This window comes from Convolutriloba macropyga, chromosome 10, assembly GCF_964194025.1.
Source record: "Convolutriloba macropyga chromosome 10, txConMacr16.3, whole genome shotgun sequence".
In the NCBI taxonomy this organism is placed as follows: domain Eukaryota; kingdom Metazoa; phylum Xenacoelomorpha; order Acoela; family Convolutidae; genus Convolutriloba; species Convolutriloba macropyga.
Genome location: NC_134477.1, coordinates 2,046,567 through 2,118,655, shown reverse-complemented (window position 1 = coordinate 2,118,655; position 72,089 = coordinate 2,046,567). Strand labels below are relative to the sequence as shown.

Sequence of the window (72,089 nt, the reverse complement as noted above, 5' to 3'; positions counted from 1 at the left end):
CGATTTTTGAAGTGATGAACAAAAGCTGGTATGTCTTGTAAGGAGTTCTTTTTTCTGGTTTTTGCTTGATTCATCGGATTCATTAGCATTAATGTTTTTTGTTGATTCAATTGCACAGATGAGTGTCTCAAAATTTCACCAAAAATTGACGCTTGTTTGACTTTTTAGCTAAATTTCTAGTTTGGGCAAAAATTTCGTTGGAGCTAAACGTCTCGCAAAAAAAAGAGAAAAAAGGAATCAAGTGAAATTTCACTCTCCGTACAAAATCAAACCAGGGCCCTTACCCAATGGATTGATTTCACACCGATTGCGACTTGGAAATTGTTTCTCATGAGGCTGGCACAGAAAAAACTGGTAATTGTTTCCGCTGGTGTCAAGATTAAACTTCAGCACAATGGTGTGCAGTGACAACACCAAGAAGATGGAGAAAACTAAAAAGTCATTTGTTCAACACGGGGGAAAGGTCCTTTATGAAATGCGGACACTTATGTTTTTTCCACAATTGCCATTTCAAGCTTTCAAAAATTAGTTTCTTGGAATTGGCGCTGTCAACGTTGTGCGTCGCGGAGAACAGTTTGAACTTGACAAGAAAACAAATGAAAAGACGGACATTGTATAGGAATTTGAAAAAACTTGCCCCGTACGAACCTTGCAGCTTAAAACCTTGAAACCAGATCAACGCCGCCCTCTTGCAAAAGTAGAAGGTCTCCAGAGCACCAACTCACCGTTCAAATCATTGCTCGAATCTTTTGTTGATATTTTGGCTGCTGGTAACGGAATGTGAGTATGTGAGAACATTCAGTATTTCTACAGGTGCAAGCGCAATGCAATTGCTGGGAATGCTGAGACTACTCGAAAAACAACCAGAAATTGAACAAAAAAACAAGAGAAAATACTTCAGAGGAAATACATTACTAAGAAGACTTTGAAGAAGGTTCATAAGTTAAAAACTTTACATCAGAGGAAATACATTATTTAGCAGATTTTGAAGAAGTTTCATAAGTTAAAAATTTGACATGTAAAACAGTTTTGTTTAGTTGATGCATTCATTAACTAAACAGTCACTAATTTGATGGTTCCATATCAAGATTTTAAAAAAAAAACTTTAGGAAATTCGTCCGTTTATTGATCGTTGTTAAAAAATAGCTCAAAAACTAACAATGCAATTCTCGTAATTTGTCTAACAACAGAATAGTCGCCTAGGCGAATTGCATTAAAAAGCAACTTTTCGTGGAATGATAACTCCAAGTGATTTTATTTTGCCCAATTATGTCAAGTGTTCAAAAAATTTTTGTTGGCACTCAATTTTTCATGATGCAGAATGGTTTATGAAGGCAAATTATGACAGTGGACATGGCTATGTTTATGTTATATCCAACGTTTGTGTTCATTTTGTAGTTTCTTCACGGTCGCATTAGCTGTCTCCTTTATTGGCAAAACATTAAGTGCCAAATTTTCGAAATTTTTGACGCGTCTTCATTTTGAGCATGAGTTGCCTAGATTGGAATCTTGTAATCCTGCATGTATCGAAGACAGCTGCACTTTACTTTTAAAACAATGGAGATGAAATTGAAGTAATACTTCAGAAACAGTGTTAAAGAAACTTGGCAGAAGGACTGTTATTATGAAAACAGAAATCGTTTAGATTTTCCCTGTGCTGGAGTTGCTTTGTGACGCCATAAAACGTTTGGAATAAAATTTTTACATATCGAAGACCAGTTCCAAAATTGTCCCACTGCCTCAGCGGGTAAAATTATGCTGATAAAGGCGGATTACCCAGATTGTCCGATTGATTTCAGCAATATTTGTTTTTGGAGGGCAAAATCAGGAGTGCCCACCTTGGAAGATTTGATGTGGTTGTGTGAAGCGTTTGTTAAATATATATGTTTTACACTCTTTCCTAATACTGTTTAACATGGTTTGCTGTTTCATATCAACTGCGTACTCTTAAAACATTAACCCCTAAAACTGGTCAATACTTGGGTTTTTTCTGGGTTGTGTGGTTCCTACGGCAGTAACACAACTGTGTTTCAAAACCCTCTTTTGAATCCTCTCTGTTATACCATAAAAATTCTCAAAATCCAGAACACTCATCCACATCTACTTATGACCGTGGTTAGGCCTGGTGATTGCGCTAACTGGCGAATCATGGTCAATTTTTTGACCAACAGTTGATTGCATAATCTACATCTTTCAGCGTTGGCAGCTAGTTTAATATGATATTGTGTCCAAAATAAACGACAAGGAAATCAACCTCCTCAAGGGTGTAGACTGGAAACAATTATCGGTCACCTCGACTCGAATCTCGATAGCCACTTTTTGGTGTTTGATGACGTGTTCGACGACCTCGCCAACTCGTTAGAATTTATAAAACTCCTTGTGTTCGTCAGTCTCAAAAATTAGCACGCTGTTTTCCTGTGACACAATTTCTACTAAATAATTCAAATTCAAAGACAAAGTTCTTGAACTTTACCGATTTACTGCTGCTGAAAAACCCACGCGATATAATTCAATAAGACATGCTTGGGAAGACAGTTGGGAGATCGAGATCTTTTGTTATCTGCTCATCGATCTGCCACATAAAAGACATATGCTCATCTTCTGGTTGACTTCTATGCCCGCTATGACAAAAATTTACGCTTGGTTTCACATTTTTGCGCTGCTGACAATTCACACGGATTAATCAAAATAAACTCTACAAATCTCGACTTCATAAAATTTAATGAGTTTTACACAAAACCAAAGTATTTTACAATTTCTTTAGCTGTTAAGCCAGTTTTACATAGATTGTTTTAATTATGGCGGATAGATTTTTTTAAAGTGTGTAGAAGGTTGTTTATTTAATACGGTTAAGCGGAACCTTTGCTTGTCAAATAAAAATCAAACTTCTTTTGTCCTTTTATTGTGACAATCTGTCAAAAAAGTGAAGTTTTCGGAGGAGAGAAGGCTTCTTGCACAAAATTAGAAAATTGTAATCCTAAAAATGATTGCCCAAGACGTCTTGCTCTGTTTGTCAACAGTGAAATAACGGAACAAACTGGTTGTGACAACTACATACTTTTATAGTTGACTTCTGATAATGACCTCCTGGCCCTCAAACTAACTCAGTGAATGTTGCCTACCAATTAGATCGAGCAAAAACTGACATTTTAAGCAAACGCTCCTCTAGCAGTCAATGCAACTCGGAGGTAATAGCTAAATTAGGCGATTCGTCCCAACTTTTAAACAATAAAAATCCAAAGCAAAGAGTTTTTAACCTGCGAACCACGAACAAATGATCACAAAGTTGCTATTCCAGTTGAGAAAAAGAATGTTTAGAATTAAATTTTTTTTTCAACTGAGTTGTCGAGAAGGTACTTGGAAATCTGTTGGAGTGTGGCATGAGCAGTGGAAAATATACCAAACAAAGCTTATTTTGAAAATTTTATACGAAATAAATTTTACTTTATACAAGGAAACAGGAAAAATACACAAAAATGCCAATTCAAAATCCTCCCTAATATACAGAGTCCAAACCAAAAATTGGCAAATGAAGACCCTGAGATTGTTTCGCAGCTGCAAGTAACGCATCTTGTCGCTAACACATTTGCAAAGAGGGAAGTAGGATCTGCATCACAAGTACCAGGTCCTGGCCACCAACACCACCAGCAGCAGCAACCCAATACCTTTGCGGCACCAACATGTCTTGCCTTATTCAGAGCAATCTCCTTCCTTTTCAATGTTTAATTGGTCCTTGGCTGACTTGGTATTTGTCCTTTTGCTAAAAATTGGAGGCGTGGAGTCCGAGCAAGGGCCCCGCAAATCAACTTGTGGTTCGTGCACGATTGAAGGTTCTTTAGTATTGCTTAAACAAAATCTGGCCAACTGACTTTGCAGATATGCAATCTGTCCAGTCTTTCAACAGCGGTGTGAGATGGATTTTAATGGATGTGAAAATTTTGAGCCGAATTTTGAGACTAGGTGTTTTGAAGCAAAAAATCTATCATCATCAAAACAAGCATTTTGCCGAGTGATAACGGGTTTTGCCAAAAAGACGGGTTTCATTAACAGTGGAGTTGGGCCTGAGCGCTTGTGGGCTGACGGCGGTGCAGAGTTTTTGGGTGTTTTAGGCAAATACTGCCAATCAAAAAAATTCTATTTGCCAAGAAGTGTAAAATGAAAAGAAGAGTGCATTCGTAGAAAGGAACAGAATGTAACTAAACGCATAGAGGAAAAAAGCCGCAAGAGGAGTAAACCTGGACGATTTGGGTTAATTAGTATCGCTGACATTGAAAAAAGTTTAACAGTTTGAACAAGCTGGGAGATCGGGATCTTTTGTTATCTGCTCATCGATCTGCTACATAAAAGACATATGGTCATCTTCTGGTTGACTTCTATGCCCGCTATGACAAAAATTTACGCTTGGTGTCACATATTTGCGCTGTTGACAATTCACACGGATTAATCAATATAAACTCTACAAATCTCGACTTCATAAAATTTGATGAGTTTTACACAAAACCAAAGTATTTTACAATTTCTTTAGCTGTTAAGCCAGTTTTACATTGATTGTTTTAATTATGGCCGATAGATTATTTTAAAGTCTGTAGAAGGTTGTTTATTTAATATGGTTGAGCGGAACTTTTGCTTGTCAAATAAAAATCAACCTTATTTTGTCCTTTTATTGTGACAATCTGTCAAAAAAGTGAAGTTTTCGGAGGAGAGAAGGCTTCTTGCACAAAATTAGAAAATTGTAATCCTAAAAATGATTGCCCAAGACGTCTTGCTCTGTTTGTCAAGAGTGAAATAACGGAACAAAATGGTTGTGAGAACTACATACTTTTATAGTTGACTTCTGATAATGACCTCCTGGCCCTCAAACTAACTCAGTGAATGTTGCCTACCAATTAGATCGAGCAAAAACTGACATTTTAAGCAAACGCTCCTCTAGCAGTCAATGCAACTCGGAGGTAATAACCAAATTAGGCGATTCGACTCCACTTTTAAACAATAACAATCCAAAGCAAAGAGCTTTTAACCTACGAACCACGAACAACTGATCAGAAAGCTGCTATTCCAGTTGACAAAAAGAATGTTAAGAAACAATTTTTTTTTCAACTGTGTTGTCGAGAAGGTACTTGGAAATCTGTTGGAAAGTGGCATGAGCAGTGGAAAAAAAACCAAACTAAGCTTATTTTGAAAATTTTATACGAAATAAATTTTACTTTATACAAGGAAACAGGAAAAATACACAAAAAAGCCAATTCAAAATCCTCCAGTAACCTACTCTGTTTCCTCCCTAATATACAGAGTCCAAACCAAAAATTGGCAAATGAAGACCCTGAGATTGTTTCGCAGCTGCAAGTAACGCATCTTGTCGCTAACACATTTAACAAGAGGGAGGCAGGATCTGCATCCAGCTCCACACAAGTACCAGGTCCTGGCCACCAACACCACCAGCAGCAGCAACCCAATACCTATGCGGCACCAACATGGGTTCCTTTTTTCAGAGCAATCTCCTCCCTTTTCAATGTTTAATTGGTCCTTGGCTGACTTGATATTTGTCCTTTTGCTAAAAATTGGAGGCGTGGAGTCCGAGCAAGGGCCCCGCAAATCAACTTGTGGTTCGTGCACGATTGAAGGTTCTTTAGTATTGCTTGAACAAAATCTGGCCAACTGACTTTGCAGATATGCAATCTGTCCAGTCTTTCAACAACGGTGTGAGATGGATTTTAAAGAATGTGAAAATTTTGAGCCGAATTTTTTTACTAGGTGATCTGAAGCAAAAAATCTATCATCATCAAAACAAGCATTTTGCCGAGTGATAACGGGTTTTGCCAAAAAAACAGGTTTCATAAACAGTGGAGTTGGGCCTGAGCGCTTGTGGGCTGACGGCGATGCAGAGTTTTTGGGTGCTTTCGGCAAATACTGCCAATCAAAAAATTTCTATTTGCCAAGAAGTGTAAAATGAAAAGAAGAGTGCATTCGTAGAAAGGAACAAAATGTAACTAAACGCATAGAGGAATAAAGCCGCAAGAGGAGTAAACCTGGTTTATATGGGTTAATTAGTATCGCTGATATAAAAAAGAGCAACAGTTTGAACAAGTAAATGAGCACATTCCAAAAGTCTTTTGGAAACATCCTTGCCCTTTGCCATCAAAAATATCACTGAAGGATTTTTTGAAATCGATTCAGCCTTCATCGAATATGATAACGATGACTCTAACCTTTTTTCCAATAGCAAAAATTTAAAACATATCGACGAACACGATGAAACAAAAGTTAAGCGAGAAGAGAAGGATGACTTGTTCCAAAAAACTTCATCATCGTCTTTGGCACCGAGGATACAAACCGAAACAACAATTGTTGCTGGTTGCTTGGACAAATTCCCTCAACAATCACTCTTCTCTTTTAAACTGGTCTCAAAATAATTAGGAGAGTGGACGCTGACGCTGGCCTAATTAATATCCTATTTTACTGTCACTTGGTCCAAAATGAGGTTTTGGGTGACAAGGTTATGTCTCCTCTTCGTAGCATTACGTTGACGAATGATTTCGAGAGCTTCCCTGCAGATTGCTATCGTTCATTTGAAAAATTGCAGTGGAAGGATGTTGTTAAATCAGCCTTTCAGTCAATAACTGTCAGTTTGCAAAACGAAAAGGAATGTCCGATTTCGTTTTTTTTTGCGTGTTCTAACTCTAATATTTTGTCTAGTGTAGAGGTTTTTTGCAGCATCATGGTGATAACATCAAAACCAAAAAAAAATCTGACGCACAAAAGCAACGCAAACAAGCATCTTCAATGATGATATCATATTATGATGCACAAAACCGAGCCAGCGCAACATAGACTGATTAGCAAGCAAGGCAATTTGGTTCTGATTTGGCTGCCTTGGCTGTGCTGTTTTGACAATCCACACTTCCAATTTTGTGGAAATATGACTTGCTGCTCAACAAAAAAGTTGGACGGAACCTAATTGAGGCAGCTACTCCAGAATTGGGACAGGCCTTCCAGGAGGAGGACAGAAGAAGATTAAGAGCTCCCTCATAACTTCGGTAAAAAAGTCGGTTGCCTTAACACTTCAACCATGAGCGAGCGCCCCTCAGGGTGCTCATTCAGTGTCAAGAGGCTTGTCCAGACATGGCGGACCAGTGCTCCCGGGTGGTTCCGTGCGAGCCGAAGAGGGCAGGCGCTGAGGGGCCAGCCGGTGCGCGGGAAGGGTCGCACGGGAAAAGCACTGCCTTAGGTAAACCAAAGATAACAAATGATAATAAAAAAATCCAGTGCAGTCGGGTCCTCCAATTAAACTTTGAAGCGATTTCGCCTCTCTGCCTCTTCAACCGGTATCCTTGCAAATTGAAAATTTAGCTAAAAATGTCATTAAAAGAGGCAAGGGGAAGATGCCTCTTTTTGAAAACCATGTTGCAAACCCAGTAATTTACACGGCTCTGGGTTTTTCCGAGAAAACTAGTGTTTTGGGCAACTATGAAAGTGCTTACAATCAAGAGGTTTTCACGCAATGCGGACCAAACGGGCCTACTGAATTTTGTTTTGAGTAGGGCCAATAGGAATGGTATTGACGTGAATTACATTTATCTGTCTCTGGAAGCAACCATTTATGATGCCGACGGAAAAAAGCATCTGACGGCGTGGAAGATTTCTTCGCAAACAATGCGCAACATAGTTTGTTTTTGCAAGTACAACTTTTTTTGAATGGTTGCCTGATAGCAGACAGCAACAACACGTATCACCATTGAGCATTCATAGAGCTGACGAAAAATAAGGATAGTAAGGAAAAGTGGGCCGCTTGTCAAGGCTACAGCTACAACACTGATCCAGATGAAAAGCGAACTACAACATATTGGTACTCAAAAAAACTGCAAAAACAATTGCCTTCGATTATCGGCTCAACTTTCACGGAGCACCATATGTCGATTTTTCGATATCTCTCTAGCAACGAGTTCAGTCTGATTGGCTTTGGCGATGACGCCGAAAAATAGCTCAGTGCATTTCTCGAAAAAGCGTCCATTTTCGTCAGAAAAGTTATCCTTAGGGAATCAGTAATGCTCTCTTTTGAACGTGCAATTTGAAAAGTATCCCCATATCGAGATTGGTACATATTTAGGGGCACATTAACCATTGAGTTTCACGACAACAAATTTGGATGAAAACGTTTGGAAATCAGTCGTGTAAACGGTTCAACAACTACTGGAATGATGATGCTCCCAACAGTTCTCGTGTATCACAACACTTCGACTGATTTTGGTTTTAAAAACGGTGGTAAAGGTAGCCAAATTGACGATTTTCATTATCAACTAATGGTTACGTTTGACCTGATTGCGTCGCAAGAAACCTAAAAGTCTATTAAAGTATTTCCTGAATTTACAGAAGCTCCAATTAACCTCAAGTTTTCTTTTGAGACAGCTCTGGAGCCATAGCGAAAATCATTCTAATCATTCTAATCATTCTAATCGATTTTAAATAGCATCATTTAACAAATTTTCATGGCTATCCGTTCAATTACTGCAGCTATAAAACAGTTCAGAAACTTAAATATGTCTTTGAAGTAGTGTGGTAGGCTCAGATTTGCCAAAAGTTGCAAAAAAGCGCGCTGTCTTTCAAATTATAAAAACAACAGAATCAAACATGAGCGGCACTCATTGGATTCTATTATTGGCATTTACAAATTGCTTTTCCATTGATGTTTAAACCAGGCTAAAACTTAAGTTTACATTTATAAAATAACAAAGATTATATTTTGCACAAAATTTCCTCATCAGCGTAGGAAGTGTCATGAATTCTTTGGAGATTGTTTTGTATAGATGCGGTTTATTTTTTTTCGAAAACGATTACTACGTAGAAAAAAAAGTCTGCTCTCTGATGAGCAAATTATCTTTTCATCATAAATGGCATTCTTTTCATTAGTGAAATTAAAATCATATTGGTGCGGTTTTTCAAATCTAGATTATCTACCGATTTTAGTTTTACATTTTTATAACTAGAAAAAATGAAACACATTATTTTTATACTTCATCTGAATTCAGCATTGTTTGTTAATCTCCTCTGCTTCGATTTTGCGAAATATTTAGAGAGTTTTGCTTAATTTGATTCCGCTTACGATCAATGGCGCCCTCATCATTATAGCCAACTTCGACTTTTGCTTCATCTTCCGTTCAATCGGCTTCGTCGACCGCTTCGTCATCAAGGAAGGCATTACAATGACGTCAAGTTCCCATGCATTCTTCAAAGGCCTCATTACTGCTGAGTGCATCCCAACCAACAATATTGCTTTCGTCACTGTCAGCCTAGAAATCGCACGCAAGAAACCTGGGATCTGGAACTGATGTAGCAGAAGCAAACCAAAACTTATTAATTTTATTACAAGGTAAAGCATCCAAATTCAAGGAACCTACAAAAAAAATCAGTTGATGAGGCACTGTTGAAAGTTTCAAGTTCAACTCTGATTTCATTTTTCTGATCCCCCAAGGAAATCTCACTACAAGCTGACCTGCTCTCAGTGCTGCTGCTGCTACTGCTGCTGCTGCTGCTGCTGCTGCTGCCGCTGCTGCTGCTGCTGCTGCTGCTGCTGCTGCTTTCACCGTCATCAATCTCACAAAATTGACAGAGTAAACTTTCACGGTCACCCTTTGCATGTATTGATGAATCTGTATCTTCCCTTTCTTGGTTCAGCCAAAAGTGTCTATATGGCAGGTTATATATACCTGGTCCAAGAATCTATTGTTTACGTTGAAATAGCTCAATGAAATTCTGTTTCTAATTGCTACAATAGTTTGATGGTTCTCCGATGTCATTGGTGCCGTTTCAGTTGATCTGTTTTTCAAGCAGTTCAAATTTGTCATGGTACAAACTCTTTTTCACATTTTTTTTACTCCATTTACATTCTGCTTAGAACACCTCGTTACTTGATGCTGTTCAATTCTGAACGCAGTTGTAGGGCCTCCTCTGTTATTTGTCCAGTGAGCTCATCCGTCATTGTCAAAAGAACTGTTTTTGTCGATTGTGTAAAGCAATGGGTGAACTGAAGGATAGTCAAAGAGGTCTAGGAGTTGTTTAAAATGTGTCATGTCCTCAGAGAGGTTAGATGTTTCAGTTTGGTATAGAAAAGAGTGAGTGTCTTTATATGTCAACAAGATTTTTTGTTCGCAGCGTGGCTTCATCTCATTGTAGTGAAAACTGTACAATAACAACTTGAAAAGATGAATAAGAACCAAGCCAACTGGCGGGGGTTTGTCCCAAAATATCTTTTGCTGCAACAGGGAGACAGGGCACAGATTTTCAGTCAAAATATCGAAAGATTTATAGTTAGGTCTGCTTGTAAAAATTATTTGCTTCTTGTTTGTCGGTTTCGCTTTGATTCCATTGTTTTACAGAAGCAAGTGTTTGACATCAGTTTGTAAAATTTGTTTCTCAAAAGGACTGTTGGCCTGCTTCCGCATCACTGTGATTTCCTCTATACTTGTTGATAGCAAATTTGACAGTTGAAGTTGAGTACACTATAAAATTTGACAATCTGAAGCTTGTTCTGGATGTAAAACGCAGGTTTTTCATATGACAAATTTAGCTGTTTTTATCAAAAAACTTTTCTGAAAGCTTTGGAATATACACATCTCATTACTCATTGAAATAAAAACAGTACTTGGACAGCCAGTCAGAAATTATCACAAGTTTTTTAGGGGCTAGTGGCAGACTCCGGTGATCGAAATATCGAAATGCAACTCACACAGATGTGCAAGATCATCTTCAACGACAAAATCGTATGTTTCCTCGCAAGCGTGAGCCAAAATAATCTCCACAGTCAAAGTATCTTCAAAATAACCAATCGGTAGTTTTTTATCATTGCTTCATCTTAAAGCTACTTTGAATCAAAGAGGGCTCCAGAAACGGAAATTTCGTTGCCATTGAATTCAGGAATATACTTATTAATTGATTTGAAGTACCGCCAAGGCCCGACGCCCTTCAGTCTAAATCGATTGCTTTTTCGCAGAACCAAAACATGTCCTAGTCTTGAGGCTATTCTATTTCGACACCCCTCCTAACGAGCATCGCATTCTAACTTAAATTTTGAAACGCCATAAAAGAAAGCAGGAATCAACACGTAGACGTCAACCAGACATCACGAATTTTCTCAGAAACACTCGCAAGAAGAAATACGTCAAAATATTAGGTAAAGGTCGTGATAATCTCAAAAAATTCATGCGCTTCCTAGTACTGCTCCAGAGCAATATCAATCTTACCCGAGAGCGTATTGATCCAGTGGCATCAAAGTTTTCAGAACTGTTCAATTAGTGATAGCAGAAAATCTTTTCGCCAAATAATTCCTCTGAATGGGGATAAAAATTTTGTTTCAAAAGACAAATATATTCGTCAGAGAGTGTTTTTGCCAGTGAAAATAAGCCAGACGCCATGAAAATCTGACTATGCAAAAACTGGATATCAATTCTGATGCATTTTGTGAGGCCTCTTTGTCGATAAAACTTCCAACTGTTACACGTACTGAAAACGAGAAAAAGGTATCATCTGGTTTAGCAGTTGCATTCAACTCTTCTCCATCGTTAATTTCCAACTATTTAATAATGTGATGAGATTCGTAGCGAGAAAAATTGTGGAAATAAAGGACAAAAATTTTATCACACTGCAATTAAGGTTGCACCTCATGTGAGCATCGCCTTGAATATCTGTCAAATAACAATGATGGACCACTTTACCCTCTTTTTCACATCCGTCAAAATTTCCGTCACATATAAAGCAAGGAGCAATCCAAGAAGCTTCAAAATCAGCTTTTTCTACAGAACTCATTGTGAGGTTTCAGAATTTGTGTTGCCCCTTGTGAGCCCATTTGAACCCATCCAAATGAGTTTTCGTCTTTTTACCAATAACGTGCTCTCCATAGTAAAATATTTTTTTCCTGAGCTTTCTCACTTCTTACATCTATCAAAACAGCACCAAAATGGCATGGATACTAATCTTCGATATGCAGGGTGGCAGCGCCTGTTCTGTTTAGTGTGCGTCCAGAATACTAATCCAACATGTCGCTGAAAGAGTCTTCTCTAACTTCAAATGCCTCCAGCTCAGCGAATGCAACAAAAAGGCATCAAAGTTGTCGTTTGAAGATATACAATTTTTTTTTCTAGCTTGTTGGCATTTGAATCAGCAAAGGGTCCTCATCAAAGCTTCATTTTCAGAGTCTCATATTTTAGTCACCGAACACGAAATCACCAGAATCTTGTACGAACCCAAGCTGGAGTCCCAGTCCCAAGTCATGTTCTGATCACAAAATTTGGGTCAATCAGGGTGCTATACCCAAATTACAGACACTTGATAGTGTTATATTCGCTCGATAGTCAACATTAGCGTTGTGATACATTAGGAAATTGTGTTTCAGATAATTGACCTCATCTCACTAAGATATGATATATTCATGACTGTATGTTGTTCACTTGATGTTGTTCGCCAAATTTTACTTAACGAATCCTTTCTTTCACAACCTTAGTTTAGTAGGGTTTTTCTTCTCTCTCTCTCTCGATTTTGAGCCCAAATTATTTCGAAGTGGAAACGTAGCGCTTTTCGAGGCAAAATCTTGACCTATAATTCTATCAGCTTTCAACCACAAATTTAATAAATTTTAACATTCAGGCGTCACATCTAAATACGGATTCTTGCCGCAAATCCAATTTAACTAAATTTGCCCATTCCAGCAGTACAATTGCTAACCTACCCAAGGGAGCATCACTTGACGCAGTCAGCATCAAAAGAACGTGCCCATCTCCCTCTTGGTATTCAAATCTTGGGAAAGAACTATTTTGGAACCCCCTCTACGATGGGAACGATGGCGAACCATTCTGAATATAGCTAATCAAGCCAAAAAGAGATTTTCAATCCACACTCTACGCGAGGTACCTCCGGATAAAGTGACTTTTCCGCCAGAACCGATCTATGAGGAAGATGTGGTCAATAACGCGGCTCAAATAAATTCGATTGAAAAATTTGAAACGAACAGCCAAAGAATACATGACTAAATAAAAGTCAAAAGATTGAGGCTGCGAGAATTTTATGCGTTGTTATACCCTGGAAACATCGTGGCAGCAATACCGTCTCCCTTTTTCATCTTAGTTTAGGCACCAAAGGCCGTCGAATTTTCGGTTCATAAGAACCTACTGTCAGAAAAGGCCAAACAACAACAAAGGACATTTGGCATATTTTTGACAATGTCTTTACAGAACAAAGAAAAATAACAATTATTATCTGGACAGTCATGAAGAATCAATAATACCAGACGTTTTCACCGCAAAGATGCAGGATGGAGAAATTCATCGCGAACACTTAAAGAAAACACGATCCCCTAAAAAAGCGTTAGAACTACCCATTAATGTAGAAATGGGTACACAAAATCCATCAAAAATAGGGGAACACCTGATTACACTGTATCGAGCTAAAACATAAAACCGTCGGCTAACATTATTCATAAACTGGTAAACCAGCGCAGACTTTCCCAAGTAACTACAAGCTGACTCTCTCTCCAGCCAGCGGCAATAAATGATCTCCTCGCCATGGTCAAAATTTTCAAGCACGAGGTTGAGCTTGTAAAACTGTGGTACAAACAATAATTTCGTAAAAGCCTGTCAAAAATAAAAAATCCCCGTAATAAACAAGACCAAAAGCCAACAATATAGAGGATTTAAGTTGTGAGGCCGCTACAGTAGTAACATCGCCATCGGCAGATGAACGAGTCAATCAAATTGTTAATTTTCTAAAAATGCACAATCTCTACGATACAAACTACGACTCTATTTACGATAAAAACAAAGAAATCTGCGCAGGATTTATCACAGACAACCACAAATTCAGGTAAGCAGAACCAGTCAATGTACAGGTACATTCCGACAATTGAGACAAAAACATTGAGACAGAAATTTTAGCAGATTCCGGCAGGCGTCCCAATGATTATCCACAAAAATTTAGCAACTGCAGTGGCTATGAAACACGAAAACAACTATTGGGTAAGGCCATCAGGAAGGTACGGTTTAAAAACGTTCTCAAACGATATAATCAATATTGTTGTTGTCATCAACACTACAGTACAATGCAACCATTGGCAAAAGGTGTTAAAGTTACAGTCGTAGAAGACGGACACCGAACAACTCTTGGAGGTGATATCTTCCCTCAGCTGGGAGCATCTTGAAATCATTCAAGACTAACATTATATGTTTATCGAAATCAATGGCCAATGAAGCAACAAGTATTACTTGATTTGCATGCTATCATCTCCTGTATTGGTAAGTCTCGCAAACACACTGTCAAATAAACATTTCACGGAATTTTTATTCCAACTTGCCAGAAAGGCCGACGAAAACCAATAAATCCTCAATCATTAGTAAATTCTAAACTGCAAAAATAAAATAAAGAGAAGCACATCATAAATGGTAATCTTCATTCTGATAAAACTTGATATCTTCAATTTTAATTTCTGTAAAGCGAACTAAAACTGTAAAACTTGCTTTAGGTTGAAAACAATTCAAAATATATTCCTAAAAACAGGTATGAGATATCTAGTATTGAAATAATAGATTTATTTAGTGCTGAAAAAACACTATCCGTTAAAATAATAATGCAAACGCCTAAAATGAGAATGCATCTTTTCCAACACTGGATTTAAAATATGCCTACAGTCAATTGAAATGTATACAAGAAACGACTGGCCATTTCAATTTTGATAGAATATGTGGCGAACGTACAGGTAAATGTCGTCTCATAACTGGTTTTTACGGCCTCACTCACATGCCGGCAGCCTTTCAAATAAACGATTATAACCTGAATGGACTAGAAACACACATTGTTTCTTAGATGGTATGATTAATGTCAGTAAAGGACCAAAAAAGGAACAGCTCAAATTAGTTTATCAGCGCCGTAAAAAAATTCAACGAGGATAATCGGTAACTAGGCCAAAACTCATTTGGATCTACATGCAACGCGGAATTTTTTGAACAAAGCGGCCTAATTCAAAAAGTGTTTTCCCATATAGGCGAGAAGCTTAAACCGGTAATCCCTATATCAAAGAGGAAATTTGTTCCGAGCCTAATAAAGAAATACAAATGGATTTTCGACGTCCAATCGCGAATGAGAAAGATCAAGATATTCATATTCTGGCTTGTATAGATCTTTCCACAAAATATCCAACAGTAGAATTATTCGACAAAACTATTATTCCCAATGTCTTGAAAATTGTTTAATGATTCTTTTCAACTTCATAAAGTACTACGAAAAATTCGTTCAGACTAAGCTCAATGTTTACGAGGAAGTAAAATTGACGACTTTTTTTAAAAAATTTTATCAACAACAATAAAACAACATCAAATAAACAACAATAAAACAACATCAATAAAACAACATCAATGACAATACCTGCAAATGAGCACCTACCTATCGTAATAGTAGAACCATTGATACATAATATTTACTCTTAAGTTATATAAAGTTAGTAAGTAAATCCAACACGTTCACAAAAAAATCAAATAAGCCAATAGCATATTAGTTGCGCATTTGTAAACAAACAAAAACAAACCTAATCAATTTCAAAGCATATTTTGGCAGAAAACCGAACACTCCACTAGGCAACACATGTACATCCCCAAATTCTGCAAATGATTAGATATTGAATCATTACTTAGACTCGAATACGGTTCCGGTAGAACGGTAACTGGATAGGACTCAGCAGAGAGAAGTGAAATCATGATGAAAGAGTCCATTACACACGCTCAACTAGACACCAGACGACGCGATAATGGTGATAAAAATAAATCACTATCCCAATTTTTGTAATCCTAAATCTCACTAATCCGATTCTTCTCGCAGAAATTGTTGAAGCTGTTACGGGCTAGGAAAAAGACCAATTGTTCTAAGAAAGATCTTCTTGGTTTGTGGGATACCCCTGCTCCCTAAATTGTAGTGACACGTACCTCTCCAGCATGTACGGTTTTCAGAGAGTCCCAAGTCGGTGAAGTAAGAGTGAGAAAGAACGATATCGCCAAATTTGGCAGAAAAGCGAAGCGAAGAGTAGTTGACTATGGAAGTACGCTCAACGCAGACCCCTTTCATATGAGAAACTTCAAGATGAAATACAGAGGAGACATAAAGATTCGCCACAGACATGCTGACAAAATTCCGAGTATTTGCTCTGCGAACAGAAACAATTCAAAAGCAATGACATACAGAAAACAATCAAAGCCTGAACAATTGCTCACTCGTGGCAGAATTACACCTAACCTAACTACTTCGGCAGTCTCCTAGAGTTTGAGACCTCTAATATCAACTGGCGGACGTATCAAAAAATCCCAACATATTATGGCTACGAAAGTTCTGTCTGTTCGGTCAGTAAGTTTGAGTCAATTAATGTCCCAAAAACGATAAAGGACAGGAAATCACGTAATCGCAATTCTCATTCAGGATGAAAAAACACAAACACCAAAGGAGGAAAGTTTTGTGTTTTTTCACACAAACACCAAAGGAGGAATTCTCATTCCTGTAGAGAGCCATCCAGGTGCAAGAATCAGGCCAAGCACCACTTTTCCCCCGGATCATGATTTTTCGGACTATGAAAGAGAATATGTCGGTATTTGACGCCGAAAATCAAATTTTGTGAAAACCCAAATTCTCTATTTCAAACTTCTTAATTGAATTTCAAATTCATGTGAGTTTTCAACTTAAATTTCATTCCATTTCAAGTTTTTTAATTTATCAATTATTCGTAAAATATTTCCCGTTTCATTTCAGTTAATTATTACACTTATCTTATTCACAGTGTTAATTTTCCATATTCGTTTAACTTTACTGGAAACCCACCGCAAAAACATTAACAATTTGTAATGTGCTCTTCTTATAAACCTAACATTCTCCAAAAATTGCTATCAAGTGCAATATACCTGAATTACTACTTATCACTATTTATAATAACGAGCAAATGTAAAGTTTTAGATATGATAACAAGCAAATTTTTTACTACTATAAATTCTAATTCTATGAGTATATATACTCCATAATTCATATTTTATTTAAAAATGTCTTTCCCTTAAAATTCTGTACAAAATTCTAATTTGCTATCAATTTTTGTTGCTCTCAAAAAATTGTCAAAGCATCGGATATGTAGTAATTACCTTAGAAAACTGTGTACCAAATAATTGACCACAACTCACTGTGGTATAATATATTCGTATGTTGTTCACCTGATGATAATTTACCTGCGTCTAAAAAAGAAGTAAATTCGTTCATGCCGCCCACTTTTACCTAACAAATCATTCCCTTCACAAATTTAACATAATTAAGTTGTTTTTTCTACTCTCACTTTTGAGCGCAAAATATTCCGTATGGGAAACACGGCAGCTTTCCAAGGCAAGTTCTCAGCGTGGATTTGTATCAGCTTTCCACCACTAAATTAAAACACTGAAAATTCAAGCCACACATCTAAAGACGGGTTTGTGCCGCGAATCCAACTCATCTAACTTAGGCCGTACTAGCAATGCAAATGCTAACCTACCAAACGGAGTATTACAATGGTCACTCCAAATTCAGGGCAAAATTCGCACCAAACCCTAAACAGAGACCAAAGTCTCGACGACTTCTGAACAATGGTCACACCAGAGTCTGGGCAGGAGTGGCACCACAGTTACATACTCTTAAAAATGGTTGCACAAAAGTCGGATCGTGGACCAAAGTCTCGGCCTAGTCTGGAAAAAAGGACAAACAAAAGTCTCGGTTATAGTCTAATCAAACTTTGATATTGGAACTGGTGGCATCATAGCGTGAACGAGAGCAGCAAAAACATCAATCTAATTTTCTGTCTTTTAAACTTTTCCTCGCTCAAATTAAAAAAAAAACTTTTCTATGTATAAGATTACTCAGAAGTGTCATTGCACTTCAATTGTAATTTCCAGTTTTATGGCAATAGTTTCTGTTGCGCTATCTTTTAGCAGACCTTGGGTTCCACGGGGGATACTTCCAATTTTTCGCCTGCATGCTATTTCCAACCGGGTCGAGGTTTTTGGGTGAAATTTTGTAAGGAATGCGGCGAGTTCTTGTAGGAAATGCGGCAACTGCGGTGAAGGCGGTGAAAAAAAAATAATTCATCGCATTTCACCGCGTTTCCTACAAAAATTCACCGCCAATTTCACCGCGTTTTTTACGAATTTTCACCGCATTGACTTTTGTGTCAAATTAATGTAAGAAAAACGGTGAATGTGGTGAATGCAGTGAAAAAAATAATTCGCACTTCAAAGAATTTCTTACAAAAATTCACCGTGAAGTTCACCGCATTTCTTACAAAAATTCATTGCTTTGTTTTTCAACGTTTAATGAATCTGATTTAAAATCACAAGAAATAGCAGTGAAGTAAGTGACATCTGGCGCAGTGGAATAAGTTGTTAGCAAGATCGTGTCTTTGAAAACTCCTGCAAAATTGTCAAAGATGAAATTGGAAATGAACACACGTGATAGTAACAACGATTTAATTTGTAGCTAAGCGATTATTGAATAAAATTAATAGTTATCAATTTCTCCAACACACTACTGAGCTTCCATGACATGAGTAGTGGAAGACATTCAGGAAGTAGGAGGTTCAAACCCACGTATGGATGTATCTTTTTTGTATCCAGACCCAGAACGAGGTGAAAATAAATAGCTCACCGCTTTTCACCGCATTTACTGCAAATAGGTGTAAGAAATACGCGGCGAAAATTTTTTTTTTCACCGCACTTCACCGCATTTCGTACGAAAATTCTCGACCCAGGTATCACTGCTCTTGAATGACCTCTAAGTTCAGGTGAGATAACGCCTCGCAAAAACGACTCCGCAAAGCCCTATTATTACCCATATTCTTACCATCAGTCGGATACAACAATTGTTAACGCATGTATTTGGCCAAACCTAATCTTAAATTATGCGCAGTAGTCTATAAATGATCTTGATACACGTAATCGGATCCAACGACTCTCATATTTTTTATACATGGAGTCTTATGTACACCCTATCTCAATACAAGTAGTAGGCTATACCCTCTCCTTAATAAAGGCAAATCAAATCAGTATAGGTTAAAATATACTGGGCCCTCCCTGAGCTTTTAAAACTCAAAATCCAACAAAATTTTTAATTAAACGAAATAAGATACTAATCCATTTTTTATCCACTTGTATGTAAAACAATTGATTGAATGCTATTATATGTCTTTTTCAAATCAAGGTACTTTTTCAAATCAAATTTAATATTCTGCAGAGCTCTTCATTTTCATGTGGAAAATTTATTTAGATTTAACTTGAATTTTTTCGCACATTTTTAGCATTGATTGACCCAAAAGTTGTCTTAAAAAGTTTCTCGAGCTCTTGTTCGTTCCAATCTAATCGAATACGATTGATAGCGAAGCGTTTTTTGTGCGCTTCAACTGTCCTGTTATCCCATCGCCAGTCCAGTTCCTCAAACTTCCATTGATCTGTATTGGGAATGGTTGACACAACAGCCCAGCCATACCCTGCCTTTTCACACACGCGACCATATTCCCCATCAAAATCCCATTTGGTAAGTGAGTAGCAAAAACCTCGTTTCAGAACATCTTCATCAAATTTTGGCACTCTAAACTTCCGAATGTCATAATTATAATGAAGTGAGCATCGTGGTTTTGGAAATGTCATTTCGTCAGTGACCCCGCCTACCAGTTTAAAATGATCATCTTTCGCTGATGTGCCTTCAAGATGCCAGTTATATTCATCTTTCTTCAGTTTCCATAAGTGCTGATGCATTATGTTAAACTGGCTATAACTTCTCTTTTTTTCTCGAATGCCGCGTTTGAAAAAATCATCGAAATACTTGAACTGTGGGTGGTGTTTCAATATGTTATCACGAACAACTTTTAAATGACAAGTTTTCACGACTACTGGAAAATAGTTCATGGTTCGCATCACTTCCATACTTGAGTTGTCCGTCCATCGACTTGTCTCTTCTACTTCGCCCCAATATATCTCCCAGTTGTGCGTTCCTATTGGCCCTTAGAGTGAAACGTACAGTTTTAGTCCTTTTGTTGTGAAATTCAAAAACTTAAAAATTGTCTATCGCTGCTGAATTGTTGAATCATCTGAGCGATCTTAGTCAATTTTTGGAGTAGGATTTCCCGTACCTCACTCTAATGCAACTTCAGTATTGAGTCAGAGTCTAATTCAGGTCACATTTGTCTGATTCAGAGCTAATTCATCGATTCATTCTGAATTATGTACTCTTGATTGAGAATACTGCAAATTTTCTCTGAATTAAACTAAGAAATCAAAAAATATCAGAAATCACTTCTCAATTAGAAAATTCTCCGAAATTGTTATTAATCAGTATTGATCGTTACTGCTCCTTGTTGGTCAGAGAACTTGTCGAAAAATAAAGCGCGGAAAAGCGCTGACATTTCGACACGGGATACAACGTCAAGATTAGTTAGAAAATCTTATGGAAAAAACTGTACAATATGGAGTGACAACATGGTCTTTGTTGGACCTCCCCCAAACATGAGGCCTTCCTTTTTCATCAAAAATATCTTCAAGTAAAACATGGTTGGTAAAAAGCGTGTCATCATCAATAAATCCAATATAATCAGCATTTGTAAAGTTATCAGCCCATAACATAATCAATTGTTGTCGATCATGACCACGGCTCAAGTACACTTCTTTAGGAATGAAGTTAAATTTCACTTCGATAGACTTTGTATAATTAGCCATCGACTGTTGAAGTCGCTTCACGAAAGTATCCCGTCTGCCAACTGGCTCATCTCCGTCAACCAAAAACAAAAGTTTCAAGTTGTTTTTGGGCCAGAACAGTTTCAGACTTCGCAGCAATAAATTGTTCAACTCAACCCCTCCATTGGGATGAACGGGTGCAAATAACATCAAGTCTGGCCACTTTTTTGTTGATAAAAGTGGTTCACGAGGAAACTTATAACCATAATTCACCAAAGACCTTATCCATAACTGGAACAGGTAAACATCGTTAAGTTGAAGGTAATTGTGTTCGTACAAAGCAATGACAACCGATTCAAAGTGACATTCTAGCGAATAACTGCAGTTGGATGTAAAATTGTATTTTAAAAACTCGACTAGTTTGCCACTTTTCAAATATAGATCGCGTTCTGAATCTAAGTCAGCCAAAATTGTGTGTTCGTTTCGATGTTGAACAACTTGCGGGTTTGTGAAAGCTATTTGATAGCCTATATCTTTCAGCACTTTTTGCCCAAGGTAAGACCTCCAAATATCGGATACTCTTTCCTGTACTGTAACTGGTAAAAACAACATGAAAAATGCTTCGTATGTGAATAGGGTAGCTTGCGAGTTAAAAGGGGCAAAGGAATCTTCGGGAACTACAATCAGTGTTGGTTTCTGTGATTGAGAGGCAAAATCAAAGGGCAAAGTTTGGGTTCGCCCACGATAAATAGCATCAACATCCGGGTGGTGGTTGGCCAGGGACTGGTAAACAGCTATTTTGCGTTCTGGAACCGTTTTCAATTCTTCTACTTTGTACGCGTCTCGTTGGCATTCTTTCGCTTCTCTGTCAACCAACGGAATGCCTCTGGGCCAGGACTGCAACTGGCCAGCGCCCATAAAAGGGAAAGGGTTGAAAGAGTCGCAACTCTTGTTGTTGATGCTCCTAGCTCTCAAAACAGTTCTTAATTCCTCTGATTTGTCAATTTGGACCGGTTCTATAATTTTGGCTGGATTTGTCAGTAAAGTGTTATTATTGTCAAAGTCCCAAATTAACTGGGCACCGCTTACGATAGCGTAAAGATATCCCAAATTTTTCCTCCCGAAATGGCTCCGAGGTAGGCTTTTACTCAAAATGACCCCCTCCAATGCTAGCTGGTCCTGGTCTTTCAGGCTCAGATATATGACACGTCCTTTTTTCCCCTCATTTAAAGGATGTTTCTGAGGCAATTTTCGGTCTGCAACAATAACCATGCACCATTCGGGGGGCAACGTCATTTGAATTCTGACAGAATCCGACATCTGGCGCCCAAAAGAAGTTGCCACACTCCATTTTGTGCATTCCGGCCTCTGATGTGCCCATTTAGGTCTATTAAAGGTGGGTATTTTCTCACGCATTTTATTCATGCTAGAACTGTCCTCCAAAAATAACTTTTTATGATTCGGGAACGATCTGATTTTCAAACCCTGGAAAGGTTTACCTGAATTCCCCCAGGTAGGCTGGTGACTTTTGTTTGTAACTAAATTGTGAAGAGAATACACGTATTGTTTTGGTGTCCACAATTTGTTAATTGGACCGGTGTTGAGATCCAATAACATAATCAAAATAGCGCAAATAATGTAAAAAATTGAGCTGAATTTTTTCGTGGATACAGCTAAATTCATTTTTGTAAAATTCAGAGAACTTTTTGCTAATCCTAAACAACCAAACCTAAATTGTAAATAATTTTAAAATCTTCAAGGTTTAGGTCACAGACCAAAGTGGTCGCTGATCCATCCGAGCTCTGATCATTATGCGAGCCAGACTTTCTGCTACTCTAGCTCTGACTGGGAACAGAAATTTGTAAATGTCCATTTATACCCTGACCGTTTTACCAGACATACACACCGCTGTTTTTCCATCAAAAATTAGAACTCTCGTGAAAGTGGAAGGTGTTCAAATCTACGATCTAATCCATTTCGCCCCCTGAGTGTTTTTCATGACCACCGCTTGCAAATTGTGACTTGTTATACAGGATGTTGCGATAAAAAAATTTGCATGTGCGCCTGAGTGGTTCAAGATTTGGATCTGCTGTGCTCAACCCCCCCCCCCCCCCCCAGTGCATTATGAACCACCAGCTGACCAGGTAAATAGCACGTATCATTACATAGAAAATCATTATGTAAAATATGGTACGTCTGGCGGGTTCAATTAATATGCACCCATTAAGCTGGGGGTACAAACGGATAAGATCCCAAAACTTATATGCCCACCGAATAGCGGATGGGGGCAAACAGAATAGATACCGAATGTACACCTATGACTTGTACTATTTGGATCTATTCCGTCTCCCCACAGATTAGAGGACATATAACTTTTACGCCCCCAGGCGCTCGTGCTATATTTTTACATAGTAACGTGATATATAACCATGTTCAAGTTTTGTCAGGGGAGAAACCGAATTTATCCGTTTTTTTTTGCATAGAGATTGCCCAGGTTGAGGTCTAGACCAAAATCGTCTCGGATCATACCCTCCGAGAAAAAAGTTAATCCGCTAATCAGATCGAACTGACATCGGCCTCCAAGTGCGCTTAAAATCCTCCTCCAATTAAATTATCTTGCGCTCGAGAGTCACTTCTGATTCAACCTATGTGTAGTTTGCTCGAATCCGCACCTGAGCAGACATTTGTACATTTGATTTTACGTCTGATCAGATTCAACTGCGCTCTTTGACACATCTGACATGCTGACCTTTAGAATTCGATATTAGGAACTGGTATTTTCTCATGTACTAAGCTAGACATAGATCTCTCACTACACTAGATTCTGCACTAGAAAACAAGTGGTAATACATTGTTTTAACTCATCTCGTTTAATGCTAACTAAATTTTATAGCATGGCACTGCGAACAAAATGAACAACACGTACAAACACAATTCAACAATTTTGCAAATGCCAACATTTTTAAATTCTTACGGCCAAGAGCCATCATTATCCACTTCTGAATACTGGGACACATTCACGACATTGATGACATTGTCTTATCAACTATACCCAGATAGAACAATTGAAATGAACAATGATAGTTCAAAAATGGATAAAAAATTGAGAGAGAACATAGAGAAAAACCAGCTAACCTGCAAAATAACATTCCTCTGGAATATGAAAAACCAGTGACTGAAACACTGGAGAGCAAATTCCCAGGACTGAATTTGTGGGAACAAACATGTCATGACAACCTCGAAAATGGAGATAGATCCGGAAAATTGAACTGGGCAAGGTAAGAAGTTTGAGCAACCTCTTCTTATCATTACAAATTGAAAATAAATCAGACACTGAATTCAGGTTCACCTGTAACGAAAAAGTAACACAACAGACACCCGGAGATATCGAGAAAAATCTAACGATCGCTACCTTTTATAACGTGTTAAAGAACAAAAATTAAGCAAACCAGTATAGAGAGCTAAATAAAATATTTGATGAATTGCAGAAACATCCAAATCTAATCACAACTAGCCAGAAAACCAAAGAAATGCTCAACATCAAACAGGAATTCATAGCGAAATTAAATCAGAAAAATAGTAACAGAAAAATTTGTAACAGCTATTGTGACCGTTACTATTTAGGTCACAAAAACAAATGCAAGGTAAAAAAATGTTCCAAAAGTGGGTATATAGGACACCTACAAGTAGTTTGCAGAAGCAAAACCAACAAGCTAGAATTCAAACGTAAGATAATTACAAAAACAGAAAAATAAACAAAGCAACGAATGAAGAAGAAGAAGAGAGCGAAGAATCAAACACGGAAACAGAACAATCAGAAACGGATATAAAAGAAAACTCGGCGGAACAAAGCCAATAGAGAAATCAAGACTACAGACAATACACGAAAACTCCAACAAATTTCAAATCAGAAGGTTGTCAGAAAAGAAACAGAAAAACCAGAACGATCCGTAAAAATATCTCCACTCAACCGTATCCAAGACTGGATAAAAGTAGAAGATGACGAGAAAACGACAAAACTAGACCTAACGATAAACGGAAAAAAAGTAATGGCAATCTTTGATACAGATAGATCAATTTGCAAAATAAAAGAACACATGCTAGAAACACTGGCAGATACGGACAACCAAAAACGGAAAATTGTTAGCGAAGACAATTCGTGGACTTCAAAAAGAAACCAGTAAAAATCAAACACACTACTATAATATAAACCAAGTACCAAAATACCTCTCAAATACAAAAATGGTGGATTATGCAACACAAACTCACACCAATAATAGGAATTGACAACACGGACAAGCTGAACATACAAGTATTCCACCGAAAAACCCAACTCGTTATTAATGTAAATACTGCAAATTGTAAAATAGAAGAACAATTTACAAAACTTCTGAGTAATCTTTACAAATTTTTCAATCAAAAACCCAAAGGTCCAAAACTTTAAAAATTTTGTAAGGTTTAAAGTGAATTTTTTTCGTTACAACAGAGAAGGAGGATTGTCCCAATAGACCTTCAAAGCAAAGTCAAAGCAGTAATCGACAAACTCATATAAAACGGACATGTTGTACGGGAAAAAATGGGAGAAGACCATTTTATCAAACCGATAGTTACCACAAAAATAAAAACGATTAAACGGTTAAAATAGCGATAGATGCAAGAGAGTTGAAGAAAAACGTAGACAAAGAGAAAGCACAATTGCCAAATACACAAGACATCATGTCACAAATTTCCGTAAAGATAACGGAAAACAAAACCGAATAACTTTTTCTCTCCATGATAGATCTGAAATATGCATTTGGTTGATTCGATCTTCATGAGGACACATCAGAACATTGCGTTTTTTTACAATGATCGCCGGGAAAATAACGGGCCAATACAATGACACAAAACGTTACTACGCACTAGGTGACATGTGCGTTATTTTCCAATAAAAAATTGACCGTACACTGAAAACTGAAACACCCGCATGGCAACACGACATAAAAGTAGTACCCATGGAATTCCTTTTCAACAAATTAAGGACGTGGATTGCATTTTGGAACTTTTAAAACACGCACGCTTTAGAGCATTGTTTGAAATATCAAAAATCTTCCGAAAAATGTGACTGGCTGGGATAAAACAATTCAGAAGGAGAAATATATCCAAAATTGCGAAAACTGAAGCAATTTTAGCAATTGAACCACAGAGGAAATTAAAAGAAATCAGATGATAGTGCCTGGGATCCGTACAATCGTAGGAAAACGTATCCCAAAATTAACGGACAAAACAAATCGTTACAAATACTTTCGGAAAATGCATAAACATACTTGATATGGACGGAAAAGAAACAAACAACCTTCAACCAACCTACTTTAAAACGAAATAAAGAAAACTGATTACCTAGCCCATTACGAATATAAAAACAATACTCTCAGTAGGTGCAAGTACTATTGGAATTGAGGCCACAATCTGGCAAGTTGATGATAACGAGGAAAGACGACGCATTGCATACAACTCACGTAAACTTAATAAAGCGGAAAACTAGTACGCAATCAACAGCCTAGAGATTTTAGCAATACTACATGGAGTCGAACGCTTTAAATTTTTCCTCTTGGCCGCAAAATCCCAGTAGAATGGGAACATAAAACTTTAATAAAGGTCTTCTCTAGAAACAAATCTAACAAAACATATAGCAGCTGTTTGACTAGATGGAAAGAACGATAACCTTTTTATGTTTTGAAAATTGAATACTGTAAAAGCCAGCGGAGGGAGATAACAGATCTAGAAATCCCCAACAAGAACCGTTACCGGAGGATAAATAGTCGGAAACAAACATGGATTCGTTAAAAAACGATATGATAACTGATACAGCTTTTAAACAACTCCAGGTAATGAAAGTTATAAATGAAGCATTTGAACAAAATGAATCAGAAAGCAAACCAACAATCACATGATGTAATGGCCATTTAACTGCCTTAATTAGTAAGCCGAAAAACAGAACCCATTCCAATTGAACACAATAAAGCTGGTATTGAAACAATCAATCAAAAGAACAGGATTCAAACATCTCGTTATCGTGCAAGTTGAGCCCTAGAATCTATCTGAAAGCCCACTTTTAAGGATGTAAATCACATTTTGCAGCTTTTAGAATACGCAGGCTTTATAGCATTATTCGAAAAATCAAAATTGTTCCAAAAAAATTGACTGGCTGGGTTAAAAACTTTCAGAAATAGGAAGATATCCAAAATTGCGAAAACTGAAGCAATTGTAGCAATTGAACAACAGAGGAAATTAAAATAAATCAGATTGTGCCTAGGATCCGTATAACATTTCGGAAAACATATCCCAAAACTATCGGAAAAGAAACAAAACCGCTACGAAAACTTTTGGAATAGGCAAACACATACTGGATATGGACGGAAAAGAAACAAGCAGCATTAGACCAACTTAACAGCGAAATGAAGAAAATTGATTACCTGGCCATTACGATCTTGAAAACAATACTCTCGATAGATGCAACTACTATCGGAGTTGAAACCAAGATCTCAACTTGATGATAACGAGGAAAGACGCCCATTGAATACAAATCAAGGAAACTAAATAGAGAGGAAAACAAATACGCAATCAACAAGCTGAGGATTTTAGCTATAGTACATGGAGCTCAATGCTTTAAACTTTACCACTTAGGCCGCAAATTCAGAGTAGAATCGAACCATAAAGTTTTAATAAGTGTCTTTTCTAGACACAAAAATATACAAAACATACAGCAGCCGTTTGACTAGATAGAAATAACGGTTAAATATCTATGATTTTGAAATTGAATGCTGTAACTAATAGCGGATGGGGATAACGGATCTACTATCTAGAAACCTCCAAGAAGACCCGTTACAAGAGGAAAAGCATTGGAAGACTTTTATCATTAACTAGTTAAAGAACATGAATTCATAAAAAAAACGATATGATAACTGATACGGGCTCTAAACAACTCCAGGCAATGAGAGTTATAAATGAAGCATCTGAACAAAACGAAAAGAATCAGAAAGCAAACTAACATTCACATTACGTAATGCCCATTTAACTGCCTAGAGTAGTAAGCCGAAAAACAGAACCCATTCCAATTTAACACAATAAAGCTGGTATTGAAACAATCAATCTGCAAAGCGCATTTTCCTTTATTTCGAGTTACAAATCAGTGACAAAAGTGGTGAAAATTTAGATTCAAATAATACTGGTTAATTCAACCGCATTTCAAAAACTGTAAACTATAAATTGGACGAACAGGATTCAAACAACTAGTTATCGTGCATTTAAAGCCCTAAACAGTATTCGAAAGCCCTTCATGAAAAACTTCAAATGCTCCAAACAACCATTCTTTATATAACGGTAGCCGGGTAAAGTGTGTATGTAATTCAACGGAGCTGGAGCACTATATGAGAGAGATAAGGGACACTAAGCAAGAAATAAAAACCATAACTAATTAGCTTACAACCGGCAACCACACAAATGTTCTTGAGAAGGATATGCCAATGCATTACCTAGAAGACTGGAATAACTTGACACGAAATAGATCCTTTGCCCAAGTCGGCGAGGCGAAAAGAGTATATGGAGAAATTACACCGATCCAATAACAGATCAAGGCCGTGTATCTAGAGTACGAGGATCTGGTTGCAGAGAAAAACTGCGACCGCGTACATTCGGCGACACGACATGAAATGATCGATTAGAAACCTGAGCTAATCCAGTTAGAATACCAGGATATCCAGAACGAACTAGGCGCAGCACTGGGACTGGTACTCTGCAGAACAAACATCAGCTTACCCGTTACCCTCGGTAGATTTTTTCTTAATTCTCTCCATAAACGCCATTAGGGAATTGGCAAGATTTACGTTAATTTTTTATCCATTAGATGAAATTTTAGCAAACAAAGAACTAATGTTAACGGAACTGGTACTGAACACAAACGGCAAAATAATGGGATGAAAAGTTCACCCACCACTGCTGCAATTCAACTTCGATTTTACCGCAAATTGAAAAAACTCGGTCAAAGAAGTTAACGGAACCACCAGCAAAAAGGTTAGTTTTGGGTATTTCCAACGGAAAAAATATAGAGCAAACACATTAGAACCCAAAGTTAAAATAAAAAACTTACATAACTGAAAACGAAACAGACCATAAGGTCAAAACTAACGGAAAAATCTACCACAAAAGCGAAGTATAAACGTTAACCGTTAAACTGTATAAAATGCTAAATAATTTCAGCATTAAGACAGACCGACTTGATCTAAAACGGAAACCAAAAAAGACGAAGGACCAACAACAATAAAATTGAGAAAAAAAGAACTGGACAGAAGACGTAGCCTCAGACCGATAAAAATCTAGCATCGCACAAGAACCACAGCAGTCCTAATCACCCAATACGAAGTCAAAAAATATCTACTACGACCTAAACGAGGAGGTTGAGATTCCCAAAGAATTCCATATGGCGTACTATAACAAAAAATTACAGATTTGTAGCAACAAATTCACCAGATGCGATGCAAAAATCTTTACCCAAAAAAGGTACCTGACAAAAGTAAAGCAAAAACGACGACCGAGAGAAGAAAGGGTTAATAGTACTGGATACCTCTACCACTGACATGTAACCTGGACGTGGCACTAAGCCACTATAGAACGGACAGCAAAAACTTAGTCTTCGATGCTAACACAAAAAACATTGATTGGAGACGTGCACGAAATCAAAGTAAGGAAGACTGAAATCTTGCATGGACCAATAATTTCCGTTGCTCATACAACCCCAGTTGAGCAAAAACATAAAAGCACAGCAAAACAAGCAAGATATTACCTACTAACGGAAATAAATTAATAACGGAAAAATTAACGGAAAATGATACATAAAAAGTGACGGGAAATCTAGCGGAAAACGTAAAAGAGATCAATACAGTGGTAATTTACCAACCACTACAGCAAACCCCCGTTAATAATGAGGAGGAAAATGGGGAGGAGCTTAACTTTAAATCAGAGCTGAGAGAGCAAGCGGTTTGATATAGTGAGAAACTGAGAACCGGCCAGGGTTAAAAATGAAACTGAGAAGCACAACAAACTCAACAAACTTTTGCTAATGTTTGTTTGATTTTAATTTCTATTTATTTAAGTGTTTTGTTTCTGATGTTAATAACCCTGTTACTGGTAGCAAAGTATCTGTCGTGCTGACTTTTTGCATTCATCTTTGAGAACTGGTTTTGCCTAATGTACTACGCTAGACATAGATCTCTCACTACGCTTGATATTGCGCTAGAAGACAAGTGGTAATTCAATATTTTAAATCATACAATAGTAATAGACCAACCACTACAGCAAACTCACGTTAACAATGATGAGGAAAATGGGGAGGAGCTTAACTTTAGATCAGAGTTGAGAGAGCAAGCGGTTTGATATAGTGAGAAACTGAGAACCGGCCAGGGTTAAAAATGAAACTGAGAAGCACAACAAACTCAACAAACTTTTGCTAATGTTTGTTTGATTTTAATTTCTATTTATTTAAGTGTTTTGTTTCTTCTGTTAATAACCCAGTTACGGTAGTGAAATATCTCTCATGCTGACTTTTAGCATTCATCAATGAGAACTGGTTTTGCCTAATGTACCAAGCTAGACATAGATCTCTCACTACGCTTGATAGTGAGCTAGAAGACAAGTGGTAATTCAATATTTTAAATCATACAGTAGTAATTGACCAATCACTACAGCAAACCCACGTTAACAATGAGGAGGAAAATGGGAGGAGCTTAACTTTAAATCAGATTTGAGAGAGCAAGCGGATTGATATAGTGAGAAACTGGGAACCGGCCAGGGTTAAAAAACTAAACTGAGAAGCACAACAAACTCAACAAACTTTTGCTAATGTTTGTTTGATTTTAATTTCTATTTATTTAAGTGTTTTGTTTCTTCTGTTAATAACCCTGTTACGGGTAGCGAAATATCTGTCATGCTGACTTTTAGCATTCATCATTGAGAACTGGTTTTGCCTAAAGTACTAAGCCAGATATAGATCTCTCACTACGCTTGATATTGCGCTCGAAGACAAGTGGTAATTCAATATTTTAAATCATACAGTAGTAATTGACCAACCACTACAGCAAACCCACGTTAGCAATGATGAGGAAAATGGGGAGGAGCTTAACTTTAAATCAGAGTTGAGAGAGCAAGCGGTTTGATATAGTGAGAAACTGAGAACCAGCCAGGGTTAAAAATTAAACCGAAAAGCACAACAAACATAACAAACTTTTGCTTATGTTTGTTTGATTTTAATTTCTATTTATTTAAGTGTTTTGTCTCTTCCACTAGTAACCCTGTTACGGGTAGCGAAATATCTCTCATGCTGACTTTTAGCATTCATCAATGAGAACTGGTTTTGCCTAATGTACCAAGCTAGACATAGATCTCTCACTACGCGTGATAGTGCGCTAGAAGACAAGTGGTAATTCAATATTTTAAATCAAGCAGTAGTAATTGACCAACCACTACAGCAAACCCACGTTAACAATGATGAGGAAAATGGGGAGGAGCTTAACTTTAAATCAGAGTTGAGAGAGCAAGCGGTTTGATATAGTGAGAAACTGAGAACCAGCCAGGGTTAAAAATTAAACCGAAGAGCACAACAAACTTAACAAACTTTTGCTTATGTTTGTTTGATTTTAATTTCTATTTATTTAAGTGTTTTGTCTCTTCCGCTCATAACCCTGTTACGGGTAGCGAATTATCTCTCATGCTGACTTTTAGCATTCATCAATGAGAACAGGTTTTGCCTAATGTACAAAGCTAGACATAGATCTCTCACTACGCGTGATAGATCTCACTCTAGCGCTAGAAGACAAGTGGTAATTCAATATTTTAAATCATACAGTAGTAAGTGACCAACCACTACAGCAAACCCACGTTAACAATGAGGAGGAAAATGGGAGGAGCTTAACTTTAAATCAGAGTTGAGAGAGCAAGCGGTTTGACATAGTGAGAAACTGAGAACCAGCCAGGGTTAAAAATTAAACCGAAAAGCACAACAAACTCAACAAACTTTTGCTTATGTTTGTTTGATTTTAATTTCTATTTTTTTAAGTGTTTTGTCTCGTCCGCTAATAACCCTGTTACGGGTAGCGAAATATCTCTCATGCTGACTTTTAGCATTCATCAATGAGAACTGGTTTTGCCTAATGTACTAAGCCAGATATAGATCTTTCACTACGGTTGATAGTGCGCTAGAAGACAAGTGGTAATTCAATATTTCAAATAAACTCTTTTGATGCTAACATAACACTCTTAATCCACTCAGATCAGTTTCTATTTCTTTAGAAGTTGCAATTGACCTGACTCAAGTGCACTCAAAATAATCTGGTTTTAAACATGAGCGAATGTTTTAATACCGCTATTATAACTTGATTTCAAAGAAATTATTGTATTTATTAATATATTTTCAAGAAAATCTCCAATCCTAAAAAAACCTCTAATGAAAATATAACTAAAAGGCCTATAAAAAATTGCTAGTGGAAAAAAACCAAAAGATAATTCGATTTAGTAAGCCAATGGTTCATTTTTGACTCCATAAATGAACTTGGAAACATTTCCATGAAAACGTCTTGATTTACACCTATTCAAAACTCTGCTAAAGTGGTGACCATTATCGAACGACTCGACCCCTCAAGATCATCTGACACTAAATGAGTCGCTGATCGGCGCTGCATTGTTGCCTCTTGCTGCCTCTCGCAGTAAAAAATAAACAAAAATGAGAAATAAACCCGCTTGAAATAGTTTACGATCTTACTCGTGTGTCCTCCCCTGACCATACAAGTTCCAGACCCTTGTCTAGAACAAAGTGCGCTCGAAGACTTGTTCATATCGGGTACCTCGAGCGCAATAAGTGTTAGTGTGCGCTCGGAGGTAGTTTGAACGGAGGTCTAGTGGGTCTGGAATTTCAACATGGGTACAGATATGCACTTGAGTTCTGATGTGGCCGGTTAAATATAATCCGAGAGCTCGTATTTTTACATGTTTGTTCAAGAAACTGGGTAATTGCAATAATCATTGTTATATTCTATCGAATTAGCGCATCTATTCTTTTTATTTCCCACCCCTCCCCAACTTAATGGGCATGCAAATTATAGGTCCGCTACTTCTTAATCACAGCATTATGTGTCCTTTGAAATGAAACCAATAGATTTATGAGTGCCGCAGTTAGTGGTGCCTCACACCATAAGTTTTGAACCCTAGATCTGACGTGTAAATTGCAACATTTACGATTAAGTCTAGACACAAAACATGAAACTTCTTGTAGTACCTTGGGTACCAAGCTAAGACCACGGGCGAAAAATTTGCGGATCAATTCTTTGGTTTAGGTCAAGCTTTGTATGTATATTTTTTCAACACTGGAATGCAAGTTGACCCAAAACTATCTATGTCTGACCTATTTCTTGCGGAAAACTTACATGCGATAGAGTTCCATCTGTTCAAAATTGCCTCTGATCAGAATTTCTGGAGCTCTAAAATCTGTAGTGATTACATTGATCACTGATGCGTTTTTGAACTGTGAGCAGTAGATTAGACTTTAGTGTTGATCTCAGAAGAAATCCGTTTTTTCAACACAATAAGATCGAGTAAAGTACTGTCAGTTTTGTTTGATCAGATCTCAGGAGTGGGGGGGGGGGGGTATTATATGGGGACAGTATTTGGGGGAATATAATCTTATGTGGCTGCAAAAATCTCGAGTAAAACGAATAAAAGTTGGGTGAAATTTCAAAACTTAATATGGAAAAATGGAAAACCAATAAAAAGCTTTGACCGAATAGAAATGTTTACAAATCCATAAATGAAAAAATTGTATCTAATTAGAGTGAGCTGAATACTGTTTGTTAATACAGCTTTATTTGTTGCTTAAATTAATGAGAAGAATAATTGAGGTTATCTTAAGTGATGCGTTGTTGAGTTTATAAGCAAACGAACAATTTTTCAACTGAGTTAAGTTAATAAAGTTATCGGGTCAAGGGCCATTATTCGTTGTTCTTTTGCGTGTCCAACTGGCAGGAACTCTTGTAATTGTTTTAGAACAAAATACAACAATTTTGAAGCCAATTAAAACCACCTAAGAATGTATAAGTTTTCAAATTTTTGTTCATGCCTCGCGCGAGGTGGGCGTATGCGAACATTTTTTTCTCAAGCGAACCTGCAGGCTTTCAATGCTTTATTTTCATGACAAAAACAATGTCTTTCTGAGTTGACAAAGGTAAAAAAATGATTAATTTTGTTGTTTTTGTTCTAGTTTTTTTTTTATTTTTGGTCTTCACCGTGACATGTTGTTCAGTGATAAGTCAAGCTTATTCATTTATTGAGTTCATGAGAATACAACTTAGAGTAAATTTTGCACAAGGGAAACTTAGCATAACTTAAATAGAATATCTTTTTTTTCGATTTATGTTTCATTGGGAAAATGAAGCCTTGAAGAACACAAAGGCACAAAAAACACAATACTCGAACCAATTATTTCACATTATTCGAATCGGCTCGGTCATTTCCTTAGCGATTAGTTCACTGTCTCTTTCTACGTTATGAACCCCCCCCCCCTTTACAGGGAACCCAATGTACAGTATATCATAAAATCTTTATGAGCAAAACATTATGGCTCTTGGCAATTGGACTTTTGGGCTGGGGAGAAATTTGGACCCATTAAGGCGGGGGTGGGATCTTTTGTTCTTTAAATTTCTGATTTGAGAATTTGATATTTAGTAACATAGGACTGGGTAAAGAAAAAAGCGTTGAATTCAAAAGGGTGTTCACTCAACAACCCGAGTTATATAACCCGCAAATCATCAGAAGACACTTCAACTAATTAACTAATTTGTAAAATATGACGACAAAAAACGACGATATATAACTATACCATACCATATCATCATTTTTTGCCATATCCCAAACAATAAGGGTCATTTAATAAAGATACCTATTAATCAGTTAAAGAGGTAAAATGAACCAAATTGTCCTTCCTGTTTGGTAAGAGTCTGGCTCTCAACGCAGGATTACTATACAGCAAGTAACAGTCAAAATTTCAAATCCAATTGATCTCAGTAAAGTTAGAAGTTCAATGCTCAATAAAATGCCAAAAACAGTTTTTTAAGATTTAGAATTGTTCAACACAGCATGAATGAACTTTATCCACAGAACCATAGTGGAAAAAGGAGTTACTGTCCTTACAAAGCTCTATTGTTTCAAATTTGGCAAAAAATAAATAACAACATAAACACCCCTCCATTCGGTATAAATACAAAGGATTCAATACACAAAAACTAGTTTGTCATTGAAACAAATTGAAAGCTCATGGATCACAAAAATCTTGACACCATAATAGACCTTCAAAAAACACGAGAAATACAAAAACGATGGGAATTGATGAATACAAAATGAAGAATCTACGGCTACGAGCAAGGATGAAAGGGATTCAGAGGGCTGTTGAAGCCCAAAATACTAACTCCCATGCAGTCTTACAGGCAGTATTAAGAAAGTAGAAACAAGGAAAACCATCGAAAAAAAAACTAATAAAAAAAAACTTTGTGTACATATGGATTAAATGAAATTCTAACCTTGAATCCCGGAAACTTGAATCCTGTAAATTGGAAATGAATTATTTTCCCGTACAGGACTCCAAATAAGATTAGGCAAAGGACACATATATATGTCAGTCTGTCTAGAAAAATCAATAACGAATCGTTACAAAATTAATTCTATTTTTCATATCCAACTTGAATCGCACTAGACAACTGATTCCCAAGTCTAAATTACTTTTTCAAAATATGTCGAGTGTAAATTTCGAATTCCAGGACAATTTGTGCCTTAATTATCGCATTTATTTTAAGCCTTATTCCCATAAATTGATTCCAGGGGCATACTAAACAGTAAATAAACACCCCGGGGGCATAATTGGTAAAAACTGGTCCGATTTGAGGGTATTTCAGTTGTTCTGGATAGTTTTGTAACCGTTTCAGATCGCTTTTGGCCAGATTTTCACGAACTTTTCTTTTTACATTTTTGAAATGTGTTAACCTTAAAAGAGTCAGGGTCAAGTTCATTATGAAATTGCTGCTGTACCGACGATCTATGCTGCTGTTTTTTGGCTGTTTTTTATTCGGAATTCTTAGACGATTTTTTTTGCTAATTTTAACATTTCTCAGCTAATTTTATTTTTGCGGGTATTTTACTATTTTTTGGCTGATTGTGAAGTTTGCCGGCCATTTTTAGGACAAAAATCAGAATTCGCGCTAATTTGGCAAATATAAAAATCAGAAACTGCGGCCATTGTAAAATCAGAATTGGCAGAAGTCTGGCAAATAAAAAATCAGAATTGGCACCAAAATGGCTTAAGAAATCTGGATGAACGAACGTCTGCAAACTCCAAAAGCTGACATGAATCAGTTCATGATTCAGTAATGATGAGGAATTGCATCTACAATAGCCCAATAATGAAACGCACCTGTAATTAGACACGGGTTAGTTATAAATATGATCAATGGATCGACTCTTTGATGCAATTTGCCAGGGAACGTGAGCAAACACTGGGATGCATGAAATACTCATGTATACTTATTGGTGCATCTCGGGATTATATAAAGAAAACTCAACGATGAAGAAAACAGCACAAAGGAATCTTACAATATTTTGAGAAGGGGGGTAGGGCATCAAAATAGGTGGGGTTTTCGCATCAGAAACCTCGTTCTAGTCTTTGCATGGGCTGTTTAGGCTCCGTTCCCAACACTAGCTGGTATATAGCTCCACTGAAAACAGTGCAAATAACCTTTAAAAGGATTATACTTGAAACGAAAAACAAAAACGGGAATTAATCTTCATTACAAATGAAAAAGCTGCCTTGTAATCACACACAAGACAACATACAAAAAATAACAATAAGTGAACTAAAAACAGAAGTAATTAAAAGATATAAAGTTGAATTTTTCAATTTCGGAAGATATAGTCTACAAACAAAGAAACTTTTGTTTAGCTTTAAATACAAAAAATAACAATAGATGAATTCAAAAACAGAAATAATTAAAAGATATAAAAAAGAATTTTTTCAACTCGGAAGATATCGTCTATAAAGAAAAAAACGTTTATTAAATTCAAGGTTGATTTATCAGAAAAATTGACTAGAGATTTCCATACAGCTCTCCAGAAACGAAACATCGAGAACAGCAGCCATGTGTGTGTAAGTTTGTATGTGTGTATATGTTTGTGTGTACGTCTCTCTCTCTCTCTCTATCTCTCTCTCTCTCTCTTTGTGTGTGTGTGTGTGTCTATGTCTGTGTCTGTGTATGTGTTCGCATTTCTCCTTTCTCCTTTGTGTATGTGTTTCGTTGTGTGTGGGTGGTGTTTGTATGTGTGTCTGTAGGTATGTGTTTCCCGTACCTAGGTTGCAGTGAGTTTCAGCGCTGTACCATTGACTTTCAATTGTAACCAGTACTGTACCAGACAAAGAGCAGTGTAAATAAATTTGCCAGTCTGCCCAGAGTCGATTAAGAAAAATCCCAGTCTGTTTTTTTTCTTCGCAGCATCATTTACATTATTGGTTAACACTGCACAGAATGTCTCAGTTCAGACTGTACAGACGAAGAACTAACAGACTGTACATAGCAAATTTTGAAAATTTCAAATGACTGATATCATGCATGAAATTTTCAACGTGGCGATACCCGGAGCTGCATTCTAGCCTAACTTGTACATACTACACCACAATTAACTGACACATCGACTTCCACCGACTTCCGCCGACCTCCGCCGACTTCCGACATCCGCCGACTTCCACCGACCTCCGCCGACTTCCACCGACTTCCGACCTCCGCCGACTTCCACCGACAAAATGATGCCCTAATGAGTCATCTTTTAAAACAGACTATAAATTCCCAAAACTGACATGAACAGAACAAGTGTCAGGCAAAAAATCAGAATGAAAAATTTAATGTTACAGCGCTGGATTAGTCGTAGACCAAGGTACGGGTTGTTTGTATGTGTGTGTGTGTGTGTGTGTGTGTGTGGGTGTGTGTGTGTGCATGTGTGTGTGTACGTGTGTGTGTGTGTGTGTGTGTGTGTGTGTGTACGCGCATGTGTTTGTGTGTGTATTTGTGTGTTGTGTGTGTGTGTTTATTTGTGCGCAGTTGTGTGGCGTGTGAGTGGGTGTGTTTCGATGTATTTGTATGTAAACGTGCTTGTTTATTTGTGTATGTGTGAGTGTGTGTGTGTGTGTGTGTGTGTTTGTGTGTAAACTTAGCAGTGAGTGTTTAAGAAACCCCGGAATAATGTCAGTGACCCAAGACAGGTATGGGATCCGGACAGTGTCTAGAGCAAGCAAACCAAAAATCAGGTTTGGGTCAGACCGAACAGACCTTGACTACCCTGGGCCAGACCTAAAGGACGCAGATTCGACTCGGGGCCGGACCCAAATGACCCATGGCTGGACCCTCTGCCTGAACGAACAGACCCAGTACCAGAACCGGGCTGGATCGAACAAATTCTGACCGAGGCCGAAAAGATCGAAGGGAGACCATTGGCCACACTAGACAGACTTTGTTAGGCTGGGCAAGAGCAAACAAAATAAAGTCAGACACAGGACCAGACACGCTCAAGGAAGTATAAGTACCCTTAGGTAATTAAAAATTATGCAAATTTTCAAATGAAAAAGTCCTAAATATCAACTTAATTTTTTTGATTGCTTTTATTAACAAAAAATGTCAAATACAAGAACAATGCAGTATTCAGTAATCGAAATTCAGTGCATGTTTATTCCTCTAATTTTACTTGTGATGGTTGTAAACACCGTCTTTCCAGTACTCATTTGTTAATTCTTTTGCAGATGGCTGGCTACCGTATTGGTCAGGACTTCGGCACTTTGATTAGTTCAAATAGCTTGTTTTGAGGCTGACTAGAGCCAATTTTCTTGATATTACATCCACAAAGGGGTAAAAATATGAAAAAAACTTCTAGCTATGCCAAAAAAGGGCATGGGTCAGATCGAACAGCCAAAAAGAATAGATACAGAGCAGACCGAACAGAACGAAAATTGCGTATGGACCAAACTGAACACACCAAAATTTGTGTATGCGCCAAAGCGAACAGATCAAAATGGGCTTTGGACCAGACCAAACAGACGGAAAAGTTTTGAGCCAAACGAATGCCAGGACCCAAACTCCGTGCAGACTATGATAGAGGGTCGCACCTGGACCCCTGTCCGCGACCCAAAACCGTCTAGCCCTTACCTGTCTTGGGTGGCGGAACTCATCCTCGGAACTTATTTTTATATGCAATCTTTAATTCAATATGATATGCTACATTTAGTCGAACAGTTTTTTTTCAACCCCAAAACCCACACATATAATATTAATCCAGGTCTACTATTTTGAACGAAAGTCAGTCGTTTCACAAACAAAGACGTGTTTCTCATTGCAATCGCATTCGTGCATTCGCGCGTCACCCTTTCCGCATCCACAGTTGGTGTCATTATCTGGAACAGGTTGTCCTGCTGCCCATTGAATTTTCTCTGGATCAATTGACTCAAAACTGTCAACGACTTTCCAGCAAGGAAGTTGAACAAGAGGGGCATCGGCAATATACAAGATTTGGATAGCACAGCGCCCAAATCCCATCCAATATGTTTTACCTTATAAAAAACAGCTTCTCTTTCAATTGAATACTGGAGTAGAAAATATTGATGTAAAATGTTCATTATATGACGTACCCAACGGCAAGTGAAAGTGTTGTTCAATTTTGGATATCTTCAGTTGCGAGTTTGAATAAAACAAGCTTCCCGTATAGCCCAACCTAAAACATAAAACATCAATTCTTGTACTGAAAACTTAGTTGAAAGATTACGAACATACGAAAAATTATGTCCAAGCTAAGGTGTGCGATGAAAATTGTCCTGATCAGATCGTCCGAGACCATAAGTGCCCTGAACAGACCGTTCCAGACAGAAAGTGTCGCTGACAGGACTTAAGCGCGTTCGACAGTTTCTGTGCGCTCGAAAAAACCTGTGTTCTTGATCAGACTCACCTGGACTCGAATGTACTTCTGATCAGACTCCAGTCTCCATGAATTTTCTCCGGATTTTAGCGGCGAATGCGGTTAAAATTTTTTGCCGCTAAAAAGGCAAATCTTACAAATATTGACTGCTAAATTCAGAAAAAATTATCGCGCAGAACTTTTTTGCCGCTTAAAGATTAGTGGTGAAATTTTAATTTTTTTCACCACTAATCAGTTAGCGGTGAATAAAAAAATTCCCGCTAACCACTAAGCGGCAAAAAAACAATTCACAGCTATACCGTTAGTGCATATTTAGAACTATCTAGATGAACCTAATTAGCTTTCCATATGAAACCTCTTGATCTACAGTTAATCAATTTCCTCTTAAGATGAACGGCATTTGCTACCAGCTGGACCCCCAATACACTCGAAATCATCTCTTATCAGAACAACTTGTGTTCGAAGTCGTTTCTGATTAGACCCAGTTGCGCTCGAGATGCGCTCTGATCGAAAGGCTTTGAGCGCAGGATTCTTGACTAACTCGTCAGACCCATCATCTCTCTGTAAAAAAACCACAAAAATTTGAAAAAAAAATAATGCCCTCGAAATTGTCCCTGATCGGACCCACTTGCGTTCGAAATCATTTCTGAACAGAACCATTTACAATCGAACCCTTAATGATCAGACCAAGTTGCATTCGACCAAGTTGCGCCCAATCCTGCTCTCAAAAATTCCAAATGTAATTTCGAGCGCAAAATGGTTAGGTGTGCGTCCGATCATGACAATTTCGAGCGCAAACCTCAGTCTGGGTGACACCGCACCGCAGAAGTGGAACTAACGCGTGACGGTCAGAGAATTGAGCCTATTTTCTGTATTTCAACGTAACCAAAGTCAACGGGCAAATTTGAACCAAATTATTTCAGGTATGCTCAAGCTGAGGTCCAGACAAATACCGGCTGACCGTCCGGGACAAAGCAGCCACTGCTCAGACCGACCCAAAATGAAGTGATATGTTGTCATACTATCATGCGAAATCATTTCCACCAGACTATTGTCCTCTCGAATCGAACCGTGAGTAGACTTAAAAGGTCTCACAATCGCCTGTTAGTAAATTGAAGTTTGAGTAGAAGAGTTTGCCATATGACTCCTTCCCCCAACAAGACCCTCCCCCCAAGTTGTGTTCAAAATTTAGCAGTCACGGAGACAAATTTTATTTGGAATTCAAGAATGTTTATTCAAGAATGAATCTTGAAAAAAGCCTATTTTTACAACATGACAACCCAGGTCGAGTTGCCAGATGGAAGTGACTTCTTACCAAACGCAAGTCGTACGCGCAAAGTGTGTTTCCAGACCAAATCTGGACTGGACAATGGTCTAATTTTGATCTAATCAGAGGTCAATTCCATATGGGATGGGCTGATCAGAGGTCGATTCATGTGCGCATTAGTCTGATCAGAGAAGGTTTTGAGACCAATTGGGTCTGATCAGAAACCACTTCGAGCGCATTTTTGCATTGGATTTTCATGAATTTTGTTTACTAAGAGATGTTGGCTCTCCCAACAGGCAACAACGAAGCAGCGTTCTGATGAAAGACTCATATAAACTCCAATGGCTCTGACCAGAGTCAAGGTGTCCAGCTGATAAAAATTAAATTAACAGTAGATCAAGAAGTTTCTGACGGAAACTTTTTAAGTTCATTCGAAAAATGAACTAACGTTTATTAAATGACATATGTTCTCAACATTTGTTTTATTTTTCTTTAATAATAATAATAATAATAATAATAATAATAATAATAATAATAATAATAATAATAATAATAATAATAATAATAATAATAATAATAATAATAATAATAATAATAATAATAATAATAATAATAATAATAATAATAATAATAATAATAATAATTGTGGTTTCTGCTTAATCGCAACGGAACAGCATTAGGCCTACAATAGCCTGTTCTCAGCTGCCCTTTTTCTTATAATTCCCCACATTTCAGACTGTTCTTTTTATTTGCAATACTTCAACAATTGGCGCTTCCATACATGAGTATATTTCTGTAAATATCAGTTTTTTATGAAATGAATAGGTTTTAGAGAAATTGAGAGATTTGATCATAATTAAAACCATTCTCTGATCAGACTATTTCGAGCACACTTGAGTCTTATCAGAGGAGATTTCAAGTTCACACTAGTTGGATCAAGAGTGATTTTGGAGCTCATAATATGCTGATCAGATACTTTTAAGCACACAAACGCCTGGAAAGTTGTCTGAATTTGATCTGAGCCAGGCTGTCAAAAAGGTCTGGACGATGGACTGATTTTGGCTTGCCCAGCGGTCACTTTTATCTTGAAAGGACTGATGTAGGAGCTTCGAGCGGTGTTCGAGCGCCCTTGAGGTTTCGACTGCATATCATTCTGATCAGACGTCTGGGATGATCTGATATGAGATTAATTTGGCCTGGAATGGTCTGATCAGAGGTCACTTCCATCAGGCACATCAAATTGCCAACAGTTTCCCAAAGATACAGGGTCTCGACTGCAGTGCGTAAGAACGCCTCAACAACAGTCAAATAGCAACTCCCGATTTTCGAAATGACTGTTGAAGACAGACAAAAAAAAGAATTTTTCACTCATTGTTAGAGTAGGAACTTCCATTACTGAAAGCAAAGAAGCCATTCTAAGGCAGAGTTTCGAACAGCCTGAAACAGATCCCATTTAGCGCCAGAAAAATCTTTTGTAGACTACACTGTTATTCACCAATGCATTAACGATGTTGGAACATTAGAAAAAATCAGGTCCTAAAACGATCTGAAATGAATCGTTTGCCACCTTTTTCAGACAAACAACAGGAGGGTAGGAACATGCAAAATTGTACATTTTTCGACAGAAATAAGCAATTGAATTTTTGATGAATATTAAATTTTAAAGTTACGTTTTATATGGACAAAAGCATGTTTTTCTTTCATTATATGTATATATATATATATATATATATATATATATATATATATATATGTATATATATACGTATATATATATATATATATATATATATATATATATATATATATATATAAACTAAATCTATATGTATCTAAAGCCCCTTTTGTAGATATGCAAAATCGTTTGCAAACGAAATTACTTTATAGATTAAATATTCTTAATCAACGATGAGTGCTAAAATTGAAGAGAACATGGAAAATAAGTTTTGTCTCAGAATCAGAATCTTGGAAGAGAATTATGTGTTTTCAAATTCAACTCAACTTAAGACCTATATAAAGAAGAATGATTTTATCCAGAGCATGGATGAGCATTAAAAAAGTTGTAAGATTTTTATAAAAAGTTGTTTCTTAAGGATTCAAAAAATCGCGAATCATACTAAGGTGATTAGTATCTTGAAGAATTTAAAAATGCACAACTATTTCGTCCACCAGCGCCGCTAGAAGAAAGTATGACAGGGCCTAGGTTCTCCTAAATCAGGTTTGATCGAAGAAAATTTTGTTGTGTTGTAATGTTTCAAAATTCTCTAGAAAAACGCAAACCACTTGATATTAAAACAAACCCTACCTCTGCTAATCACGGTAAAAGATACCAAACTCTACTGAACATATCACAAAGTTGCCGAAAGATCGTAAAACCATCCCTTGAAAAATTTTCCCCAAGTATTGAAAAGGCAACAAAATCTGAAAAAAAAAATTCAGGCAAATAGATCAATGGATTTTGTTAAACCCTATGCGTTTTTTCTGTTTTTCGCAGATATCTGATACTCAGTGAAAAATTCCCAGAATTGGTGAGAGTCGTTGAAAATGTGAAGAGTTCTTGCATCAGTAGCAACTAATAAGAGTAGACATTTGTCGGACAGACTTCATAAACGAGATTGGGTTTCTATTATTGCATTTTATTTATTATTGCTTTTTTGTGAAAGAATTTTGCGCGAATATTTTGGAATTGCAAAAACCATCTTTTTAAACAAAATTTAGTTTTGATATTTTAACATTGTGGGAGCAAGGGGTAGACTTCTGTCTAATTATAATTTTGCAGAATGGGAACTTTTCGTGTTCCTGTTTGAAATTAGCTCCTTAAAGGACTATAGTAGAGTTGTGTAACAGCATTGGAGTTAATTTGGTTGACTTCGTTAGCAACATGGTAATATCGCGTATATCTTAATCAATATTACCTTTCCTTGCACGTTCTTCTAGCTTCTTCAAAGGTCATTTCCTCTTCAATATGATGGAAGCACTTGTCTGGAATCCCAACGACATAGGAAGAGTTGACTGGACAGTTTTCTGGCCATTCATTCTGGAGAAAAAGCATCTTATAACTGAAAGTAACTCTGAAGTAGCAGACAGCGTCTTTCAGTGCCGAAGCATGACGTTTAGAAGCCTCTACTTTTGCATTCGCAATTCTCTGTTCATGTCAAATATTAGTGTGCGCCGTCTGTAGTTTGAACTACTAATGATTCATTATTCTATTATTCATATGTCCATATATTTAGTTAATTGCTCCTATCAACTGTCCAGAATTAATAGCCGACTACAACTTAATTGGCCAGACTTAATTGTCGACTGCCACCAAATTGGCCAGACTTAATTGCCAACTGCCACCTAATTGGCCAGACTTAATTGCCGACTGCCACTCGTCTGGCCAGACTTAATTGCCAACTGCCACCTAATTGGCCAGACTTAATTGCCGACTGTCATATAATTATAATATATATAACTCGCCAGACTTAATTGCCGACTGCCACTTAATTGCCGACTGTCATATAATTATAATATATATATAACTCGCCAGACTTAATTGCCGACGGCCATTTAATTGGCCAGACTTAATTGCCGACTGCCACTTAACTGGCCAGACTTAGTTGCCGACTGCCACCTAATTGGCCAGACTAAATTGCCGACTGTCATATAACTCGCCAGACTTAATTGCCGACTGCCAGTTAATTGGCCAGACTTAATTGCCGACTGCCAATTAACTGGCCAGACTTAGTTGCCGACTGCCACTTAACTGGCCAGACTTAATTGCCGACTGCCACCAAATTGGCCAGACTTAATTGCCGACTGCCACTCGTCTGGCCAGACTTAATTGCCAACTGCCACCTAATTGGCCAGACTTAATTGCCGACTGTCATATAATTATAATATATATAACTCGCCAGACTTAATTGCCGACTTCCACTTAATTGCCGACTGTCATATAATTATAATATATATATAACTCGCCAGACTTAATTGCCGACGGCCACTTAATTGGCCAGACTTAATTGCCGACTGCCAGTTAACTGGCCAGACTGAGTTGCCGACTGCCACCTAATTGGCCAGACTAAATTGCCGACTGTCATATAACTCGCCAGACTTAATTGCCGACTGCCAGTTAATTGGCCAGACTTAATTGCCGACTGCCACCAAATTGGCCAGACTTAATTGCCGACTGCCACCAAATTGGCCAGACTAAATTGCCGACTGTCATATAACTCGCCAGACTTAATTGCCGACTGCCAGTTAATTGGCCAGACTTAATTGCCGACTGCCACCTAATTGGCCAGACTAAAATGCCGACTGTCATATAACTCGCCAGACTTAGTTGCCGACTGCCAGTTAATTGGCCAGACTTAATTGCCGACTGCCACCTAATTGGCCAGACTTAATTGGCGACTGCCACTTAACTGGCCAGACTTAGTTGCCGACTGTCACCTAATTGGCCAGACTAAATTGCCGACTGTCATATAACTCGCCAGACTTAATTGCCGACTGCCAGTTAATTGGCCAGACTTAATTGTCGACTGCCACCTAATTGGCCAGACTTAATTGCCGACTGTCATATAATTATAATATATATAACTGGCCAGACTTAATTGCCGACTGACACTTAATTGCCGACTGTCATATAATTATAATATATATAAACCGCCAGACTTAATTGCCGAGTGCCACTTAATTGGCCAGACTTAATTGCCGACTGCCACTTAACTGGCCAGACTTAGTTTCCGACTGCCACCTAATTGGCCAGACTAAATTGCCGGCTGTCATATAACTCGCCAGACTTTATTGCCGAATGCCAGTTAACTGGCCACACTTAAATGCCGACTGCTACTTAACTGGCCAGACTTAGTTGCCGACTGCCACTTAACTGGCCAGACTTAATTGCCGACTGCCTATTAACTGGCCAGACTTAATTGCCGACTGCCTCTTAACTGGCCAGACTTATTTGCCGACTGCCTCCTCATTGGCCAGAATTAATTGCCGTCTGTCATTTAACTGGCCAGACTTAATTGCCGACTGCGACTTAACCGGCCAGACTTGATTGCCGACTGCCACTTAACTGGCCAGACTTAGTTGCCGACTGCCACCTAGTTGGCCAGACTAAATTGCCGAATGTCATATAACTCGCCGGACTTAATTGCCGATTGCCAGTTAATTGGCCAGACTTAATTGCCGACTGCCACTTAACTGGCCAGACTTAGTTGCCGACTGCCACCTAACTGGTCAGACTTAATTGCCGACTGCCAATTAACTGGCCATACTTAATTTTCGACTGCCGGTTTACTGGCCAGACTTATTTGCCGACTGCCTCCTCATTGGCCACACTTAATTGCCGACTGTCATTTAACTGGCCAGACTTAATTGCCGACTGCGACTTAACCGGCCAGACTTGATTGCCGACTGCCCCTCAACGGGCACAACTGAATTGCCGACTGCCACATTATTGGCCAGACTTAATTGCCGACTGTCATTTAACTGGCCAGACTTAATTGCCGACTGCCACTTAATCGGCCATACTTAATTGCTGACTGCCACTTAACCGGCCAGACTTGATTGCCGACTGCCCCTCAACGGGCACAACTGAATTGCCGACTGCCACATAATTGGCCAGACTTAATTGGCGACTGCCACTTAATCGGCCAGACTTATTTGCCGACTGCCACTTAATTGGCCAGACTTAGTTGCCGACTGCCACTTAACTGGCCAGACTTAATTGCCGACTGCCAATTAACTGGCTAGACTTAATTGCCGACTGCCACTTAACTGGCCAGACTTATTTTCCGTCTGCCTCCAAATTGGCCAGACTGAATTGCCAACTGTCATTAAACTGGCCAGACTTAATTGCCGAGTGCGACTTAACCGGCCAGACTTGATTGCCGACTGCCACTCAACAGGCACAACTGAATTGCTGACTGCCACATAACTGGCCAGACTTATTTGCCGACTGCCTCCAAATTGGCCAGACTTAATTGCCAACTGTCATTAAACTGGCCAGACTTAATTGCCGAGTGCCACTTAATCGGCCAGACTTAATTGCCGACTGCCACTTAACTGGCCAGACTTAGTTGCCGACTGCCACTTAACTGGCCAGACTTAATTGCCGACTGCCACCAAATTGGCCAGACTTAATTGCCGACTGCCACTCGTCTGGCCAGACTTAATTGCCAACTGCCACCTAATTGGCCAGACTTAATTGCCGACTGTCATATAATTATAATATATATAACTCGCCAGACTTGATTGCCGACTGCCACTTAACTGGCCAGACTTAATTGCGGACTGTCATATAACTTGCCAGACTTAATTGGCGACTGCCACTTAATCGGCCAGACTTATTTGCCAACTGCCACTTAATTGGCCAGACTTAGCTGCCGACTGCCACTTAACTGGCCAGACTTAATTGCCGACTGCCACTTAACTGGCCAGACTTAATTGCGGACTGTCATATAACTTGCCAGACTTAATTGGCGACTGCCACTTAATCGGCCAGACTTATTTGCCAACTGCCACTTAATTGGCCAGACTTAGCTGCCGACTGCCACTTAACTGGCCAGACTTAATTGCCGACTGCCAATTAACTGGCTAGACTTAATTGCCGACTGCCACTTAACTGGCCAGACTTATTTTCCGTCTGCCTCCAAATTGGCCAGACTGAATTGCCAACTGTCATTAAACTGGCCAGACTTAATTGACGAGTGCGACTTAACCGGCCAGACTTGATTGCCGACTGCCACTCAACAGGCACAACTGAATTGCTGACTGCCACATAACTGGCCAGACTTATTTGCCGACTGCCTCCAAATTGGCCAGACTTAATTGCCAACTGTCATTAAACTGGCCAGACTTAATTGCCGAGTGCCACTTAATCGGCCAGACTTAATTGCCGACTGCCACTTAACTGGCCAGACTTAGTTGCCGACTGCCACTTAACTGGCCAGACTTAATTGCCGACTGCCAATTAACTGGCCAGACTTAATTTTCGACTGCCGGTTAACTGGCCAGACCTATTTGCGGACTGCCTCCTCATTGGCCAGACTTAATTGCCGACTGTCGTTTAACTGGCCAGACTTAATTGCGGACTGTCACTTAACTGGCCAGACTTAATTGCCGACTGCCACTTAATCGGTCATACTTAATTGCTGACTGCCACTTAACTGGCCAGACTTAACTGACGACTGTCATATAACTTGCCAGACTTAATTGCCGACTGCCACTTAATCGGCCAGACTTAATTGCCGACTGCCACTTAACTGGCCAGACTTAGTTGCCGACTGCCACTTAACTGGCCAGACTTAATTGCCGACTGCCAATTAACTGGCTAGACTTAATTGCCGACTGCCACTTAACTGGCCAGACTTATTTGCCGTCTGCCTCCAAATTGGCCAGACTGAATTGCCAACTGTCATTAAACTGACCAGACTTAATTGCCGATTGCCAGTTAATTGGCCAGACTTGATTGCCGACTGCCACTCAACAGGCACAACAGAATTGCTGACTGCTATATAACTGGCCCGACTTATTTGCCGACTGCCTCCAAATTGGCTTAATTGCCAACTATCATTAAACTGGCCAGACTTAATTTCCGAGTGCCACTTAATCGGCCAGACTTAATTGCCGACTGCCACTTAACTGGCCAGACTTAGTTGCCGACTGCGACTTAACTGGCCAGACTTAACTGCCGACTGCCACATAATTGGCCATGCTTAATTGCTGACTGCCACTTAACTGGCCAGACTTAATTGCCGGCTGTCATATAACTCGCCAGACTTAATTGCCGACTGCCACTTAACTGGCCAGACTTAGTTGCCGACTGCCACTTAACTGGCCAGACTTAATTAGCGACTGCCAATTAACCGGCCAGACTTAATTGCCGACTGCCACTTAACTGGCCAGACTTAGTTGCTGACTGCCAGTTAACTGTCCAGAGTTAATTGCCGCCTGCCACATAATTGACCATATTTAATTGCCGACTGCCACTTAACTGGCCAGACTTAATTGCCGACTGCCACTTAACTGGCAAGACATAAATGCCGACTGTCACTCAACAGGCACGAATTAACTGCCGACTGCCCATTAACCGGCAAGAGCCAATTATCGACTACTTATGAAATTTTGCTTGCTGGCAAAGTGTTCGAATAAATTCATAAACTATGTGGTACGCTTGTACTATATTTAGTTGATTTGTAATAAATTATATTAGGTTTGCCCTTGTCTTCGCAAATGCCTTCCTTAATCATATTTTCACTTAAGTTCATTTTGCCGCTGACTAGTAAGTCAACTTTTCAGTTTGTTCACAACTCTCAGTTTTGTTAGTATTCATTCTGCTAAATTGTTTCCCATAATTCAGTTGTTCTCAATCTTCTCAGTTTTGCAATCAGAATAATCTTAATTGGATTCGAGAGCGGAATCCACGCCGTCATAATAGAACTACAATTGTAGCAGTTTTGCAGAGTAAAACTAAAAGTAGTAATCCAACAATTTAGTAATACATTGGATTCGCGCCTCGAATCCAAATCAGATAATCTACATCGGATTTGTGGCTCGCTTACATACCTCCACAGCAAGAGGTATCACATGGCGCAGTCATCAGTCAAAGAACGTGCACTACTTGAAATTGAACCCTTTTGGGAGAAACCAACGCTAGAACCACCTTTACGGCGGGATCGTTGGCAGATAATGTTGAAACTGGCTATCCTGGCAGAAGAGGGTATTTCGATCAATACCCTTCGCGAAGATCCCCCGGTAAAAGTTACCTACCCTCCAGAACCCATCTACGAGAATAATGTAGAAAACAGTACGGCTCAGAGCGAGAGAAATTGGAAAACTAGGAAGGATCAACTCAAGAATGCGTGGTTGAATCGATGTCAGAAGATAGAACCTGCAGGTATATTGTGCGGCGACAAGCCTTGTAAATTTTGCGACAACAAAGGTTTCTCTCTGACTTATCTTAGTCTAGGGATGGAAGGACGACGAAATTTTGGTTCCCAAGAACCGAATATATAGATTGAACGTGTAACAACAGAGGATCTTTGGGAGAGTCTAGATCAGGTATTTACAAAACAGCGAAATTTCACCTTCGATCGATATACCTTCCTAACCAGGAAACAATTCAAAAGGAGAACCTGTAGACAAGTTCTACGGTTGTCTCCGGGAACTGTCTCTGAACTGCGATCTAGGATGGCATGAAGAATAAATCATTCGTGACGTTTTTATAGCATACATGCAGGATGGCGAGATTCAGAGGGGGACTACTTAAAGAGACGAGAACTGCTAAAAAGCCATTAGAAGTTGCCATGAGTATTTAGATGGGTATACAGAACAAGTTAAAGATATCTGGAACCACGATTCATCAGACCACAAATGAAATTACGACTACATCTGTAAACAATATACAAGGGTCTTGGAATAGATCGCGACCTTCAACGAGCCAATTCGTGAAACCTATAGTTTGTCCAAACTGTGGCTATGGGTGGTCAGCTGCACATCAACAAAAGCGCCCTGCCCGTGGAAAGAATTGCAAAAACTGCGGAATTGCCAACCACTTCGCGAAAGTATGTAGAAAACCTAAACACCCATATAAGCCAAAACCTAGAGTAAACAATGTTGATGATTCTATCTCCCAGGCAGCAACGGTAGGTACTTCAGCGACAGTCGGAGAGCAAGTTAACCATATAGATAGATTGCTTCAAAAACAAAGTATCTACGATGCTAAGTACGATTCGGATTATGATGATTATGATGACAATTGTGTTGCTACAATTCCCATCAGTAACGACACTAGAGAGGTGAAGCCAGTGAATTTAGACATTTGCATCGGAAATACCAGTACAAAAGCTTTAGTGGATTCGGGAAGTGTGTGTACTATATTTAACCGAATCCTTGCAACTACAGTGGTGTCGGAGTGTAAAGAAGGCTTTTGGGTACAATCAACAGAGATGCATGAACTAAATATTTTCTCTAATGATCTAATCAAAACCATTGGAGTGATAAAGACCTCAATCAAATGTAAAGATTGGGTAGCTGCGGGTGTTAATGTGAAAGTAGTGGAAGATGGCCATAGACCCATAATCGGACGAGATCTCTTTCCACAACTTGGCCTTTCGGTCACCCAAATAAAACAAGTTGCAAATGTCAACCAAAACCAATGTTTAATCAAGAAACAGATAGCATTTGATTTCCCAGGTCTGATCTCAAGAATCAGTAATTTATTAAAACACTCAGATAAATCTACATTTCATAAAAACTTTACACCTACACACCAAAAAGACCGTAGGGTCCCAATTAACCTACAACCTCTAGTTTATGACGAACTTACAAAATTACTTGCAGAAAAGCATATCATAAATTTAAACGCTTTTCCAGCTAAAATTTCATCTCACCTATAGTTATCACGCTAAAAAAATAAAACAGTTAAACTAGCCCTAGACTCAAAAATCTTAAATAAACCTATCTATAAAAATAAATATCAAATGCCTAATATAGACAACCTAATTGACACAATCCAACAAATCTGAATACAAAAGCATCACATGAAACAGCATATTTCTCAACATTGAATTTGAAGTACGCATACAGCCAACTTAATTTAGACCCGGAAACGGCTAGGCATTGCAACTTAAATATCATTAGTGGTGAGGGCACTGGAACATATCGCTTTTTTACAGGATTTTACGGATTAACTGATATGCAGCAGCATTCCAAAAAGTAATGAACTATACATTAGTCGGACTAAATAATACTCACTCTTTCTTAGATGATATTATAATAGTCAGTCGCGGCTCTAAAGAAGATCAATTAAAGTTAGTCTATAAATGTTTAAAAAAAACTGGACGACGGTAATTTGGGAATAAACTCACCTAAATGTCTTTTCGCTAAAACCGAAATAGAATGGTTAGGTCATAAATTTACTAAGTCGGGAATCACACCACTTGAAACTAAAACAGCAGCAATTTTAATTTTAACAGCACCTAAAAATTTAAAACGATTACGTGCAATTTTAGGTTCAGTTCATTATCTAAGTAAATTCATCCCTAATTTGTCTCAACTATGCCATCCACTTCGACCATTGCCTAAAAAGAATACAAAATAGATCTGGAATGACGAACTTGAAACTCATTTGCAATCAATTAAAAAAAGTAGCAAATGCAACAGAAAACACACATTATAACCCTCATTTGGAAAACCGGATCAAATGCGATGCATCTATAGCAGGATTAGGAGCAGCATTAGAACAACGTTCACCGACAGTTTGGCATACAGTTGCATTCGCATCTGGATTCCTGAATTCAAATTAGGAACGCTACAGCATTAACGAACTAGAATTATTAGGGGTTGTGTCGTCCATAGAATATTTTAAATTTTATTTATTTGGCAAATCATTCAAAATCATCACAGATCAACGGGCACTACTTTCTATTATGAAAGAACACCGATCTAACAAATCATATAATAGTCGTTTAACCCGTTGGGTAGATCGTCTTTTATCATTTGACTTTAATATTGAACATTTACCAGGCGCAAAAATGGGGCTGGTAGATTACATTTCTCGCCAACCAAATCAAGAAGCAAAAGTTACAAACAAATACGATGAGGAATTTGCGGTAGCAATTATTACCCGCATTTGTGACGCCATTGCAGCAACTTATGTAAATACCACACAGCAAAACTGCCAATCACAGCACTTCAGCAGCGTCAATCACACACATTCCACACGTGCCTCAATTCCTCATTCAACAATCAATTCCAATTTGATTTCTGCCATTAATCGTAACACAACTCAGTTGCTTCTTGATAATTCTGCAAACGCAGCACAAATCCACTTAAATTCTAATCTGCTCAAAATCTCAACCCAACTCCAATCTCATTCTAATTTACAAACAAACACAACGCAAATACTCTTAAATTCTAACGCAATAATGAGTAGCCCAAAGTCAATTACGCAAACTCCTCCTACCCACAGTAGGGTCATCTTCCAATCAACACCAAATTCGGCAGTGAATTCATTACATTCCTCCAATGAAGGCCAAACTTCACCGAATCTTGAACTGTCCAAAGAAGAGAATAACTTGAAACAGTTGTTCACCAATTGGTTTTTGGCTGCTCTCACGAGCAAGGATGCAGTACTCAAAGAAGTGCGAGACTGTATCCTTTAAAACGACGCACAACGATGCAAGGAGGCGATCCCCTACCTCTTCTCATATTGGAGGGACCTTCACGTTAGGTCGGGCTGCGTCTGCGTAGACGATCGTGTGGCAATACCAAATTCAATCCAAGAGGTTGTCTTAGAAAGCCTCCATCTCACCCACCCTGGCAGATGGGGTATGATTACCCTTGGGCAGTATGCGTTCTGGCCATACATGCACCGCAAGATCTTGAACAAAGCTGCCCAGTGCAAGCATTGTACTGATAATGGTAAGGATTTCGAACCGAAATGGAAACCTTTATTAAATTTTTCAGAACCTAATGAAGAAATACAAATTGACTTCGATGGTTTCATTACGAATGAAAAAGATCAAGATATACATTTCCTGGCATGTATTGATCGTGTTTCCAAATACCCTACTGCAGAAGTTTTTGATAAAGCTAATGGACCTAATGTAATTAAATACTTAGGTGAATATATTCAAATACATGGTATTCCTCGAAACACTAGTTTAGATCAAGCAAGTTGTCTAATTGGATATAAAGTAAAGCTATTTATGCAAACAACATATTATTAACATTATCACTGCTCCTGAAAACGACCACAGAGGCATTGGATTAGTAGAGCATTTGACACAAACAATTAAAAGGCGTCTAAGCTGCATGAAATTAGATAATAGAAATAACACATTCACAATTAAAGGAGCAATTAAGTCAGTAGTATATCAATTACGCATAGGTAAACAAAAGACAACAAACGTAACACCTTTCCAAGCACATTTTGGAAGAAAGCCAAACACACCACTAACTAATATTAGTACAATACTAAAGTCGTCAAATCTCTCATATGAAAAATTCTTCACCACTATTTAGACGCAGACACAGTTCCCGTGGGAGACTATCTAGATGACAATGGCTGGGTGACTGGTAACCGCAGTGACATTCTGATAGAAGAGGCGATGCGAAAAGCGCAAGTTGACGCAGGATGAAGATACAATGGGGACAAAAAAATCAGTATCACAATTTATTATGCAACCCAAATTAAACAATCCGATACCGCGGTCAGAACGATCGTTAGAAGTTAAGCTAGCTCGAAAATTTTCAAAACGATCAAAGAGGGATCTCCAAGGACTCAGGGAGACGTTGGCCCCAGGAAGCACTGTCGTGAGAACTTCACCCACGACTACTGTAATAGGAACCCGGAGTCCCTGAAGTTCGAGTCAGGAACAACGACCTAGCCAAGTTCGGAACCCGTGCCGAGCATAACACGGATCTTTTTCAGTACGCTCAACGAAGTCCCCTCCCCTATGATAAAACAACCGAAGATAAGATCGCCCGACACACAAAATATCCGAAGAAAAAATATCGTGGGGAGATCAAGATCAGACACAGACCTAACCAGTCTGACGCTGCTTCAAGAGTTTCGTCTGCTAACAGCAACATTTCTAAAACATGTCATCCCGCAAGCCTAAAAAGCCGCAAACAGGAAGAAATTGATCGCGTCAATCTTAAACCACATTAAACGCCTAGAATGCCTCCTCAGTTGCTGCGTTATCAGTCACCTCGTCAACCGCCTCGCCTTCCACATCTACGTCGAAATTGAAAAGAAACCGGAAGGCCCCAGATTCTTTCGGTTTTGAAAGCTCAGTATGTTCAGTCAGCGACGACTCCGCTCCGATGCCAAAGAGACACAAATCGACAAATCCCGTCATCGAGACGGTAATACAGGAAGAGGCACTGCAACTTCCTGCACCTGACACGTCATTTGAGCTGCCAGTGGTCAGTCCTCCTGCATCCCTTCCAATCGGTACCTGGTCTCGGGAAGCCTACGACTATGAAGATTATGCAAAAGAAATTAGTATGAGCGTCTTTGACGTCGAAAATCACATTTAAACTGTGTATAAAACTATACCACTAAAAAACTGAACAATTTATTGAAATCTTGCGATTTTAGTTTATTTTGTTATATATTGTCAGTTGTTAAAATTAAATCTGGAATTGTGCCACAATTGCGTAATATTTTCTGTTTATTGTCGTTATTTATTTGTAATTTAGTTCGGTTTACAATTATAAATTTAATATGGACTCTCAGTACTGTACACCTAATTTGATGAAATGTATTGCATTCGCGTCTCAATTGTGCAGTAAGTTAAGTTTCATGCGTACAGTTTAATGTAAACACAACGGATTTACATTATAATTAATCCAATTTGCATAATTTCCTCACCTTTCCTGCATTTGATCTGTTGGATGGTTATTGTTCGCATTTTTTACTATTTATAATAATCAGTACATATGTTATTAATATCACAATATTTTACTCTTATGCAGTTTAAAATTTGTTGAAGACGAGGATATGTGGTACGGTTGTACCATATTTAGTTGATTTCTACTAAATTATATTAAATTTGCCCTTGTCTTCTTAAATGTCATCCCTAATCGTATTTTCACTTAAGTTCATTTTGCCGCCGACTGATAAGTCAACTTTTCAGTTTGTTCACAACTCCCACTTTTGTTAGTATTCATTCTTCTAAATTGTTTTTCATAATTCAGTTGTTCTCAATCTTCTCAGTTTTGCAATCAGAATAATCCTATCCGGATTCGAGAGGGAAATCCACGCCGTCATATTAGAAAAACAATCGTAGCAGTATTGCAGAGTAAACCTAAAAGTGGTAATCCGACAATTTAGTAATACATTGAATTCGCGCCTCGAATTCAATTCAGATAATCCACAGCGGATTCGTGGCTCGATTATATACCTCCACAGCAAGAGGTATCACAAACTACTACAACAGAATTATTGAAATCCAAATTGGTTTTCTTCCAAGTTTTGAACAATTGTAGCAACTGAAGTCAAGTTTTTAGTTGTGTGGCAGTTAGGATATGATACATCCTTGTTCATTTTATTTTTGAAGTGCATATGTTTGAATGACATATGATGCTTTTTTAAGAAGGAAGGTAAAAAACAAAATATATCAGAGCAAGTTTTTCTCCTGTTTAAGCAAACCATAATTTGTTATTTGTTCCTAGAATTTTTATCACTTAGATTAAGCCTTGGGAAGTTTGTACAGACCATTTGTTGCCTTTATTTTTCTAGAAACAATGAAATTTTTAGTAACAAAGCTATGATGATATGTTTCTTTAAAGAAAACTAGAAATTATTGTAAACTGCTTTCTGTGACCTTCATATCGTCTTTCTATATTTATTAATAAATATCTCTGTTATTTGTATCTGAGGGTATACTATGAGGTAGAACGCAGGGAAGTAAACTTAACCAATTTTATCAGAAAAGTTGTTATCTGCTTCTCTGATACAATTTTTTTCGACTGACTGACTACTATATACAGACTATAATGCAGGTTTTTGTGTGGCTGTAGATCTGAAAAATTATAATATATCGTTTTTTTTCAAAAACTTATTCTAAAGAAGAAAGCAATTACTAACCGGGCTGAGGAGCCAGACCGAATGATGTTCAAAACAACCTAGACAGAAATTGTCCATATGAAGGGCAATCTAGATAGGAAGAGTCCGTTTCCATTTAATTAGGATATCAGTTTTTTAAATGTATGACAAATAAATTATCTGACTCGTATGAAAATTTTTATTTGGCAAGATTGTCGCAAATATGGGGGAAAAGAAATACCTATGAATTAAATTGGCCAAAAATTGTTTTATGCAACCAAAACAGCCTTCATGTTAAAACTCCCCGACGTTTTCAAATAAAAATATTGTGAGCACTTTAATTTGGCAATTAACAAGGAAAAGAACACTTTATTTGTTTCTGATTTCAGATATGAGTCATCTAGAAAGTCGCTTGATAACTTGGTCCTTTTCAAGTAAACTTTTAAAATTATTCAAGAATTTTCTGCACTTTTTCATCACGCATTATGGTTTCAAAAAACTATTCACATATCCTTCGACTCATGACGAAACGGATCGTGAGTGAATATTGACGGTTGAAATTAGTTTCCGTTAAACCACATTTTGCTTCTTTGTTTCCATTTTTGCGATTTCAAATTTAGGATAATTCGTATATTCAAATAATGTGACAATGACAGGTTTCGGATAAAAATGAAACATGTAAATGTAACTTGGTTTTGATTCCCTGCTTGATCTTCATAGGGAAATCATGAAAAATTGTTAAGTTTCTAAAAATATTTCGGACGGTGCACTTTTGGAGCATGACGACGGCTTACAATCTTAAAACGGTGCACGAAACGTATCAACATTAGAAAAAACACCCGCCGAAACCAATAAATAGACGAGGGTAGGAACTTGCCAAAATTTTAACTTTTAGGCGCAATTTGCCCATATTCAGGTTTTTTTTCAGTTAGCAAAATCTTGCCTGAATGTCTTAGCTTTGGGTCTGACAACTTCTGGTCTAATCATAATATGTTCAAACTAAAAAAAACAGTCTGAGGAATACTATGATTCAGCGCTGATTTACTATATGATGCGGGCCCGTTCTTTATATTTGCCAATCTTGTCAATTATTTGGGAAAATTTCCATCTTGTCGAACATTTGGCGTTATTAGAATTCAAACCGTTAGATTTAAAGGATCTATTCTGTCTCCCCCCCCCCCCCCCCCAGTGTTTTTATGACCCCCAGTTACAAATTATATGTTGTTATATAGCACGTTACTATGTAAGAAAATAGCACGTGCGCCTTGCGCCTGGGGTCATGAAAAATTTATGCTCACTAAGCTGGGGGGGGGGGGGGGGGTGAAACAGAATAGATCCGATGTAAACCAATTCGCTGATGTTTCTACGTAGTCACTTGATCTGGAATGAAGGTGGGGGGGGGGGGGGGGTTAGAAAAACACGCGAAATAAGACTCCTAACTCACTCTCTCTGTGTAATTTCCGATGAGTACTGGTTCCTGCCAAGCAATTCCTTTTTCTGGGTTTTCAGTTTTGGGATAAATCCAGCAGAAACATTCGTAATAGTGTGTGGTGATTCCATCCTGGATCCAAATTCTATTTATCTGGAAATGGATGAATTGTTCCCTCCGCCTCCCCCACTAACCCCTCCCTCACAGAACGAGGTGCAACTGCAACTATGGTTACCACTCCTTTGTAATGATAAAAAATGATTTCGGATATACCTCTCTAGTGCCCCCCAATGGCTGCTAAGAACTCTCAATTACAAAACGAGCGAATTTAGTAATCATTACCAAAAAAATATTGACACAAAAGTGAGAGGGTGAAGTTAGGTCCTGAATGTGGTAGCAAAACTCTCCTCCATAAGCCTATGAAATATAGTCTCTTGAGCCAAAAACTCTTGAGTTTGTTGTAAAGTTTGTTGATGGGAGGCCAGTTGGGGGGGGGGGGGGGAGAAACAGCTTCCATTCCTTAATTCTGTCTTCCTGTGCCACAATTTCGTTTCCAAACCCAATGACAAAATCCTTCAACCCTATTGGCCCCTGAGCATTCATATAGTCGAATTGAAAGTTAGCCGTGAAATTGCGGTTCGCGTGAATTTGGGTTGCATTGTCGCTTTTGAAGTTCAGTTTTCTGGCAAATTTTGGGTCGTTATGAAAACGGACATACATAACGTTCCATGTTCCTAAAATTACATCAGATTGACCAGCATTTTTCAACTTAATAGAATTGGAGAAAAAACTGGTTGGCAACATGACTTCCGTTATTTGCTCCACCGTAAAATTTTGATCGACTGTGCTAATTTTCAGAGCTAAGTGATCGAAACTCCAGATAATATAACACATTGTAACTGTTAAGTAAAATATGCTCACAGCTGTGATAGTACCTCAAAATTTCCCAATTTTTTCACTAGGGAAACACAGGGGACTCTAGTTTGTGACAAGGAGGCTCGTTAATGAGCGTTTGCACACATTGTTCTGACCCCTATAATCCAAATTTTTAACATAATGGTATAACAACTGAGGAAGAGAATTCAAAAACTGGCATACCTTCAAAAATTCACATATTATTCATCAAACCATTCAATTTAAAGTAATGAAGCACTAGGAAACCGATCAAACCTGTCACTAACGAGACTGCGAGGTACGAAAAACGTAAGATTCAAATAAAAACAAACATTAACTAAACTTGTGGTACCCATATCACACCCCACCATTTATCGGTGCAGTGAATTAATACTACTTACATCGCAGTACATATTTAGTATCATTGTTACCCATACTCTCAATCGTCCGACGATTGACTATTACTTCAGTGACAGGCAGTTCGTGACCTTGGTCACAACTAATACACTAACTGCGAATTGGCTAAGCGCAGTTCTGCCTTAACGTTTGAATTGAATAGTTGTCACTGACTCTCTTTCATTTGAAGACTTTCTTGAATACAGCTATAGGCTTTATCGATACGTCCATCATCATTATCATCGTACTAACGCTAGGCCCCTTAGTGGTACGACATTGCGCAGTCAGATTCAAAAGGACGTACAGCACTCGGTCTCGAACCATTTTGGGATAAACCCAGCAGCAACCCGCCCATTCCATGGGAGAAGTGGAGAAGCCAATTGAAAATGGCTCTAGTTGCGAAGACAAACATCGAACTGGACGAACTACTCCAAGAGAGACCGACAACAGTCATCTACCCTCCCGAACCGGTTGAGGAACAACCAGTCCACAACCCTACGCAAACGATGGAAAGAGAGAGATAAACACGATACAACCAGGTGATAGCCAAGTGGAAAAATGAGTGTAATCAAATAGACAGAATAGGCGTACTATGCGGTGATAAGCCATGAGACACGGCAGACAGGAAAGCCAAATCACTTATTTACCTAAGCCTAGGCATTGAAGGACGAAAAATGCATGCCAGGAAGTTCCCCCACACAAATGTAGAAAACAAAATAACACAAGAAATCTGGGAGGAACTCGAACTAGCATTCATACGCCCGAGAAACGTAACATTCGACCGTTACCTACTATTAACCCGAAAGCAACAACGCGGAGAGACAATGGAACAGTTCCACTCAGCCCTAAGATCTTTAGCAGAGCATTTTCAGCTAGCCCACCTGGAGGACGAATTATTACGCGACATATTCACAGCGAACATGATCGACCACGAAATACAGAAAGAACTGTTAAAGACGACACTCCCCCAGAAAAGGCCCTCGAATTAGCAGTTAGCATAGAGTTAGGAATCAAAAGCCAACTAGCCATACACTCAAAACAACTAGCCGACCCTCACCAAAACGCTTTCGTCGGACGCGAGGAAACGATCTCAGAAATATCAAGCGCAAGGTTCCGCGGTTCCAATAGAACGACAACGCCCCGAGGACCATACAGAGGGAACAACAGGCCAACATTCAACAACAGCAGAAATACACCCCACAACTGTAGAAACTGCGGACAAACATGGGACATCAATCACAAAGCCAAATGCCAGGCAATAGGACAAACGTGCCGCAGATGCAACAAACCAAACCACTTCGCAAAAGTATGCAGATCAAATCTGAACAGACCACCAACACAACGCTCCGAAAACGAAATCGACAATCAGAGCATGGAACAATCGTCCGACGGAATTAACATGATATCCCTAAAGGCAGAAATCCACTCAACGTATGGGAATTCAGATGACGATTACTCCGTAAACATGATGGACACCTCAAACGACCCAACCACTCCGTCAAAACTCCACGTACAATACGGACACAGCAAGTTTTGGGTAATGGTAGATTCAGGAAGTTCGACCAGTTTAGTTACAGAACAGATGGCGAAGGACATCGAAGCACGAGACAGCAACACCTGGTGGAGCCGAACGACAAATCCAGTCCAACTGAAAAGCTACACCAACACCCCGATCAAAAATCTGGGCACTCTCTACTGTGACATCGAATGTAATGGGTGGCGAGCAGGACGAGCAGATATCATCGTGGTCCCCAACAAACATAGAGCCATCGTGGGGAGAGATCTATTGCAACCACTAGGAATACACCTCAAACAAAAATACTCCCCAAATGCACAAGGTAAGAACAAAGATTCAATAGAAATAACGTCAATATGCCCCGTTAAACGAGAGGTAGCAACAAAATATAAAAATTTAACAACCAGACTGGGGCGGTCAAAAAATCATAAGGTAAAATCCAAATTCAAAAGCAACTTCACCCCGGTCCATCAAAGGGGAAGACGCGTACCCCTACACCTAGAAAAACAAGTCGATGATGAACTCAGAAGATTACAGAACATCGGACATATCACAAAATTAGAAAAATGCAGCGACGATTTCTACATATCACCAATAGTCATTACAGTCAAAAAAGACAAATCAATAAAACTAGCGATGGACTCAAAAACGAATAACAAAGCAATCCATAAAAACAAATATCAAATGCACAACATCGAGTGCCTCATGGATAACATCGCCCAATCAATAACACAATCGTCCAACGAAGGACAAATACTATTTTCAACAATAGACCTACGTTACGCATATAGCCAACTACCAGTAGATGAAGATACAGCTAACCAATGCTATTTGAACATAATAGGCGGTCAAGCCACAGGAACATACAGATTCAATACTGGTTTCTACGGACTCACAGATAAGCCTGCAGAATTCCAAAAGGCGATAGACAAAACATTATTTAATTTGAAAAACACATTTAGCTTCCTAGACGACATCATCATCGTTACAGGCGGAGGTTTAGAGAACCACAAGAAATACCTATTTAACTGCCTCGACAGACTGAACAACGAAAACTTGGCAATAAATTTAGACAAATGTCACTTTGCCAAAAGCAAAATAACATGGTTGGGACACGAGATAACAGAAAAAGGAATAAAACCCGTCATTTCCAAGACACAGGCAAAAATAAACCTAAAGCCACCAACAACTCACAAACAACTTAAATCATTTCTTGGCAGCGTACACCATCTCACTAACTTTATACCCAACCTAGCAACACTATGCCGAGGCTTCAGAGACCTACTATAGAAAGATACAAAATACGTATGGACGGAAAACCACCAATCAGATTTCGAAACAATAAAAAACAACATCAAAAACTTAACAGAAAACAATCACTATGACGTCAAACGAAATACACGAGTCAAAAACTGATGCCTCACGATCAGGTCTAGGAGCAGTACTAGAGCAAGAAACATGCAACGGATGGGAGACAATATCTTACTCATCACGGTTCCTAAACAAAGCAGAAGAAAAATACAGTATCAACGAGCTAGAATTACTAGGTGTCGTATGGGCAGTAGAACACTTCAAACACTATTTACTGGGACACCACTTCTTAGTACAAACCGACCACCGAGCACTATTATCCATACTTAAAGAACGAACTAGTAAAATACATCAGAGCCGCCTAACACAATGGTACGATAGACTAATACCATTCAACTTTAACATCGAACACATACCGGGCACAAAAATGGGACTAGCTGATTACATGTCACGAAACCCATCAGAACCCGCAAAACCACCGAACGAATGTGACGAAAATTTCATAATAGCAACAATAGATATTATACGCGAAACGTTAAACATACTGAGAAAAAGGGGTAGACCCAGAAAACAACAAATTCAACTAGCAATGAACAACCAAACGGAAACGTCCAACGATTCCACACTAAACAAAAATAATAGAACGAAAACGCCCACCGATTCCATATTAAATAAAAACAACAACACGGAATCACCCAACGACTCCACGCACACTAACACAAACAATAAACACACACGACAAAGAGGCAGGCCAAGAAAAGCCATAAAGGAATTACAGAACAGCCACAAGAAATCACAAGACACAAGTCAAAAACACGTCACAAAGACAATTAAACCGTATACGGTAAGTAATTACAACTTGCGCAGTGCACAAAACTTAAATAACACGGATTTCAACACAGCAAATCATGACGTCAGAACAAACCAACAATTCGCTCACAACACAATAGCAAAAGCGCATTTGCCATTTATCTCACCTAACACAGAGCAGCCCCCTCTAAATACACTCAAAAACTCTGTTCAACAAATGGACAACCCAGCCAACGAACAAACAAATCAAACTACGGGATCACCCTCTCCTAAAAAGACCTTCTCAATGACCAGTTTCCTAAGCCCACCCCGTAAACAATCAACAATAGGCACAGCATAAGAAAAAGAGGAACAGCTACCAAAACCCCCCGACGACATCTTCAACACCAAACTTATAGCCGCCATGACCAACCGCGATAGCGTACTTCGTGAAGTACGCGACTGCATCCAATCTGGGGACGAACAACGATGCGAGAAATTCAGCAAACAAATCCACGCCAAGTGGAGGAGTCTAAGCGTACACAACGGCTGCGTACTATTAGACAACAAACTCGCTATCACCAACAGCCTCGAAGAATCGGTCATAGATGTATTACACTCCACACATCCGGGAGCTTGGGGCATGACCGAGTTAGGACAACGCATATGGTGGCCCTTCATTAACCGAGATTTGATAAACAAATCCAAAACATGTCGACCCTGTACAGAATTCGGTAAGAATTTAAAAAGCATAAATCCCAAAAGCCACTGGGCACCTTTACCACAATGCACAGAACCAAACGAAGAAATTCAATTAGACTTCGGGGGACCAATATTTGACGGACAGGGGAGAGAAATGTATTTCCTCGCATGCATAGACCGCTTCTCAAAATTCCCCACTCTGAAACTAGTAACACATGCAAGCGGCCCAAACAAAGAAAAATTCTTAAACAAATACATCGCACAACACGGTGTACCACGCAACATTAGACTCGACCAAGCCCGCTGCTTAAAGGGTAATAAAATAAAACTCCTTTGCACAAAACACAACATAAACCTAATTTACGCACCGGCCAACGATCATCGCCCCATCGGTCTGGTAGAACGCCTTATACAAACCGTCAAACGACGACTAGGATGTATTAAGCTTGACCCCAACCAACGACCATTTAATATTAAAAACGCCCTAAGAGACATACTTTCGAACTACGAATTTGTAGGAAGAAATACTCTAAACTATCACCCTTCGAAGCTTACTACGGTAGAAAACCAAATACAACCCTATCGAACATAACAACAAAACCAAACAAAAATAATCTAAGTTGGTCAAACACAATTAAATATTTAGACGACAACATCATAGGCGACGAGGAGCTGATATCAGAGGAAAGATGGTACGACGAAGATCTAGACAGCGAGGCAGAAGTACAAGAGGCCAAGAGGCAGAAACTCGAAGACGCTAAGAGCGACAACAGTGAGATACCACGAATCTTCACGCTACCATCTACCAGCATCCAACAACCACTCGCCCGACAAAGTTCACGCCTCCAACTCGCCCGTCGAACACTAGCTGCCCAGAGAAACAAAAAACAACTACAAGGCGTATATGAAGCCATACCGCAAGGAGCCGCCCTAGTAAAGACGACCGACACAACTCTCACCATAAAAGTACCAGGACAACAGGACACTGTACTCAACAAATCAGACATTGCAAGATTCGGGACAGCAGACCAACGAAAGATACCCCTCATTAATTTTGCCGCACGCAAAACAGTTTGCAACCCCCACAAAAAACTCATCGACAACATGGAACAACACGCAAAGGAACAAAAACAAAAGATACCGGGACAACGCAACATCAGAAAGAGAGACACTCAAGCTACTAAAGCAGACAGACATATCAAGTCAAACCTATCAAAAGTCAATAGAATCAAGATCCCGAAGAAGAAGTCATACACTCCATCACCACGAAAAAGCTCCCCCAAGAAACGAAAAGATTCAACAGCCTCCTCACAAGACTCCAACCAGGAGGACAACATGTACCAAGAAACGGACGACAGCCAAGACATGTACATGGCCAAAAACATAGGTCAACCTCCATCACCCTCGGACCCCAACGTCAACATCGTTGCTGATCAACGAACACACGACTCTAAATCAGGCAAGGACAAGATCCGCAAAAGCACTAGACCAAAGAGAGAAACAAAACACTACGGAAACACTACAAATCTCGACTTCCTTGACTCGTCCGAAGAAGAGCAGCCACCGCATAAGAGGCACGCGGCAAGCTTCGCATCATACTTACCACCAAAAACAACAATGGGGGACCCGCCAACATCACCAGCCAATAGCACAATTCCAGTAACCTCAACCAGCCGCAACAAAATAACAACCGGACCAGCCCTCCAATCGCAGGACGAAATAAACATGGTTTACACCGGCGATAACGAGGCCGAACAAAGTAGTGATGACAACGAACGTCACCTCCAACCCCACGAGCTCTAATTCATTATGAGCATCCAAGAAAGTACATCTCAGAAAACTCAAAACAAACTTTGCTTTCACAAAAACTTTAGTAGAAACTTGATGATCTATATATATTATACTTTCATTTATTCAATTCCATTGTTAACATATGTACCCTAGTTAACCAACCTTTCTGAGGAAGAACTGAGGAAGAGAATCCAAAAACTGGCATACCTTCAAAAATTCACATATTATTCATCAAACCATTCAATTTAAAGTAATGAAGCACTAGGAAACCAATCAAACCTGTCACTAACGAGACTGCGAGGTACGAAAAACGTAAGATTCAAATAAAAACAAACATTAACTAAACTTGTGGTACCCATATCACACCTCACCATTTATCGGTGCAGTGAATTAATACTACTTATATCGCAGTACATATTTAGTATCATTGTTACCCATACTCTCAATCGTCCGACGATTGACTATTACTTCAGTGACAGGTAGTTCGTGACCTTGGTCACAACTAATACGCTAACTGCGAATTGGCTAAGCGCAGTTCTGCCTTAACGTTTGAATTGAATAGTTGTCACTGACTCTCTTTCATATAACGACTTTCTTGAATATAGCTATAGGCTTTATCGATACGTCCATCATTATCATCGTACTAACAAAAGGCCCCTTAGTAGTACGACAAAACTCAAACCTGATGTCTATATTTAAAAGAAAACGCAATAACAAAAGCAGAATGGCCACCAATGACAACAAAGCAAAACATATTGTCCTATGCCTTACTTAAAAAGAGATATGAAGATATAACACCTGTTTTTTTTTATAACACTACGTGGCAAGTAAAAAGAGACATCAGAACGGGCAAAGTTCAAAGAAAATTCTCTTTTCGAAAAACTTTTTATCTGAGTGATTAAAGACGTTAGGTATCAAATTGAAATGATGAAAAGATTCATTTATTTTTGTTGATGTATAATTGTGGAATAAATTGGAACCTATTAATCGGTTTCTTCTCAGAGCTGTCATTATCCAGATTATGATATTCGACTAAACTTAGAACGTCAAAAACAGGCAAAAATTTATTTTGAAAAAATTAAATAATTTCTCAAGAAAACGCTGTCGCATCCATCGAAACGATAAATTTATCACAGAGAAAATTTGGTTTAGTTGCTCAATATTTCAACGCTAATGGGGCCTGCCCGTTAGTGTGACATTGACGCAAGGAGACAAACAGCAGCCTCAAAATTTCAAAGTCATCTAAACTAGCATTTTTAGTTGAGAAAGCGTGGTATCAAAGCCAAGAAACCGTTAGTGTAAAACAAATCAGTTTTTAAAATTGACTATTGGATAGCTAGAAAGAGGATGCGGCCTATCTTTACACCATACGCTACCTATTGACAAAAAAGATAAAGGTGAAAAAGCTCAAAAGTTCATTGATTTTTCAAAAGAAGCCTTTTCAAAATTAAAAAACCATAAGTTTGCAACTAAAAACAAAACTGAATAAATTGCAATTCCCTGGACTGCCGATTGGGTTGTAATTAGTGAAACCAGGTCAAAGGGCTACAATATGCAATGAGCACGGAGCAGACACAAGTTTTAACAGACAATTTTACGAAACCACAATATTAATAAAACAAATGAAAAACTGGTAAATTGAACTTTTTCCATTACATCTTGGTCCTTTCTGATTGAAATTGTGTCATTTTTTCAAAGGCTTTGTGTTGAAAAAGAAGGAAGAACATGAGTAAATGGTTAGTATAGTAAACTCATAAAAAATTATATGAAAACATTAGGCAAATTTTTAACCGACAGAGAAAAAAATAACCTAGAATGTACATGCTCCACTGTGCGTTCCTTAGAAGTCAATTGGACTTGTATTTATTGTGATAATTTGTCAAGCATCCAAAAATGAGCCTTAAATTTGGGGCCCGTTTCTAAAATCCAAAAGTTCGTTTTGAAAAGCCAAGAAACCACTAGTTAAAAAACAGTGTTGAGTTTAACCTTGATTTCGCTAACAAAAAAAGAGTGAGTTGACTTTAATGAGACAAAGCAACAGGAATCATTTGTCAAAAAATCACTGATAGTTTCTTAAACAAACATTTAATTTTCGTTTCAACAACACTTTTTCAAAGTCTTAAAAACCATGAGCTCATACTCAAAAGCTGATATGTTTTGTTAACTTGGGCGCATTTTCATGCAAAAGGATAAGAATTTATGGAGTCTTGATTTGAAATCATTTTCGTCTGTAATTAACACAAAAAACATAAATTTCGAAAATATTTTGAGACCACGAGGAAAACAAAATTAGCCCTTATATCGCTGCGCGACTAAGACACCTAATTGTCCCAAATAATTGCCAAATAGATAATTTTTTCAATGAATTGTTTTTATATATCGAAAAAGCAATGTATTTTAAATGCATTTCGGTATAATGTAGCGACAAAAGAGCGATTTTTCACTTCAAAAAGAGTTTTGCAGGAAGCGGAATCGAAAGTAACCCTCTCATGAGTTAACGAAAACTCTGTTTTAAAATTTTACCTCTGTAAAATTTTAACAAAGTGAGTTAAAAAGGTTTGGTACCAAGTTTTATTAGAGGGTCTGAAGTTCGATAAAATATAGAACAAAAAGGGCAAAAAAATTCGGATCAAACCATTCATTAACACTCCTCAATCTGTGGAGGTTAAATCGAAAACAGTTTTTCTGAAAAACTGAAAGATTTGTTCTGTCAAATTTAGCGAAAATTTGGTGCTGAAAATTTGAACTAACGCAACGGAAATCTGCCTACTATTCACAAAACTCTAAACCTCAATAAATTCGTGGAAAATACCAAATTCGAAAAAATCTTTTTTTATATGTTCTACGCTGACCGGGCTTCGTATTGATATCACTCAAAACTCTACCATAAATATATCGATCGTCCAAAATTGACCATACAATACAAACCCTTTTGAGTATATAGTTACTCCCTCCCACTAAAGTGGGTTCGGAACAAAAGCAAGAGAAAGTACCTGAATCGTCTTCTTTCCCGGATTCGACAATAAAATTGAGGCGCTGTTTGCATGCTTGGGTTATCATTAATTGAAAACAAAAAACGAGTAGAAAATTTTTTATTATTTTATACATTGCTTGTGGTCACGGTATCAAAAACTGAATTTTTGCTTATATAGTGATCTCAATTTGCTCCAATATTTTTGTTACTAAACCCTGTTTCACCTACGGTGTGCGGTAATTAATTGTTATAAATCTGGTTAAATATATGTTTGCCAAATTTGCAAAGTATACAAAATAGGGGTATCTACAGGTGTACTCTGGAAAAAACTCTCAAACTGCCTGCCTTTAACTCCACGTGTCCCAGAAACATAACCTGATCTCAAAGTGACCTTGTGAATTTAGTTTTAATTCGAACTCATTTATCAGCAACTAGTTCTAATGCAACTAATTCTATTGCATACAATTAGTGATGAATATTTTGAGTAGAGGTGTTGCGGTGAAAATCAAAAGAAATGAAAAAAAAAACGTTCGCTAGCATTGAGTGCGTTGGTGTTGTGAAATTCGTGTCCTGCTGCCTAAAAATTTCTGGTTTAAGTTTCTCGCAATCTTATCTACTTCTCCCTTTTTAAGAAGTTAAATGAGCTTGGCACTTTCATGGGTCGAGGTTTCAGAGTCAAAATTTGCTTAAAAATGTAAGAATATGGATGGATGCGTTTAACAGTTGTAATATGAACCGGTAAGTTTTAGCTGTTTAGCTGTTTAGCTGGATTTAGCTGTTTTAACGGCGAAAAAAGTGTCGCGTTTATCATTAAAAAGCGGTGAAAATAAAATATTCATCTCTATAAACCACAAGTCTCTCAAAAATTTACCGCATCACATGATTTTATAATTGTTTTTCGTTTAATTGACGTAGACTGTACAAATTCAAATTCGTTGTTTTCGCGCCGGAATTAAGAGCTAAAGATAACTTTATTTATAAGCGTAATTTGAAAAAAAATAAAGTGAGGAATTTTTGAAAGGGAGTGCTGAATAACACTCTACTGATTGGAACAAAACTCAATAGTTCTGTTCAAATTAGTTGCTTATTTGTAACTTTAAGCTTCAGCTTAGGAGTCTGGCTTTTAATTTCTCGGACCTCTTCAACGCTTAATTACTGGGCTCGCATTTCAATGTCGTTATAGGAAATTGGTATTATTCACAAATGTTACCGAGTAAACTAAATGAGCAGTCTATTTAAAGAGCTATTTAAATAAAGCGAGAATCTATCCAGCGAGAAACTTTATTACGTCATAATCTCTTAACCATGTAAGCCTTACAAAAAGATTAAATGCACACAAAATACGTTCTATTTGGCATAGAAAGCTCGGAAAAAGTTCGTTAAACATAATTTTCGTTGAGCCTACTAATATACTAAATCGATTGCGCTCTTTTTAGGCTTAATATTTTTATGTTTCGAAAACGTATCGGTGACCAATCTGAGTCGAAAATCGACTCAGACAAAATACCTGCTAAAAAAGATCAAGCTAGATTTGCCGGGCCATGGAGAGGGGCCTCTGGCCTTTATGCGTTGTTAGATACAGTTGATCAGAAAAAGGTTGCCTTAACGTTATGATATAACGAATAAAGATTACGATAGAGTGTTTTCACCTATATTTCTGGTGCCGCGCCCGCGCATTATTATCACCCTTACCCATCACAAAAACAGCAGGAGTCAGTTGAGGGCCAACAGAAAGCGTCAATCGGAAACTAATCTAGAATGAACAGTGGACTTGTAGAGTCAAAACAAGCATTGCAACAGCTGTTCAACGGGACAACTGTGCCTTTGTCTGCATTGCCAAATGGAAACATGGACAACACTAACAGAAGAAGTACTAATACACCAACAGTACCAGTATCTCCTACATCGTCTTCTGCTGTATTTGTGGTTGATGGTGGAAATGGAAAAGAACAAGAAGCCATTAGTGCTGTTGCAATCGGCGGAATTCATGTTGCATATATTCATGCTGCCACCGACTTACATCCAGCGAAGAGCATCAAGAAAGAGTGAGAATTTGGACTGGCAAAAAAAAAAACTGTAAGACTAATCCGGTTTAAACTTTTTCCATTCAGCAATTTCTATTTCACGTAGTAAATCTTTTTATTTTGCTGTAAAGTGATTTAGCCCGCAAATCTAGTAACCCCCCTTATATTTGGTTTCATTTCCTATAATCTGGTATTTTGACATTACCCCTGGTCACCGATAACCCATCCCATACACATTTTTTTTTGGAAAACAATAATTTTGACAAATTTTTGTCAAAATCCAGAAATAATCAAATTGCGGTGTTTTTTACAGTTCTTGACATAAACGCGAAGCAAAAAAAAAAAAGTTTGAAAAAATTGACCAAATTTGAAAAATTGGAAAAAAGTCTATCCGATCATTCTAGCATACCCATATACTAGTTAGATGGATTAAAACGTTGTAAAAAAAAAAGAAGTTTGGTCAAGTTTTTCAAACTTTACAAAAAAGAGATCAGGTAACTGATTTTTTCCTCGATTAAGCGCTTATTCTTGGTAACTCGTAAAAATCGTGCACTTAACTTCAAGGTTCGGAGTTTGAGCAAAGCTCAAATCAATTATGTTGTAAAAACATTATATGGTTTTTATATTAGCTGCAAGTTCACTGCATCACGCCATAAAAACCTTGCCTCAAGCGTTACAAGACCATTATAAAAAAGGAATTTACGCATTACCGGGTCTGAGTTTTAATCCTAACGCTTTGAAAGTCCGAAAAACCGCGCAATTTCAATTGAGTCACTTCTTCCGTGATAAAAAGAGGCTAGTTATATGGCATGATGTGGTGAACAATTCATTGTCCCGTCATCGCAGTAACAACAATAAGCCTTTAACACCTTCGCAGCTTATTGAAGTGCTTGAAAAGTATCAGGAGCGCATAGAAGCTATAGTGTATTGCACCAGAGAGGGAACTCCTGATATTTACAATCAGCTCAAGCGTAGTACTCTAGTTACCATCCATTTAGTGAAAGACATTGTGTCTAAACGTAAACAGAAAGATCTTAGTTTACTTAAAGAGTACAGAGCATTACACCAAAGGCCTGCGCTTGAGCTGAAAACACTCACTATAGTCTTAGCTCATAAGAACAACCTCCGGTCCTTGATAACACGCTCGCGACCGAAGAAACTTTCAAAGCGCCGTCGTAAAACGCTTCGCACCCGTCATGCGTTCGAGGAGGCGGAACTCACACAAGCCTTTGATAACCTGAATGTCACTTAGTCTTGCGCTGTTGTGGGAGTCTACCCGCTGACTGGCGGTGTGACTTAGTTAACTCACGAGTTACGGGTTAGTTTGTGGTTGGTTCTCTCCGATAGCGCTTTACTAAACGTTTCGCTCTCCCCATTCTTCGAGTTTTTCACTACCATCCGTTTTTCGCAGGTTATCTGGTTTCAGTTTCCGCTTCCGTTCTTTTGTTTCCTTGTCACTTTGTTTCCTTCTATCCCCCGTTTATCTGTTGTATGATGTAGTATGTTGAGTTTCTGCTGTAGTAAAATTTCTCTGCTAGTATGCTGGTTTGTTGTGTAGTCTCATTCCTTGCTAGGGTGTGACTTAAGTTCATTCTGGAGTTACGGCTGGTTTGTTTCGTGACTTTCACCACACTTGTTTGCTAGCAATTTGTTGTACCTTTATTAATTTATAGTATGCACTTTTGTTGTCTGGGTAGGGTGGTTTGCTAGGGTGTGACTTAAGTTTGTTCTGGAGT

The 72,089-nt window shown here is 38.3% G+C and overlaps 2 protein-coding genes across 5 annotated transcripts; both read right to left on the bottom strand.

The window, feature by feature from the left end:
- Positions 1-19,118: 19,118 nt before the first annotated feature.
- On the bottom strand, positions 19,119-33,603 carry LOC142347892 (uncharacterized). Of its 4 annotated transcripts, none has more exons than XM_075399050.1 (3): positions 33,482-33,603; positions 20,483-22,422; positions 19,119-20,023 (listed from the first exon to the last, which is right to left on the bottom strand). In XM_075399050.1, the coding sequence occupies exons 2-3, from the start codon at positions 22,374-22,376 to the stop codon at positions 19,293-19,295; spliced, it is 2,625 nt and encodes an 874-aa protein (XP_075255165.1). In that variant the 5' UTR covers positions 22,377-22,422; positions 33,482-33,603; the 3' UTR covers positions 19,119-19,292. The 4 variants fall into 4 exon arrangements, with proteins under 4 accessions (XP_075255165.1, XP_075255164.1, XP_075255163.1 ...); XM_075399049.1 differs by having other exon boundaries at positions 20,483-22,408; XM_075399048.1 differs by having other exon boundaries at positions 20,483-22,408; positions 33,499-33,603.
- A 4,451-nt stretch (positions 33,604-38,054) lies between these two features.
- LOC142348521 (uncharacterized) lies at positions 38,055-59,570 on the bottom strand. The gene is made up of 5 exons (XM_075399895.1): positions 59,499-59,570; positions 57,972-58,109; positions 43,896-44,017; positions 39,430-39,512; positions 38,055-38,161 (listed from the first exon to the last, which is right to left on the bottom strand). Exons 1-5 carry the CDS (start codon positions 59,568-59,570, stop codon positions 38,055-38,057), a joined length of 522 nt encoding a protein of 173 aa, XP_075256010.1.
- Between the last annotated feature and the right edge of the window lie 12,519 nt (positions 59,571-72,089).

Excerpts from the sequence above, each read along its gene's own strand:
- LOC142347892 (XM_075399047.1), bottom strand. Across the intron at positions 20,024-20,482 it reads CCATGTTGTCACTCCATATT|GGCCAATAGGAACGCACAAC; the intron begins GTACAGTTTTTT and ends TTTCACTCTAAG.
- LOC142348521 (XM_075399895.1), bottom strand. The coding sequence starts at position 59,570 with ATGGTTCGAGACCGAGTGCTGTACGTCCTTTTGAATCTGACTGCGCAA. Across the intron at positions 44,018-57,971 it reads TCGGAAATTACACAGAGAGA|AATGAATGGCCAGAAAACTG; the intron begins GTGAGTTAGGAG and ends CTTTTTCTCCAG. Across the intron at positions 39,513-43,895 it reads AGAAGAACGTGCAAGGAAAG|GTTGGGCTATACGGGAAGCT; the intron begins GTAATATTGATT and ends TTTATGTTTTAG.